This window comes from Mauremys mutica, chromosome 1, assembly GCF_020497125.1.
Source record: "Mauremys mutica isolate MM-2020 ecotype Southern chromosome 1, ASM2049712v1, whole genome shotgun sequence".
NCBI classification, from domain to species: domain Eukaryota; kingdom Metazoa; phylum Chordata; order Testudines; family Geoemydidae; genus Mauremys; species Mauremys mutica.
This window is the reverse complement of record NC_059072.1, coordinates 81592630-81664718: the sequence shown is the minus strand read 5'-3', so window position 1 is coordinate 81664718 and position 72089 is coordinate 81592630.

Below are 72089 nucleotides of genomic sequence, written 5' to 3'. Positions count from 1 at the left end.
GAGTCCCAGTTTTCAGAACTAGTGGATAGTGGCAACTGCAGGAAGCCGGTTGCTCCATCTCGGAGGAAATTAGAGCCACAGGGGGCCTGCTCTAATTTCTGCTGCCAAAGCCAGCAGGAGATTAGGTTTAGAGGAACTCAGCTCCCCAAACACACACTACTGCCCCCAGCTTGCTCTAGGGTGACCAGACAGCAAACGTGAAAAATTGGGATGGGGGGGTGTAGTGAGTCGGTGTGGCTCCCCTCTTGCCCGGCAGAGGGAGCTGCCCTGCCAACACCTCAGTGGGCGGAACTTCCGCCCCAGTCCCCGCCCCCCGGAAGTCAAGGGGCGGGGCAGGAAGTAGAAAAGGAGCGCGCCCAAGCTCAGTCAGGCCCCAGCCACCGCTGGGAGCAGACGTGCCGGCGGGAGCTCCTTACTGGGAACCCTCCCCGGCCCGAGGTGGCTACCCGGCCTGGCCGGAGCTGCCTCGCGCCCACTACGACAAGGAGCCCTCGGAGCCTTCCCGGACCCGGTATTGGGAGGAGCCCCCACGATTGCCGAGGGGGCGCTACGACGAGGAGACCTCCGAGCTCCCTAGCGACCGCCCCGACGAGGAGCCCCCCAGGCCCTGCTGTTACCCGGAGGAACCACCCGAGCAGGCCTGGCCCGACTTCCCGGAGGAGCTGCCGGACCTGCCGCCAAGCCCTCCACCGGAGCCGATGCAGACGGACTGGCCTGAACCCAGTGCGACCGACGAGGTAGGCCCTGAGGGGGGAATGGAATGGAGCCCGGGGGTAGCCGACCCCTGTCTGGCTGAGGGCACCGACGTGCCCATGTCAGTGTGTTGCGGCTAGGATCCCCACTGACTGCAGCGGATCCACGCCGCTGCTAGGGCCCCGGGCTGGGACACAGTGGAGTGGGTGGGCCTGTGTCCCCCCTGCCACCCCACCCACGGGTGGCAGTCTCCCCCCTCACACCTGCACCCCAACCAAATGTCTGGACTTACCGGCTGTTTGCTCAGCTCCTGACTGAGGACCTGAGTCCCTGAATTTGAACTGCTGCTCAGCCCTGCCTGAGGGTCTGAGACCTGTGTTTGCTGTTTGCCCAGCCCCTGCTCCAGAGGGCCTGGGCCTCTTTGTACCAGAGGGCCTGGGCCTCTTTGTACTGCTGTGTGCCCAGCCCCTGCTCCAGAGGGCCTGGGCCTACTTGTACTGCTGTGTGCCCAGCCCCTGCTCCAGAGGGGCCTGGGCCTATTTAAAGTGTTGTTGCCCAGCCCCTGCTCCAGAGGGGCCTGGGCCCATTTGTACTGCTGTTTGCCCAGCCCCTGCTCCAGAGGGCCTGGGCCTATTTAAACTGTTGTTGCCCAGCCCCTGCTCCAGAGGGCCTGGGCCCATTTGCACTGCTGTTGCCCAGCCCCTGCTCCAGAGGGCCTGGGCCCATTTGAACTGCTGTTGGCCAGCCCCTGCTCCAGAGGGCCTGGGCCCATTTGAACTGCTGTTGGCCAGCCCCTGCTCCAGAGGGCCTGGCGGTCTAACGTTGTTCCCGGTCACTCCTAAAGACTAGCAGGAGGACAGAAGTGAGTCGGTGTGGCTCCCCTCCTGCCTGCTGGAGGGTCGAGCCCCGACCAACTGATTACAGGGGGTAGTAGGAGCCTATATAAGAAAAAGACCCAAAAATCGGGACTGTCCCTATAAAATTGGGACATCTGGTCACCCTAGCTTGCCCTCGACTCACCCACAACATACCTTCATCTTCCCCCCTGTAGCAATGGGGGTGTGTGTGACATGTGAAGATGCTGGGATAGGAGGCAGCTTTGTAGGAACTTTAGATGGCAGAGATTCTCTAGTACATCTCCAGTACAATCTCCAGACAGGTTACGTTCATTCACGTGGCACAAAGTGACCTTTGACAGACTGAGGCTGATGAGAATCCAGCTCAATCAGTTTGACTACATGATGGCTAGCTGTTTCATTCCAACAGAAGCTTTATGATACAGATAGCAAATTACAGCTTGAAATCTAATGCTAAAATGCTCTTTCAAGTTTGAGTCCTTAAGCTTTGAATCTATTTTTTATTATAGATTTTTTTAACTAATTTGTTTATTGATTTGTGCCATAAAAATAAATCTTTCAAAGGAAACATTTACAATGTTGTAAATATGACAGTAAAAGGAAAACACACTATTTAAAACTCTAGTACCAATACCTGTATGCAATACTGAGAATGAAATCCTGACCGAATTGAAGTCAATGGGAGTTTTGCTATTGACTTCAATAGGGCCAGGATTTCATCTGGAATCACTGCCAGACAATGCCAAAGACATAAAGAGATTTTTAAAAGTTCAGAAGATAATATGATCTTAGTTTTAATTAAGACACATGCTCCCTTTTATGTCTTTCTCTCTTCTCTCTTGGTGAATGTAATGCAGTAGGTGTTGTGTTTACTGACATATATGACTTTCTTTTTTATGATCTGAACTTAGTTAAACCTGTTGAGAACAGATGAGAACTCAACTTTGCAATTTCCTACTGCTGGAACTGCATTGCTTAAGAGGCTATGAGTGTGGAATCTTAAGATTGTCCACTGTGTCGAGATCAGGTGACCTTTGCACCATTTCCTTTTCTTGTTAGAATTACTGACTCAAGGATGGACAATGGGTTCATGCTGTGACATTTCCTTTCTCCCCCTGTCCCCTTACAATCTTTGCCACAAAAAGAGAGAGGTCTGAATTTAGTGGCTATGGAACTAGTAGTGCACTGACATTTTAATATTCTCTAATTTGTTTGGTTGGTCAGTGCTTCCTTACTTTATAGATCCAGTGTTCTGCAAAGCAGACGTTAGCTGCTGGAAATACAGAATATCACAAAGGTTAAACTAGGCCAGTGCTCTCATTGCTTGCAACATTAAAACTCTTAAGGTGTCATCCTTGTGAGAAGAGGGGAAAAAAAGAAATGAACAGTAAATGGTCCATCAGCAGGAATCCATTCACATGAGAATGGCTGGAGAAAGAATGGGAAATAGTACAAAATCTAATCCATTCCCATTACACACTGGAAATTGTAATCTCCTGGATGCTGAGACCAGGAAAGAATGCTTTCCACAATATGCATCACCGGGTTGCTTTAGAAATGGTGATGTGGGCTGGAAGGAGGCGGCACTGGTTATATAACATGCAATTTAAGATAATGGCCTTTGAGAAGGAGAAATTAATTTAAGGAGAACAGACCTACAAAGCCTCAGTCGTTTGGAAAGCAGTTTCAGTCACCACTGACATTAAATAATATCACTCCTACTGAGTCCCAACTATGTTTATTATCATTTAATTTCTTGCCAAAACCCACATTCTCTTATCATGGCATCCCAGAGCATGGAAACTGTTACTGCAGTTAGTAGAAAACAAGATTAATTTGTCCAGGTTAATAATAAAATTACAAGTCTCTAAAATACTGAACCTGGAGCAAAATAATATATCACAATTTATTGCTCTAAATTTTCCACAAAAATCAGTTAAATGTTGAGAGATAATGTTGCAACTCCTAATGATCACATCTTTGCTTTGTGCTTTATAAAGATGAAATTTATATTTTTAATGGCAGCTACATTTTTTACCGAACTAGAGTTTTCAGGGCTTTCAAATTGTTCAGATTCCATAATCTGTGGCTAGTACAGACTATTTCCTGAAACATTTTTACAAATCGTTAACTGAATTTCAGAGAGGATCATTTTATCTCTCTCCATCTTTTCTACCTTTATTTTATTAACAGCTTAGTGAGACAGGGATGATTTTGCAATAGTTGAAGAACTGTGTTTCTATAATAACTTGACTGTTTATTTGGGGGTTAGGGGAAGAGGATGAAGCATTTAAAAACTCTGCTTCCCACTGTACTTAAATTTGACAGGATGAATTCACGACAGTACTTGGATAAGCGTCAGAACTGCAGTGATTCAGAATTCTAATGTACTGTTGACCTACCAGCCAGAAGCCACCCTACTCCCCCCTCCCCCCCCAAAAAAACCAAACACCTCCCTTCCCCCAATACGTCTACACATTCTCATATTTCTCATGAAAAATACCTGTTGGATAGTCCATTAGGAAAAATATCAGTTGTACAGAAAACAAATAAAATTTTAATGTTGCATATCAGAGGGGCTTCACGTTTTACAGCATATCAACAAAGAAAAGATAGGTAGCCCATGTGCTTGGAAATATAGTCTGTGGTGTGACTGTGAGACGTATTTTCTCCCCAGATTATACAGACACTGCAAAGAATCCATACAAGGGGTATTTTTAACCATACAAGGAAAAGTGGACAGAGATTTCATAAGATCACATATTTCATGGTGGTGGTAAATCAAATGAATATAGTTCCCAGAATAGTATTTATAGCAGCAGATGAAAGCTACCAGAAACCAGCTTGCTTTAAGGTTATTTTAGTAGCCAACACAAAGTTCAGAGAGAACACAGACACACATGCAGAGGAGGGGGAAAAAGCAAAACTGTCTGAGAAAGCCAGCCATAAACTGAAATGCCAGTACTTTCCTTTTGTATCCCTTTCATTTATTTATTAAAATGCCTAAGCCTCGAGTGCATCTATATGACAATAAAACCATACTTTTAATGAAAGCTAGCAACATAGAAACTATCCCCAAAGATGTTTTCAGGTGTGATGCAACCATAAAGAATATGAGCAAAATCCCCACTCAGATACCTAGACCAATCCATATAAAATAGGTCAAATCGATTCATTGAAAATTTATCTGGTAGCTCCTTTTCTCTGTTCTTCCTTTGGCTAATTATTCAGGAACAGACTTGGATTTTTACTAATTGGCCTACTGTTTGCCATTGCCCATGGACTATTTTAAGGGAACAAAAATTATTCACTTTGGGAATATGGTATTTGTTATTTAGAATGTCTGGTCAATCTCCCTTAAATCAGCCCATGGGCTTATTCTAAACAGGATGATCAAATAGTGAAAATTCCTGTTCATGAAACAATCCTTTTCATATTTTTAACTCAATGCTATTCAGATATTAAACTATTATTTCTCATAACAAAAAAGTATATATATAATATAAAATAATTTCAGGGCTGGCCTTTAGTTTCATAAAGTTTACAAGTGAAATTCTGACCCCATTTAAGTCAATGGAACTCTTGCAATTTGCCTGTGCAAAGTAAGAAACATGCACAAAGGGACTTAAGCACCTACCTAGCTACCACTTTAGGCACCTAAATCCCAGAATCAGGCCCCACTGGATTCACAAAAACCCCACTCAGCTGCCACCAAACTAGGTAGGTGCTAAACTTGCTTGATATCTACAGTTTTATAGTACAAATTCCCTGTGTGTCTATGTTTCTACCTCTGAGCATGCTCAGTGCAGCCCCATTCTAGGTGTCCAGATGCCTATGCACTAGAGCAGGGGTCCCCAACCTTTTTGTGACCAGTAGCACATTCATGTTTTCAGAAGAGCATGGCAGGCGCCAACAACTTTTCAAGGCTTATTTTGTATTTGTACATTAAATAATACAATTTTTTTTAATATTACATAATATATGAATCCAGAGAGAAGAGAGAAGCCGGAGAAAAGCTGCGAGGACAGAGAACACCGGTGCCCGCAGCCCTGGAGTATTCTATCCCCAGCAGGCGCGGGGCCCCGGCTTCTCTTCTCTGCTGGGCACTAGGTGCGCCCCGCACCTGCCGGGAACAGAGAACACCGCACCTGCGTTCTCTGTCCCCGGGAGGTCCCCTGCTGGGCACTAGGCGGATGCACATAAATGCCCCGGCGGGACCAGTGCACTAGAGCGATGCACAAATCAGAGAAAGTTAGGCATTCCTCTTCCTAACTGGCCTGTGGGGCCAATCTTGTAAGCATGCTCAGAACTCACCTACTGGACTGGGCCCCACGTATGAACTTGCAAAAAGTAGTGCAGAGATGGGGAAGAATCTCATGCACAACTTTTAGGCCAGTGCTTAGGGTACTCCTCTGGGATATGGGCAATCCTTGGTTCAAGTCCGCTGCCCACCTATGGGGGAGAAGGGATTTGAGAGGGCTCTGGCACCTCTCTGGAGAGTAACATAACTGCTGGGCTATGGGGTATTCTGATGTGGAGCTCCTTCAGTCTCTCCTGGTGAAGCCATGCCACTGTGGATCAATAAATTTACAAGTCATTTGAGTAGGGCTCTGGATCTGCCACTTCCCCAGTAAGTGCTCTAACCACCAGGCTACAAGTCATGCTTGTTGTCTCTGTGGCCCAATGACAAAAAATTATTTAGCCCAAGTGGAACAGCTCCTGAAAGAGAGATTGCGGTTACTGTTTTGCATAAGCCCCTTACAGGGGCCTGTTCTGGTAGGCAAGTTCAGAACATGCTTATTGGGTTGGATGCCATAAGTGAGTTACATGGAGGAATGCCTCTCTTCCTGCAGTTCACACATTGCTATGGGGCTTAGGCATCTGGACTCCCGGTGTGGTTGTGGGGTGTGCATGCTCAGATGGAGAAACATAGGTTCCTAGAGAACTTTTACTGGAAAATATCAGGCATTGCATGAGTTTAGGTTCGGCGGCAGACAAACAGGGGCCTGATTCTGGGGATTTAGGCAGCTAGGCACCCAAGGCCTTTTATGAATTTAACCCCTTAATGTTACATGAAGGAAGAAATACAGATGGAAGCTGTGTCTCAGTGGGTTGAGACTGGATATTTTACTGGAAAACAAAACAGCAGAGGAGGATCCTACTGGGAAGGAATACTGAAATAACTGTAATCTTAGTGTTGAGTGTGGGGCAAATCTCTCTCTCCCTACTAATTGTATGGGAAGCCTAGGCACCTAACTCTGGCTTTGTGAATCATAGTGATTTTCTCGGTGCCTGAGCATCACCACACCTAAATTCCTTTGTAAAACTAGCACATTGAGCTTTCTGTTACTTCCTTTAATCCAGAGAAGGCTGGTGTGCTGGGAGGGATGAAAATCCATATGATCAGTATTTATTCTTGGCATTGTTTCTTTTGGCTACATAGTGTTACAGCAAACTGATTTCTTTAAAAAAAATGCAATGTCATGGTTTTAGAAAGCTAATTCAACTGCAGCCAAAACCTCTCTCCAAAATAAGAATAATAGTAACAAACCCATGATCAAACAAAACCAAATATAGTCTGAATGCTAACAAGGTCTGTATACCTTCCCAGGAGGAAATCAATATAGAATAAATCTAGAAAGGGGGCAGTTGAGAATTTACAATTTTTTTCCTCCCAGAGAATTCATGCCACTGTTTTTAAAAGGACAGTTTGTTCAACAAGTAATTTACTTTCATTGCCTGATGTACTAATATCTTTACCCCCCACAAATATTGAGTTGATATAAATCCAATTAAGAGAAAGGTAGACATGCAACAATAACAACAAAGTATGTCTTCTACACAGTTAGTCTAAGGTGTGTATTATATAAAGAATGAGAGAGCGAGAAAGGAGGGAAAAACAAACAAACCCGGGTATGTGAGATATGAATACCCTCCAAAGACTAGGAAAGTCTGCATGCAAATCTGAATTTTGTGGCTGACCACCATCTCAAATCAAATGATTAGAGTCAAACACCCATCCAGATTAGAATCTGAATTCAGTGGCTCAGGCCCTTGTCTAGTTTCAATGTCTCTCTAATGACAGAGAGACACTTTTCTTGTTACTGATCTTGATCTTTTGGAAAGCTTACTTTTGCTCTTTTAAGAAATACAGTGCTAGAACTTCAGCCGGCATAGATTGGAGAACTCTATTAGCTCCACTGAAGCTATTTACAACAGCTGAGGATCTGGTCCAATAAGTTTACAGAGCTATTGGATGTTATTTTATATACTCTTGCTCCAACATTGCTTTGGTAATCTCCTGCTACATTGTTTCACCCTCCCTACTAAAGTCTCACTTCCTAGCCTCCTCCTTAGGTGGTTCACAGAAGTGTCATGGAATAATCCAGCCTTGCAGATACATGCACAGTAGTACATAACTCCTTCTAAAATATGAGCTGCAGGCAGACCTAACCTTTGAATGGAAGGAAAAATCTTATTGTCTAGCTGGATCTTATTCAGAAAACTAGTAGAAGTAATCTCTCTTGAACTGCGTAGAGGCACATTGGCAACAAAAGAGGGAGGAAATTGCATCAGTGTTGTCTTTGTTGTGTCCCTTCTGTGGGTAAATGAAGGTCTTTGGTCTTTAGGGATGTCAATCTGACCCCTTTCCTGAGCACTCAGTCCACATGCCAATAAGTAAGAACAAGAGGGCGAAAAGAAATTACCTTTCCTAGTCTCTGTGAAAGGCTGCAAAGCACTGGGTAACATTGTGGCTGCAGTACTCTATTTTGCAATACAGTATGAAGGAAATTCTTCTGCTCTTTTTAAAAATAAGAATTTTAGGAAATTCAACAGCTTTGAAAAAAACGTTTATTTCCTGGGAGCAGTGTGGGCCACTGACTTTCCTATTCTAAGAAGCAACTGGGACATCAGGTCAAAAGCGTAATTAATTTTATATGTGAGTAACTCAGCAACAGAAATCAGGGAGCTGGCACAGAATAGAAGATGCTTGCTAAGTTGATCAGGGAAGCACTTGTGGGAAGAAAAAAATCCATTGAGCTATACAGTTGTCCCTTTTTATAATTTAAGCAGCTAAGCATAATAAATGTTTTCAGCTGTTAGCTGCTCTTTGTAGATGAGTTTGACTTTGTTGCCTTTGTATTACAGTCACAGAATGATTACCTAAGCATAAATGGAGGAAGCAAATCTGTATGCTTGTATATTTTATTTCAGGAGGCCATAATGTCTAAGCAAATGAGTCTCTGAAATTCATCTTCATGCTGGCAGAAGAAAGGAAGGAATAGATAATGGAGGCTTCTAAGCAGTTTCTTCCTTTTTTGTAAAAGACCTTTAAAAAGCTAAGATCACTAGTGTATTAGTGAAAAATGAGATCAAGAGATCATTTCTCACCACTGTTTACAAGCTGACCTCTGCCCTGCAACACCCTCACACGTCTTGTCCTCTAAATGGCCACTGTCTTCTTCAAATCCCTCCTTAAATCTCTTCTCAAAAGAAGTCTTCCTACCTTGTTTTCTTCAGCATCCTCCCATGAATGAACTGTTGTCTTGTGTTTTATCTTGTCTGCATTGGCTTATATGACTGGTGGAGCCAGACTAGGGCCAAATTCTGATCTTATTCACTGCTATAACTCTGAAGCCAATGAAGTTGCTCCAAATTTACATCATTATAAATGAGAGCAGATTTTGGCCCCAGTTCTTATTCTGTCATTTTGTGAAGTATGTCAAGTTTGTAAAGTGCATTCGTGACACTACAAAAATAAATATTAATAGTGGGCCAGATTCTCAAATGGTGTAAATATGTATAGTTCCATTGAAAATACCCCAGTTTACACTAGCTGAGAATCTGGCCCACAGTGTTTTACTGTAAGCTGAATGAGTTGGCTGCCACATCTTAAAATCACTAATAAGGAAGGGGGCATTACAACGCACCTAATGTAAATATTTCTAGAAGTCTGTGGAAGCATTTGGCCCACAGTCTGCCCATTTATCCTTCAGGTCAAAATTAATTCTTTTTAATGTGTTCAGCAGATCCTCCTTCCATCTATTGTTTCTAAATACTGAAGACTATATTGCATAAATTTACATGTATATATTTTCATATATATATGGGAATGCCTCTCCTTTTGCTTCATTTGTTGTGACTGAAATATTCAATTCTACTAAATAAAATGCTTGCAATAACCAATATCAGGGTCTTCCATGTGCTCAGTCATTTGTCATTCTTTTGTGAGCAGCATAATTTCCCATGTTTGCCTCCAACAATACTTTAACAGATAACATGCTGCCAAGAACAGAACAAAAGCTTTCCAATCTTCTAGGCAGCATTACTGATGACAAATACTACATACAGCGGATGACAAATACTACTTTCACATTCTTCAAAAACAACATTAGGAATTATACTACACGTCTATCACTTTGTGCTGTGATCCTTTCACACCTCACAAGCCACACAGGATTGGGCTGGGACAATAGACTTGCAAGGAAAAGAATTAGTGCCGTCTGTCTGCAACAAAGGGATCTGGCAGCAACCATGCATATTTGATGGCAAAGAGAGCCTTAATGAGGGGCATGGAATGATAGATTTCCTATGGCTAGTTGGTCAGGACCAAATTCTATCACCCTTTACCCAAAATGATTATTGGCACCGCACTTTGCAAATAGCTTCACTGATTTAAATCACACCACTTGTGACGTTAAGGTATTATTCAGCATCAGTATGGATTGGGGAGTCCACTCCTTAATTAGGGCTTTATAAAGTAGCTCTTTTTCTATAAACTGGGCGTGACTGTACAAAAGTTAGAGTTTGGTGAACCTCTGTATGACTCAGAGTAAAAAAACTCTAGCATTTGTAATCACTGATGAGATGAAAATATATGTTGTGGACGGATAGTCTGTCTGTCTTATTTTGGTTTGGTTTTCCTCCTTTCTCAGAACATCATTATAGGAGCAGACCTAGGGTTGGTTGTTTGGGTGCCTAAACTGAAGTTTCGCACTTACAAGTGTTTGCGTGTCTTTTGTACTTAATCTTAACTATGAATTTTCTGACACTTGATCTGTTTGGTTTTTTGGTAACGATATTGTATTTTGGAAGACTGCAAAATAATGCTGGAAAGAGATGTTATGGTTTGTACTCAGTGAAAAAGACTGACTGCCTATACTACTTGATGAAATAAGATGGTTTCACCATAAACTGGTACTTGTGCAAATATAACATCCAGTTTCAATCTGTGTGGACTATATACCATATACAGTATGTGATGGTTATAATCCATATGAGAAATCATCATGTACCTTTGACCACCTCATCTGAGCTCTGCCCACTAATCCATCACTGCCGGGAATGCATCCAATATTCCAAACTGGAGCAATTTCAAATAGTCATCATTTTAAAAAGTATATTTTCTGAGGTGCTAGATGAGCAATATTCAGTTTTGGAATAGGAGCAAAATTAAGAATCAGTATCTTGCAACCTGTTATTGTTAGAAATGTGTGTTTATTCTCTTGGGGAGACTTTTTGATGTGGAAGCTTCTGGCTGTACTATTGCTTGGCAGCTGCTCTGGCTTTAATTGAAATTTGTGGAATATTCCCTTTTTGTGGGGTTTTTTATAGCTATCATTAAGGAAATAGAAGCAACTTTAAAATGTGATTCTTCTGCATGTACCAATATTTGCAGTTGCAAAAATATCCCATTTTGTTTAGCGAAATATTATGCAGTGTTATAGTTATTGGTCTATTTCTGTAGGTTGAATTTTAACTTTCTGTATACAGCCTAGAACAAGGGGAAGTTGCGTTATAATGTGTGTGCATGTGGATGCGCACCAGATTTGGAGTAATGCATGTGTACTTTGTGTCCACCTGACTTGCACTTGTGCACACAGGAAAGTGTGTGAGTATATGTATATTCAAACCAGGTGTGCATTGTAGTTTGCATACTCAAACCTTGCATATGCAGAAAAGTGCCTGTATGTTTTTGCATTACCCTTTTTGAAGTCCATCTCTCACTGCTTTTAGTCATGGTGAGTGCATTCTAATTCCACTGCCTGGGGTGACTGAAGTGTAAATAGTAATACAAAGAGCATAAATGGGGAGATGTAAATTTAGATTTTTATTGCCAAATGTTTTCCTTGGTTACACACAGAAACACACCGTCCAGGGAAGCCAATAAAAGTTGGATATGTGTGTAAACCAAAGACAGAATTTGGCTCTTAAAATTGAAGGCGTTCAAATTTTATTGCTGGTTCTGTCCTCTTGCGTTGTTTTTTAATGTGAAGTTTATTTCTAGAACAGTAAGTTCCTTTGTATTTTGCCACTGCCATAGTCAAGGTGTCCATTTTCTTATATTAAGTAAAATGTTCAACAAATATATAAAATTTATACTTTGACAATATGCCTTCAGATATCTCTAATGCTACTAGTACAAAAATACCTAAATATATAACAGATGATGGGTGGACTATATAATGAATGTAGATCCAGCTACATCCCTTCCTGGAAGAATGATAGTTGATTAATCTCCTCATGTGGTGTGCACTTGTGGTATGTTACTGATGCACTTGGGTACACTATAGGAAAGAAAGTCTTGCATAACTGTTCCCTCATTCATAGTCTCTTAAGAGTTTCTCCTAGAGTTTACATGGACTTTATGTGCTTTGATAATTATTTAAAAAATGGCATTTCCCCCATGTTAAAGATTATGAAAATGCTTTCATTCATCTTCTTCCAATCAGTTCAATGGGAGTTTCGTTACAATCAGATTCAGATAGTAGCAAAGAGATATATAATTAAAAACATGCTAGAGGATAATAATAGTTATGGTCCAATCATGTGATTGATAGAATGATGGGAGGACTGCTGTGCCCATACAAATTCCCACTGAACTCAGTGGAGCTTCTTCTGGGTCCCTGTATACGATCAGTTGCAGGACTGGGGCCTTTATTTGCCCTTACACAGCACTTTTAATCTATAGTTCACAAAATGCTTTGCAAGGCTGCGTCTGTATTATCGTTACCATTTGACAGGTGGAGCGGCTGTGGGATTGACAGGTCAAAGATAAACATTTTCAAAAACAAATATTTGTGGGGGAGGGAGGCTAAACATCCAGCATCCAAAAACAGAGGCACCAAAATTAGAAGCCACTTTTGAAAATGTGGACCTGAGCCCTTAATCCTGAAAACACTTATACACATGCTTATACACATGCTGAACACACTGCTTGCAAAATTAAAGTTAAACTCATCCCTAAATGTTTGTAGGTTTGGGACTTAAGTGACTTAAATCACACAGTGGGTCAATGTCCCAGGGTCACAGTTTGACTCAGTATCACAGCTGGTAACAGAAACCATCTCTCTTCATTCCCAGTCATTTGATCTGTCTGCTGAACCATGCATTGCTTCCCCTCTTGAGTCCTGTACAGACTCAGCACTGGTTCAGGGGTAATCTCACCCCCATATGTGCTCCTTGCATCTGCAAACTTAATGCCCCCATCTACTACCACCCAAGTGGAGCAACTCTTCCCCAGCATGTCTGTTGCTCTATGAATTAAAATTAAGCCTTTAATATTTGTCAAGTGTTTTTTGAAGTTGAAAAGAGCTGGATAAGTGCTAAGTATATCATCTCCATCACCTGTATCATTTGAATCTGATTGTGCAGATACTTTTACATTTTTTTAAAGTACAATGTAGGGGATGTATGTTCAAGACTGCTGGCAGTATGTTACACTCAGCTTAAATTCACAGTGACTACAGCCTAACTAAAAGAAAAATACTGAATACATATTGCTCTGAATCAATCAGACAGGCATGAATCCATGCCAGACCCAGTCACCAGGTTCTTTTGATGATCAGCCAATAATTAATAGAAATTTAGAAGTACATTAAAAAAACCCACCATGATCTTCTTGGAGGATCACAGTTTGTCAAGCCATAAGCAACAACTCGCTCATTAAACATGAAATAAGGCTTTGCTTTCATATTGATTGTCTTCTAAAATAGATTGAGGTGGGATCACAGCGGAAAAAAAGTATATTAAAAGTATGGGAGTACTAGAAATTATTTTAAAAAGCTCATAAATCATTTAACTCAAATATAAACACCCTGGACAGATTATTACTTTTTTCCCATTTTTTCCTCCCCAAAGCTGCATGTGCACCAAACTTTCAAGCACAGCTTGAAATGAAAATCATACTTTGCCTGGGAAGCATCGACACAAGCTTAAAACACTTTATCTGGTAAAAAAACAACATGGACAAAACAATCCAAGTTAGACCAGAAAAATGTCAGCCATGGAAAGTTGGAATATTTTCACACTGAGCCTTTTTGAAAGCCAGGCTTAAAAAGATCAGTGCCTTGTTTTAGAAAAGTTTAGAACTGCCCATATGGAAGGTCATGGCATTGGAAGAGAGATCTTAGAAGGGAAGTATCACAATCTGGTTTCTGATTTCCCCCTCATGCCCCAGGCCTATATGTAGCATAGATGACCTCACTTGGTTCCATCACTCCCCACACCTACCCACTCAATCCAGTCATATGCGCAACAGGGGGAGTAGCAGCCCTATGGAGGCTGCTGTCCTTGCTATGATACAGGTACCAAAAGCAGAGGAATAAGGGAGTACCTTTATATCCCCTTATAGTTGCAGAAATATCAGACTGCCCAAAATGTGGCCCTAAGTAAATAAAACATTAATGAATACATACAGTGCACAATGGTGTTTAGGTTTCAGAGTAGAAGCCGTGTTAGTCTGTATCCGCAAAAAGAACAGGAGTACTTGTGGCACCTTAAAGACTAACAAATTTATTGTAGCATGAGCTTTCGTGAGCTACAGCTCACTTCTTCGGATGCACAGAATGGAACACACAGACAGGAGATATTTATACATACAGAGAACATGAAAAGGTGGAAGTATGCATAACAACAGGAAAAGTCTAATCAATTGAGACGAGCTCTTATCAGCAGGAGGAAAAAAAACTTTTTGAAGTGATAATTAAGATGGCCAATAGAAGGTGTGAGGAGAACTTAACATAGGGAAATAGATTCAATTAGTGTAATGACCCAACCATTCCCAGTCTTTGTTTAGGCCAGAGTTAATTGTATCTAATTTGCATATTAATTCAAGTTCAGCAGTTTCTCTTTGGAGTCTGTTTTTGAAGTTTTTAGTAACATACAAACAAGCTAAACAGTTCCTGCTGGATTGTGACCTGCCACACCATTATGACACCATACCATTAGCAGGACAAAGGTAATGAATAGTTATAGCCTTGGCTCCACCCACCTAATGGACAGTCAGCAGAGCTAAATTAGCACAGAGAGGGAAGTAATCGCTGTTGGTACAACCAGTAGCAGATTAGTGCTTCTCTGGAGAAAAAGGGGGACCAAGGAAGCAATCCTGACCAAGAACCACAATTCCCTCTCTGATCTGCTTCTGGGAGGTGCTGCTATGTGTTGTCCCTTGCTCAGGACAGATTGCGTCATTACAATCTAGCCCTTAATTGTCTGCTAGAAGCAAAGCATTACAAAAATGTGGTAGAAAGAAAGCCCCTAGTCAAAAGAGACAAATGATGTCCTGTCATCATAAATGTGGAACGCACATGGTTTTAGTCTTTAGATAACTTCTATTTTGTGGGGCAAGCAAACGAGGCAGAAAAACCTACAGTGTTAAATTCAGTCTTGGACCATAGTAGTTTTTTCCTTCTAGCCTATGTAATGTCTGGATTCCAGTTTTGTTAGATTGTAAGGCCGTTTGGAGAGGGATTGTCACTTTCTATGTGTCTAGCATAAGAAGGCCTGACCTGGTTGGCCTCTTGGCCAAATAGGAACAAGCATAATATTAAACAAAATAGCATTCATTAATTCTTCCAGGCACACAACATGACACTTCAATCACAGGAAGATGCAATAATAGAAATCAGTCTGCTAGAAGAACAGATTCCATCTATTTACAAAGATATAGAGCCTGTACTGAATGCCCAAAAAACTTCAGTGTTTGAAGGGAGGATCTGAATGATACAGTAACAAAGAGATGCAATTAAAAAGTCCGTGTCCAAGTATGGATTTGATCCTACTTCCATTGAAATTAACGGGAGTCTTTCATGTACATTATCTCCCCACTAGCCCTGTGCAGATAAGGCCAGAAAAATAATCACATGCATAAGGCCCTACTCAAATTGTAGGATGATTGTCAAATAATTGCACCTGAGTTGCGGACAAGATGGAAAATCACAGAATAGTAACAATAGATCTTTATTAATTACGGTAATTTGGAAATGCCGGCCGCCCAGAGCTGACAGACAGAGCTGTGCATGGGGCTGATTGTTAAAATGTAAACTTACATACCCCTGAATTCAGCATCAAAATTGTGATGGAAGCTTAATATTGTGGGATCCACAATTTCTGCAATATTGCAAATTAAGTTGGGCCATACACATACATTATCTTCCAGCCAGGCTCCCCACTGCAATGGGGATCCTCAGGGTAGCTGCCAGCTGCAGGAGCTTGGACGGGACTGCTAGAATGGTGCTGTATTAGTAAGGAAGTGATGGAGGAAGCTTCTGGGAGATCTGCTCAGATGCCTCTGGCCTCCTGCTGATCCTCCAGATCCCTGAGATTTGCATGGATTTTGCAGGCTGTTCCCGCAACCTGTTCATAGAGCAGAGCCCTTCTTCCTGAACAGGAGAAATTTGCAGATATTTTTTCCCCTCAAAACTCTGTTGGGTGGGTTTTCCACCAATGGATCAATTATATTAGAAAAGAGAAGCTTATTAAATATTCCAATACACTGGTAAGGTGCCAGCACTGGGACTCAAAGCTTCAGTTTATTGATATTTGACTGGTCATCATCCTCTGGCTTGGAAAGTCTCACCATAACCATGTTCCCTACTCTAATGATGATTTTGAAGCCAGCCTTGTGCTGAGACTGTACATTAGTGCTGCCTGTCTCCCAGTCTGTTGTACATACTCTAACCTGGATTGAGTTAGAGCATCTCAATCTGCTTTTTCTGGGATTTGGAGTCTGAGGAGGTTGCTGACTGTTCTGCTCCATAAAAGGAAGAAAGAGGTTGCTGGGATACAAAGATTTATATGAGAGAGAGAGAGAGTGAAAACCATTGTTTTGGTTCACACTACTAACTCCATATGCTTAAGCACAATAAGCATGATCCAAAGCCCACTGAAGTCAGAGGGAGTCTTTCTACTGCCAGTGGGCTTTAACTTAGGTTCAATCTCATGCAAATGAGACTGAATTTGCTGTGTTTTGCTGCTCCAAAAAATGTACATCCAAACAACTTTTTTCAGGAATTTGGCTCTATATTTCTCTGTTAATGGACCATCTGTTAACAATTTGGGGTCCATAATATTAGAGTGAATCAGTTTGTATATAACTACAAGAACAAAGAATACAGAGTGCAAGTTCCTCAGGACTGTCTGTGAATGTGTTTGTGCAGCACTCTGTATACCAGGAAGCTGATCTTGATTGTGGCTTCTGGGCACTACTGTAATATGAATGTTAAATCATCAGAAGAACGAGTTCTAAGCATCAGTAAATCTGAGGCCTGGCTTTGATTATTCCACACCATCTAAAACTCATTTTGAATGTTGGTTTCTGGCTATAGAGAAATATGTTCTGTTCAAGGAGCATTGGTTTGAGGTTTTTTGTTGTAGTTTTTAATTTAGAAAATTGAGCTTTAACATCCTGCCAGATGACTGGTTAAGAAGAACTGGCTGATACATTTATGATAAGCAAATATAATCATGCAGCCAGGCCTTCAGAGAGAGATGAATCAGATACAGAACAGACTTTCAAAATACATCAGTATATGCAACAGCAGGCTAGAACATTTTGCACAAATGCTTTAATTGTTAAAATGGAGATAAATTTGGGATAGGTTGACTATATAAGAAGAAAACTTTGTATTTTTGGGTATTCCTAGCTATACTGTGTCACTTTCACATTCCTCGAAACTACACCACACGGTGTTTCCAGTGCATGTAGATCCACTCATGTCAAGAATTTATAGAGGGTGGGGATGGAAGAAAAGTTGATGTTCAATAGTGTGTTTTGAAGGCTTTAATTGATCACAGATGCAGCAAATAATGCAAATGATTTGCGTAGGTGAAACCTGTCAACCTTTTTGAAGCTTGCAATTATTCAAATTACTCAAAGCTATTGAGTTTGCAGAGATAAAACCAACATTAGTGCCTTCAATTCCTGTTTCCCCAATATTCCACAGATTTCCCAAATTCTGTCATATCTAAAGTCTCTTAAACCTTGAGCTTAAATGGGGAGTATGGTTTGGCAGTTTGCTAATGCTTTTGTGATTTATTTAAAAAGTTGATTTCCCCTCCCCCCCAAGCTATATTTAATATTCCAATGTTCAACATGCTCTGCAGACCAATTCTATTTTCAAGTGTTACATGGTTGGTTTCACACTATACTGATTTTTTAAATGGATTTCAGCAAGTAAAGCCAGTACAATCAGGTACCTTTTTTCATTTTTGGTTTTTATATTTACATTATTCTCATTATCTAGAATAACAGAGAATGGGAGAATATGATTAACTTTTGACTTCTTCACCTCTAGACTATACCTTCAGAACTCCAGATCTATTAGTGTAATGAATCATCAGTCAGAGGCAGACTTAGTTCGGTTTCAGCTAGTAAGCTGTTCTCAACATAAGTTCCTTGGGGAAAAAAACCTCCTTATATGGTAATCCATTTGTCCCACAATGTGAGTTCTATGTCATAAATTTAGTGAAATATCAGTAGAAGCATTTTTACATTTCTACTGCAAATGCTGCAAGAACAGGGTACATTGATTTCTGCTTGCAAAGGGCCATATTCCCACAATGGGATTTATTAAAGAACAGCTTTTTAAAAAAAAGTGCAGCCTAAATCTCCTCTGCAGTGCTCATCCTGAGGAACTGGGCTGGACATCTTCAAGTGATGCAGGAAACCTCCCTCTCAAGTTGTGCAGCTTCTATATAGGGGCTATATAGTGGCCTCAATACATCTTGCCATAGGAGAGAGGCCCATCACAGATCCTCTGGCTTTATCCTCCAAGTGTTGTTGCGCAAGGAAGTTCTGCAAAGTGGGTTCTGTGCTGCGCAGAAGGTCCACATTTCTTGTAAAACCCACCCCAAACCCAGCCCCCTTCTGTTCGTGGACCTAACTCTGCTGCCAGAGGAGTAGGCTTGCAGAGACGAGGGTGGGAGTCATTTCTAACAGATCTGGAACCATCAAAAGCCTCAGCTTCAGGCTATCTCCAAAGGAAAAGACTTTTTAAATTAAACTATTTGAGATCCAGACTCACCCTGTGGGAGTTCCCTGTGCTCGTATAGAGAGAAGTGATGCTATCATTAATGGTTTCAGAGAAAACTGGGGAATATGGACCTCAGGTCTTGGCATGTAACCACAGGCGTGAGTGCTTTTAAAATTATTAGCCTATATCTTCAGATACCCTGAGCTCACATTTTGTTCATCTAGGTAGCAAGGGGAGACAGATGGCTCGAGGTTGGTGGAGAGTTTTCCATCAAAACTCTTTTGGGATGGAAAATTTGGGTTTTTGATTAAATGAGAGGTGGGATTTTGGTTTTTATGTTGATTTTTTTGTGTGTGTATGGAAGTGTCTGCTTTCCTTGAAAAGTGACGCACAGGGAATGCCCCCCGCACCACCATCAGCACAGAATTCAGCTCCCCTGTCTCACCTTCATTACTGCACAGCATCAGCTAGAGGGGACAGGGCCTGGATAGTCTGCAGAAGGGTCAGTCATGGAGCTGGAGAATTTGCAGCTGCAATGATCTGCCCATTGTCTGCTGCTCTACGGGGGGCCATAGACTCTGAGTCATCCCTTGGCTGCTTTAATTTACTGTGGGGGAGCCAGTTTGGTCCCCTGGCCAGTTCTCAGACTGAGTGAGTTGAAAAGATGATTTGCAGCTTGAAAAGAGAGGATTCCCCTCCCAGAACCTTAACAGGAAATTGCAACTTTGTCACACACAAAAAAGGAGCCTGAAAACCTTTTCTGTTGAAAATGTTTGGTGTTTGGATGTTCAGTTTTCTGATGGAAAAAATATCCAATCCCCTCCCAATGCAGAAGAACCACAGTAGCTGTATTGCTTGGGGAACCTTTGGAGGAAGCAGTGGATTTGACTTTAATGATTCTGAATCTTGAAAAGGTCCATGATGGTTTTTGTTTTAATCTGTCTTAAATGACTCTCTCCAAGAAACTGGCAAACATGGGTTGTGTAATGGAGATGGCCTAATAAAAGCAGAGCAGAATTGAAGCTACTTTTGAGTTGTCTCCTTAAATAGGAGGTTGCCTATGAATAACAACTACTATGTAACAGGTTTCAGAGTGGTAGCCGTGCTAGTTTGTATCAGCACTTGGTAAGGCAACTCCCATATTTTCATGTGCTGTGTATTTATACCTTTCTACTGTATTTTCCACTCCATACATCTGATGAAGTAGGTTTTAGCCCACGAAAGCTTACGCCCAAATACATTTGTTAGTCTCTAAGGTGCCACAAGGACTCCTCGTTGTTTTAACTACTATGTATTCTGTCTTTTGCAAACTACTAGCACTGCCTAATTCTGCAACCAACAGACAAGGAGCTACATTTTCTATCACCAGAGAGAAGAACATAAGAAAGGCCGTACCGGGTCAGACCAAAGGTCCATCTAGCCCAGTATCTGTCTACCGACAGTGGCCAATGCCAGGTGCCCCAGAGGGAGTGAACCTAACAGGCAATGACCAAGTGATCTCTCTCCTGCCATCCATCTCCATCCTCTGACGAACAGAGGCTAGGGACACCATTCTTACCCATCCTGGCTAATAGCCATTTATGTTCTTAGCCACCATGAATTTATCCAGTCCCCTTTTAAACATTGTTAAAGATACCCTCTTGGTTTGAAGGAACTCATTCAAACCCAGTGTTGCTCAAGGGAGGGTTATTAAACATTTTTTAAAAATCTGAACAAACTCTATGCCTGATATTGTAAGTGTCCTGCCCATGAAAATCTCCTTGAAATCAATAGGAATTCTCTGGGTGGAATGTGTGGGTCAGGTCCTTAAGTGAAGCTATTTTATGAACCTAAGAAAGTCTCTCCATTAAAAATCCTTCTCCTTGCCCCATAACAATTTGCATGTGTTGTATGATTAATACACTTGATTGGATAAAGTATTAGATGGGCAATGTGTTCAAGGACATAAAACAAAATGTATTTTAAAGATTAACACAACTTCTGTTGGTGATAGTGGTGGGGATTCTTCTTTTTGGAATTTTTCAACAACATGTATAGTGATGAGAATGTGGGTAGGAAGACTTTTTGTGACTATGGCCACTGGTGACTCTGCCATTATGGTTCCTGGAATACAGTTGCTAACTTCCTGCAGTCCTGATGGGCTGTTTCATTAAGACTCTCTGCAAGTTTATACATCTATTAACTTGATTGTTTTAAATAATAATCAGCCCAAAATATCAAAACATATGGAATTCTTGATTCCTGAACTCTCCACAAAAACATTCACTGTAATTTTGCATGATAGATCAGAAAATCCTGGGAAAATTCAAGTAAGTCAACTGAGAAAATGAAACAATCAGAATTTTTCCCCTCTTTTTCTTCAGGATACTTGTTAATAAGTATCACATGAAACTGCTATGTATTACTCACATGAATTGTGCCACTGAAGTCAATGGGTCTACTTGTATGAATACAGGTTTGCAAGATTAGGCCCTAAAATAGACAATATTTACTTCTGTTCTCTCTGGAGTGTTTGGGGATGGGAAAAAATATCATCAGTCTGGGAAGGTCATCTCAATAAATCATAACTAATAAGACATCTGCCTTTAAAATCATCATCACTTTGTCACTGTGCAATTTCCCACTAAATTAGTTTCCAGATGGGACATCAGGCCTAATCTTTTCCTACCAGCACTGATGCTTTGTGATTGCGAAATGGGAGCATTGGAAGGATAAAAATGCTCAGTGTGCATTAGTAATCAGATAAGGGCTCTGTTTTAAAAAAAAAAGACAATTTTGAAAAAGCACTGATCATTGCATGTTCTCATCCCTGTGGACATTTATGCTACATAAAATAAACAGTCAACTAATACTTGTGCACTCTTGGCAAGATAGTTTTGGTTCTTCAAATAAGAGGTTAATTATTGTATTTTTGTTCCTAAAAGCTATTAGGAAAAAAATAATATAGCAAAAGTTGCCAATCAGAGAATTTCAGAGAAATCTAACAATTTTATCTTAATTAAAATGTTTCCCCAAAGGGATTAATTTTCCCTTAACATTCTGTTCATATGTGCTGGATGTTATCATCATCATAATAATTAAACAAAATGCTGTCAATACAGTTGTCTTACCAGGTAATTTATTGTCATCTCCACATAAAACCTGTTCCCTGATGTCTTTATCACAGGTTTCTTATTTCATTTAGAATTACATTTTGCTGAACCATAACTATCAGTTATATAAGGGGAATAATTCCAGTTAGGTCTACTGCTGTTCTTTTCAGTACTAATTCATCCATGGTTTTTTTCTATGGGCCAAAATCTACTCAGTTAGAAATGGGGGTTATCTGGATTTATACCAGTTGCACCCGAGTGCAAAATTTGGTCTTCCATAGTGTACCTGTGTTTAACTGCTAGAAATGTGACGCTCATAAAAACAGTGGACATGTTAATGTGAACAATAGGGCACTTCTTGATTAAATATACTGAAGTCTGTCATATACCTTGTGTAGCTGAAATAGTGATTGTAGAGAGGCTTCTTGATGTTCCCTGTTTCAAGCTACTAAGGGTATGTCTATACTACCACTGGGAGGTGTGGTTACAGCACACCTGAGCATAATTGAACAAACTATTTAAAAAGGCAAATTGTGGACTACAGCATCAGAAAGGCCAGCTTGATAGTTTTCAAAACCACAGCCATCTCCACTATAACTTATACTTATCTAAGCAACCCAACTTGTGCTTTTTCCCACTGTGAGAATTCAGGACAGCTGTGCTCTTATCCTTTGAACTAGGTTTCCTAGGCTATGTCCACACTACAAACTAGGGCTGTGATTTCCCCTGCTCAAGTGCATGTACTCGTGCTATCTTTCATCGAGCTAGTGCAGGTATAAAGGGCAGTGTAGCTGTGGCAGCATGGGTAGCACCAGTGGAGACATGGCTTAGCTGTGCTAAATATGTACCCACTGGTTATAGGCAGGTTTATACTCAGCACAGCTAAGCAATGCCACTGCCTGTGCTACTGCAGCTACACTACTATTTATACTTGTGCCAGCTTGATGAGAGCTAGTGTTTGTGAACAGGGGAACCACTCCCCAATTCCCTAGTGTAGACATAACCCTGCAGTGCTTTGCTTTCAAAAGTAACTTCTTTTTTTTTTAAGTGCTTAAAACTGCTTGGGCTTCATAGATCCAAAGTGAGAAATTCTGTTGTTCTTGCTCAAAACTCTTAGTGGAGCTCCCTTGCCCTTGTTCAGCAAATGTTATTTCTTGACATATGCCTTCCCAGTTCTACATGGAACATTGAAAGTTCAGCTGATCATCAGATGGAATTTCTGTCCCATGGGAAACTCCAATATTTCCGCATTTGTTTTCATCCCAAATTAGGACAAAAAGTTGAAGCATCAAAATTTGTAATGAAACAAAACCAATCAAAACATTTCATTCCGGATCAGATCAACATTAATCTGGGTCTATCTGAGCCATTGTAGTGCTTCATGGGAGTTGTAGCTGTGGTCTTGTGCCCCTATGTTTTTGTCTGGACTGAGCTCCCTGGCCATAGCTCATAGCTCAGCCAGAGGGGGAGAAAACAGTGCATCCAGAGACATGTAGTCCAGCCTAGGACCCCAACCCACTGGCAAAAGTAGGGAAAGGATGCACCTGAATTACAACTCCAATGAGGTACTGCAGGGCTCAGGCAGGTACAGATTAATGTCAAACCAATCCCAAACTAAATGTTTCCATTAGATCTTCCTGATGGAAGATTGAACATTTTCAGCAAAAAAATCAACATTTTTCCATGGAAAATTTCAGTTTTGCAACAACCCCATCACCCCCCTCCCCCTTCCCAAAAAATCAGCAGAAAATCCCCAGCCAGCTCTAATGGAATGTTGGCTCAAAGCAATAACTCCAGCTGGGACAGGCAACTTGCACAAGCATAGAGGAAGATATGATTTGGTTATATCATTCTCTCTGCTATGGCTATCTGCAATATTCAGCCGGCTACTCGGGCTAGGCAGTGGGGTTTGATGATTTACTTCTTCATCCCTGCCTCTGTTTCGCTCACTGTATCCAAGTCTCATATTATATGAGTGTATGGTGTGATCTGGTGCTGAAGCAAGATTGGTGGTCTCACACTGTGCAATAAGACATAAATCTTTGTGAGCAAATAGTTCAGTCTCCACACACTTAATATAGCGAAGTACTGTACAAACCTATTACTGCAGAGTTTGGAGTATAACGCACTAAGGTTGACTGGATTGCTTGTTTTATGACGTTCCCAGAGGTTGTGTTTTGTTTAGAGTTTGGTATTAAGTGGTTTAATTGTGCCTGTAGGTGGGGGGTCTTTCTCATTTGCATAATTTTCTCATGGGACTACAGCTGCCAATTTGGTGATTAATTATCCATATTACACACTGTTTATTTGGCCATCACTAGATTAATTTCTTTTTCCAAGCAAATCACTGTTAGATATGAATTTGCATATCTTGATTACATTTTAATGCCTTGGCTATCATTGTCTCTTCCCTGGGCACTTCATCAGATTAGAGAGAAGTGCTCAAGCAGGGAATGATGAAATGTCTTGAATGACATTGCACATCACTGGACACAACACGCACATGACTTTGTTTTAAAGAAGAATGTGAGGCTTTGTTATTATCAAGACAGTTATGAGATCTAAACTGCAGTTCTTCTATAGCTTTATTGTATTAATTCAGTAAACATTTCAAGGGGGGACATTTTAGAAAGATAAAATAAAGAAGAACCCATATTTATTCTACAGACACCAAGAGCCTGAGCCAAAGCCCACTGAAATGAATGGGAAAAGACTCCCATTGACATCAATCAGCTTTCAATCAGGTTCCAAACTCTTCTGACATGCTCCTAGTTTTTTACTAACACTTGTAGAAGATGTCACCCCAATTTTGTTATAAAGACTTAGGCGTAAAATTCCTACACTGAGAGAATGTTTGGAACTTTATGGCCAGCTCTTGAATATACTTTAATAGAAACATGAATGCTGTCACTTGAAATATGTTCCCTTTGTAAGCATGCTGCTTATTCAGAGTGTTTTGGGGTTAGCGTATTCTTCTGTTTATATAGAACATTGTCATTCTCTTTCCTTCTTATGAACTGTGGATGCATTTCCAGAAAAGTAACCCCTTAAAAGCAGAACAGTATTTGTCATGGGAAGCTTCAGTTTTAATAGTCTTTGTGATGACAGGAATGTCCTGTCTTCTGTTATGTTTGTTTATTTCATGATGGTAATGATCTCTATACAATATAAATTATACAGTGCAATACAGTATTGCGTAGTGTAGTTTATAATAACTTTAATAGTAATTAATTCCATGGTTCTTTGCCATCAGAGAAAAGCAGTAAAGTACATTAGGTTCTGTAAACTTATTGTTAATTGTAGGCCAAAATTGGAAAAATGTATACACACATACTCACTCTTACAAACTTCCGAATCTAGTCCCATTTGAGCATTTTTCTTGCTGAAACTGGGTCTCTAATCTATGTTCTCTGAAAGAAGAAAGCAAATAAATACAAATCCAATTGTTAAACCTGATGATCCAGGAATATATCTATTTTATATTACTGCTTGCTTCATTCTGTGCTTTGAGCATTTTATTGCAATAGGAATGTCAGCTTCAATCTGCAAAACACTTCAAGGTCAAAACATTCAGGGCCTGATCCTGCAAACATTTACACATGTGAATAACCTTAAATCAATGGGACTATTCACGTGAGTAAAATTATTCACGTGTTAGTGTTTTCAGAATCAAACTTGTTCCTTGGCCGGTGGCTTTATGGGAAGACAACCCAGTCATCATGATGATTTACCAATACATAAATAGACACCACTGAAGGACACAAAGTAACAGCAAAACATGACTGGAATAAAAAAGCATCATAAATGGTTATGGATGTCAAAAGTTAAAGGGCAGCTTAAAGTTCATGTGAGCTGCACAACTTTGCTTTATTTGTTGGTTGAAGTCCAAGTTTCATGGACTGCAATATTTTTTCAGAGTTGATTACTAATCCAGACATAGTCCAGTATCAGCTTGGTGTTAATATTCCAAATGAGCCGTGTTCTCTTACACTCAGTGAGGCAGGAAGAGCTTGTGTATGTCTGCACTACAAAAAAGGTGTGTTCTTAACTCGGGGTAGTAGCTTGAGTTCCACCCCAGGCTCCCCATAGGCTTTACTTAAGTTGCTAACCCAAGTTAAAAGCTGGGATAGCAGCATGAGTAAAACTCATAGGGAAGCCTGGGGTTGAACTCAAGCTACTACTTTGGGGGTGAAGAACATACCCTTTTTATGTGTAAAAATATACTGCATGAAGCACAAAGAGCTTGGGTGAAATCCTGGCCCTGCTGAAATCAACAGAAAAGCTCCTGTTGTCTTCAGGATAAATAGATTGGCTCACAAATATGTCGTCTTTTTCTGTTCCAAGTAGCACTTTGTGTTCTTCTTGGGGTATGTCTACACTTGTCAAAAACCAGGTTAGCTAACTCAGGTTAAAATAGCAATAAAGATTTAATTGGAATCGGGTTTGTTTGTTTTTAATAATTATCTTATTTTTATTTAAACACTTCATAACACAGCAATGAGAGCCTGCTGTAAACTGCAGCCTGCCCCAGTCTGTTCTGCCCTCTGCAATTCAGATCCCCACCTTCCTAAATGGAGTGTGATCTTTGGCCTCTGCAGCCTCCCCCACATCTTTACAGAACGATAATAGCAGTTGTGCCACACACATTGTCTTCAGAATATGAACTGGTAACAATTTATCCTCACAGAAACCCTTTGGCTGGGTTTGAACAAGTAGGAACATAATGAAGAGCCTTACTGTACCTGTGGATATTGGGAAGTTGTAAAGTAGCAGTTCATGAAACTTGCAGGCATAAAGTACTCCTTAACTCCCCAAAGATGAATTGTCATGGCCCCTGTCTCATAAAATGTAAATGCATAATGTTATGTTCTTGACTTGCAAACAAGGTTTTATAATGATAGTATATTCTTTTTAGTTGAAAAGATACTCTACTGAAGAGTTATGTGCACCTTCTTGTCCCAGCTGAAAAGCACTACAGTGGCGAGAGATGATGATATCCATTATGAAATGTTACCAGTTTCCAGAATGAAAGGAGTTCAGAGACACTCAAAATGAGGTAGGTTCTTATAACTGCATAATTCAAGAAGCAAACGTTACCTTTGTCTGTGGAATCAATGTCCCAAATGATTTGGTATCCTGTAATTTGCCAAGGTACCATTACATGGCAATTCTATGAAGTACTTCAATAATAATAATAATAATAATAATAATACCTAACTCTTATATAGCACTTTCCATCAATAGATCGCAAAGTACTTTACAAAGGAGGTCAGTATTTTACAGATGGGAAACTGACTCACACCTAGCAGACCAGGAATAAAACAAAGGTCTTCTGAATCCCACTTTAGTGCTCTCCCCCAAGGACACATTGCCTCCCAAACAAACACCCAAAGCAAAAGTTCTGTTCAATAAGGGGATGACAAAAATAGATTGGAAATGAGGAATGGGGAGGTGAGAACTCAACCAGGTTGATTGAATGGACATCAGACTAATGTTAACTTCTGAAAGATAGAGGGGTCTTAAATGGAGGCAGTAACTTCTACTTTTTCTGTTTTTGCAAATTATCTGTATGGTTATTACTTGGAAATGTTCCTTATCATGTCTCTTCTGATAATATAATAGGAAAATATATCATTTTCTGGAAATGGTGGAAATCAGAAATGACTCTTAAAAACTTCCTGGGATCTTTCTATTTCTTTTGTGTGCTAGATTGAAGCCCACAAAATCCTTCCATTCTGTAAGACACCTGGAAGACCTACCTGTATATAATACTGAAAACCCCAAAGGGCCAGTTCTATGGCCTGGTCTACACTAGGACTTTAATTCGAATTTAGCAGCGTTAATTCGAACTAACCGCTCAACCGTCCACACCAGGAAGCCATTTAATTCGAACTAGAGGGCTCTTTAGTTCGAATTTGGTACTCCACCCCGACAGGTGGAGTAATGCTAAATTCGACATGGCTAGCTCGAATTAGGCTAGGTGTGGATGCAAATCGAACTTATTAGCTCCGGGAGCTATCCCACAGTGCACCACTCTGTTGACGCTCTGGACAGCAGTCGTAGCTTGGATTCTCTGAGCAGCCACACAGGAAACGACCTGGGAAAATTTGAATTCATTTTCCTGTCTGGGCACTTTGAATCTGACGTCCTGGCTGGACATCGGGGCGAGCTCAGCAGCACCGGCAGCGATGCAGAGCTCTCCAGCAGAGGAGTTCATGTTATCTGTGAATAGAAAGAGAGACCCAGCATAGACTGACTGGGAACTCTTCGATCTGATCGGTGTGTGGGGCGAGGAGTCTGTGCTTTCGGAGCTGCGCTCCAAAACAGGGAATGCGAAGACCTACGAGAAGGTCTCCAAAGCCATGAGAGACAGAGGATACAGGCGGGATGCAATGCAGCGCCGCGTGAAAATCAAGGACCCCAGACAAGGCTACCAAAAAATCAAAGCGGCAAACGGACGCTACGGAGCCTGCCACCACTGCCCCACCAGTGACCGTGGACTCTGATGATGGGACAGTGTCGACGGACAGTTCCTCGACGATGTTCACGGACGGGGAAGATGAGGAAGTGTTTGTGGAGGACGAGGCAGGCGCTTACAACGCTGGTTTCCCCGACAGCCAGGATCTATTCATCACCGTCACGGAGATCCCCTACCAACCCTCCCCGGCCATGAACCCGGATCCTGAATCAGGGGAAGGAGCAGTCGGTAAGTGCTTTAACCATGTTAACTTTTATTCTTAATATAACAGGAATCTGAAGTGTGTGAGAAGGATGTCTCTCTATATATGGTGATAGAACAGAATCCTCCTGGGAGATCTCCACGAAGCTCTCCTTCCGTTAATCGATAAGCATCAGCAGGAGGTTCCTGGGGAGAGCTGCCTTATTGGGTGCTCCGTGATAGCACCCTTTTCCGCGCGAGGCTTTCATGCGGTATTCAGGGAGCATTGCCTCCCCGAGCACGGCTGCATCGGTCCGTGGTTCGTGATAGATTTCACGCAGCATGCGCTCTCTATCTCCTTCAGTGCCCGTCCTCACGGTGATCTCGCTAGGAGACTCATGCATCTAAGTAGTGGAATTACTGTTATGGTACGCCTGGTCCAAAGTATTTTTAATAAATCCACGCACAGACGGCATAGCACAGACTCAGCACGCAGCTGCGTGACGAGTGTAACGGAAAGCCAAAGAATCAAATGGACGCTCATGGAGGGAGGGGGGAATGAGGACGCAAGGTATCCCACAGTTCCTGCTGTCTCCGAAAATCATTTGCGTTCTTGGATGAGCTCCAAATGCTTCTAGGGTCAAACACAGTGTCTGCAGTGGGTCAGGGCATAGTTCGGCAATTTGCGCACACACCCCACCCACCACCAGAAGTGAAAACAATCCTCTGTTGACTCTTTTACATGTCACCCTATCTTTACTGAATGCTGCAGATAGACGCGATGGTGCAGCACTCAACACCAACATCCTTGCTCCCCCCACGCTATGGATGGCTGATGGTACAAAAAGATGGGTATCCCTCCTCATCATCAGCCTATTGGCACATGGGGCAGTGCAAAAGGGCTGGTAACCATGCCGACTAGCATCAGTAAGGTCGATCAAGGGCTCCTGTCCCTAATTTTTCACGGCAGATGGTGCAATATGGCTGGTAACCGTCCTCATCATTGCAACAGGGGGCTGAGCTCCATCAGCCCCCACCCTTCATTGTAAATAAAAGATTCAATTGCCCCTGGACTAGCAGAGGGATGATGGGCTCCTTCATCCACAGTCCTTAATGCCCTGCCTGGACTATCATTGCAGCTGGAGGCTTCCTTCCACTCATTTCTCACAAACAAGTCACTGTGTCTTATTCCTGCATTCTTTATTACTTCATCACACAAGTGTTGGGACAATGGTATGGTAGCCCAGTGTGAAAGTAGAATAAATTATATTGTAAAAATAAGAATGGATTAAAGAAATGTTGTATGTACCTTTAAGCAGAAATAAGAAATGTTGAAATACAGGTGCCAGGAAAAGAAACATTAGGCATAAACAATGGTGCTAATGGCAAAACATTAACAGAAGATGGGTAGTAGTTAGTAAGGGAATAAAATATGCATGCCTAACCCAGGTAAACTTATCTGATTCTGCTTCCTTTGTTATCTTGTTAAGTTTCTCATCCTTTTATCTGTATAAATAAGATAGTTTGTGTCTTGCATGGGGCTCACATTATCTGGGTGTTATTAGCAGAAGCGCTGTGCTAATAAAACAGAGTGGTCTGACAAACTGTGAGTCCTGAGTCTAACTTTGACAATTTGGAGGTCCCACCGAGATGGCAACCGTCTTCACTGGGGCTGTGTGATTCCTGACTGTTTTTGTAGGACGACCGTGGAAGCCGGCACCTGGGCATTTGGCCCGAGCGGTCCTCCACCAGAACGGAAAGGTGCACGACCACAGTGAAGTCTACGCCATTGAACCTGTTGGTTCCCACTCTGTTCTGGTAGGGATCCCGGGATCTGACATCAGGAATCTGGTCAGGTAATTATTTCTGTGTTTTGTCCGGACTGAGGACTGTTCTGTCTCTGTGTCTATCCGTCTTCCTGTGGAGTGTTTGAGTCTGGGTGCCATCTCCGTCCGGGGATCGGCCAACCAAGGGGTTCCTGTCCCTGCGGTCTGAGTGAATGGAATCTGCACAATTGCAGCCGCACCACACTTTGGGTAAATCCCTGGGTGTGAAAGCAAGGGCAATTGAGGCAGTAGCCTGTGGGCTCCTTTTGTGTGTTGCACTGGGCATTGCTCTGACAAACCCGAATTTCCTTCTTGTGTGATTGGTGTGTGAAGTCCTCCTGTATGGGTAACCAGATGTCTAAGTAGGGACAGTTCCCTAAACGAACGCCGGCTCATTTTATGTATTTAGGATGGGTCCAGACTCCTGTAAGAAGGGTCCGGACTCCTGTAAATTTCTGGAAAAATGGTCTAGGCTAACTCAGGGGGATCCCAAAACTCAGTGGCCACTGTTAAAATCTTGGAACAAAGACCGAGTGGACGTCTTAAAGGACAAACTCGGCCAACCTAAAACTAAATTGGCTAAAGAAGAGGTTAATTGTTTCATTCAGTGGTGGGAAGAGGCAAATCGTAGCTGGACAAAATAAAAAAACTCGCCTCTCTCAAATATTCAAATAATAAGTTGAAAGCTTTATTAAAAGCCTCCTCTCCCACCACCAGACCGAGCGCTCCCCTTTACCCCCGTCTCAAAAAAACCCACCCCGGATCGATCCAACCCCCTTAATACTCCCATCTCATTGTAAAAAGGACAAAAAGCAGGATCGGGCCCAGAAAAGCAGGCAAGCAACAGATAAAAAAAAACAAAACTGAAAAACAGGTTGGAAGCCCTAAGGGCATAGTGTAAGGAGTAAGAAAAGCAGTAAGTGCAGGCATGAACCCCTGGAACAATACTTAAAATGGTGAAATCTGAGGTGATAAAGGTGTTATTTTGGGAGATAAACGAGTGATTTAAGGAAAGAGAGTGAAAAGTTAACTCTACAAGGGCTGGAGAGAATTAAGCAGTTAAACTTTGTGAAAATGTTAAAAAGGACCACGTTAAAGAGAGAGAATTCTTGGTTTCTTTGCAGCCATTCTGAAGGGAAAATGGGCCCTTTTCCAAAAGAATGCCTGTAAATAATCCAAATATATATAGAGCTATGTAAAAACAAAGCAGTGCAAAGGAATGTTAAGGAAAAGAAAATGTGTATGTATCTAGTTGTCTGTGAAAATATGTAAAGTTCTAAGAATCTAAACCAGCACATCTGGTTTGTAAAACTCCTGTTTTGTAGGTGTAAGATAAATTAGTTTTGTTTTTGTTTTTAATGCCACTAAAAATTCATTTGACTCTTAATTCAAAGTTGCAAAACCGACAGACCTTTTTGCAAGACACAGGTAATTAGTGTTGTTTGGCTTTGGGATTTAGCATTTAACCCTTAAGGGGTAACTTGATTCTTTATAAAATTTAAAATGTTTTTTAAATAAAAACCAAGTCATGGCTGCAATAGGGCAGTCAAAATCAGGAGAATAGGGAGAGATTCTGGAGTCTTTTTGTTTGGTTGGTTGTTTTTGTTTTTTTTTGTAACAATAGCAGATAAGAGCTGTAGTGAAAGAATTAAAAAAAAAATATTTTAACAGTGCCCCTCTGAAGCAACAGCAGAGGTGAGGTGCACAAAACAAAAAGAAGCAATGTTAAAAACACTGAGCCTTAAAATGGCTCTGTGTAATCAGACTGTCACTTTTGATAAGGGTACATGAAAACTCTGTAAGAAAAAAAAAACAGTTACATCGTATGTAAAAATTGATATGGCTAATGTTTAAAAAAAAAAAAGTTGTAATATAGAAGGAATGTGCTTTTTCCCTAGGACATGTGCAGTGTATATTGTAAAAAGGGGTAAAAGAAATACAAATGAAATATGCTACTGAATTAAAATCCTATTAGGGCTCCAAAAAGAGCCGCAATAGACTGTTTTCTTTTTCAGATCTCTGTGTGTTTTGTAAGCAGGAGTTGAAAGTGGAAAGAAATTAAAACTCTGGTGGAAGTTAATTGTGTCCCTTTTAAGACAAAGTCTCTGAGCTCTGCTAATGGCTTTGAATCCACAAGCCAAGCCTGTGTTAATGCAAATTACCTAACTGATAAAGGAAGGTAAAAACTCCCAGCACAGAAGAAATTGCCTAAATAAAAGACATGTATAACAAGATCCCTTTAAGAGATTTGATGCTAAATGTTATTGTGAATATTAAACATTGAAATAAATTTAATGTTAGTAAGTACCCCTGTAACAACGTATAGTGTGTATGATTTTTGAAAAAAACCTTGAAGGTAATATGGTAATAATGCTTCTCAGCTATTACCTGTGAATAAACTTAAAGCTTAACACAGCAGGAAAAACATTACAAACTTGGTCTGCTATATAAGAAGAAAAACTTTAGTTATTAAATTCATGAGGTGGTATACCTCAACAGTGGAATAATTTCCCCATAACTCTTAAAAAGTAGAACCCATTAAAACCTGGCCTGCCTATAGAACAAAAAAACCACAGGAAAATATGGGGGTAATTCCTCTGTTTTGCCTGCAATCAGCAAGGGTATTTGTAAAAGAAAGGAATATTTTAAGCAACAATCAATGCCACCCTGAAAGGGGTAGAAAAATGTTATTTTTGTCTTTCAGAAAATCAGAAAAAGCTAATACCAGCTACAGAACAACCTATTACAAAAACAAATAAGTTAAAAAAAAAAAAAAATACTGCAATAGCTATGAAATGTACTAAAATGCAGATATTTAGAACATAAGATGTTTTGGGTAATATCAGAAAATATTAAGGTTTTGATGCATCTGTTAAATCAAAGGAAAAGATTATTGTTTAATACCTATCAATATAACTGGATGCAGTATGTCTCCAGTACGGTAAGACAAAATTTGTTAAGTGAAGAAATTGTTGTTAAAATTGCACACCAACAGGCTCTGGAAGCAAAAAAAAATGAAAAGTTAGCCCACTCCACAGATTGCACCTGGGATCCTTCTGGCTACCTCAAACCTCAAGCCAGTGGGCTGGGGAGGAAGGGAAACTATTGGACACTAGAGGTTGTACCAAGTGAACTCCTCAAAAGTGGGTATGCTTATCCATGCCTGTTGCTCCAAAGCCCTGTAGTAAAGGCATCTCACTAGGATCCTGTATGTGGGATACAATTAATAATTAGGCCAAAGTATTGTATAACGGGCAATGTGTGTGTTAATTCTTGGAAAGAAGTGTTTTAAAAGAATAAAAGTGTTAGCAACCCACCAGTAGACAAATGTACATGTAATGTAAGTACTGTGTTTACCAATAATCACATTTACTATTTGCCACAACCAAAAAGTCTCAGCTTACTGTAAGCACTAATTTAGCTGAGTTCTCTATCAGTCTTGGCATTAAATGGCAAACAGTTACCCATTATCTGTTTAAAAAGGTAACATAGTTCCTAAAAACAAACAAACAAAACAATGTGGGAAACAGAACCATTCATATTATCTGGATGGTCTCCCACAACTACTGGCATACTAATGTTACTACCCCTAATTGTTTTTGGTTTTAAATTGTATGTGTTTAATTAAAATGTTTAAAATATGCTGGTAAATAAAACAAATGTATGCAAAGCTAAAGCCACAGGCCCAAATCACCTCCCAGTATTTTACTACATAAGAAGTGACACTGGCGATTGATAATCTTAGTGTCAAAAGGGGGATATGTAGGAGCTGGACTTTATAATGTATAATTTGATTTCATCCTACCAGCCACCCTTTTTGAATAGCAGAAAGAAATGACCCTCTGGGACTATAAGATTCTGTTTTCCCATATGCATTACAAATTGGGCCCTCTCTAACTCTTTGTTTTAAGATTTAGGTAGTAAGAGACAGGATTCTCTATTGTGTCTATGTTAAGTAAATTAGAGAAACATTGAAGGCCTGGGTCTCAATGTAAATTGTCTTGGTTAATTGTAAAACTTAGCAAGGTTTAATTTGCAATGCCTTTTTGCTCAATATAAAATACTACTGTTTGTATTCTCAATCTGTTTGTGTGAATGAGGAATGAATGCATCAGGAAAAGATAAGGTGTGAAGGCCATTGTTATAGCCAGAGTCAAGAAAAGAAGCAAAAAGACTTAAAGAGTATCAAAGAATCATCAGGCACTGCTTACTACCCAAACTGCTGTTAAACTGTCTGGCATCTGCAGCATGAATACATGCTTTGCCGTGTAAGAATGCACCACCCCAGCGAACCAATCATCACCTCAGGACCACGCAGAGTCAATTTTGACTCCAGAAGATGACGTAGAGGAACAGCCTGCAATACCTTACAATCTACGTTCTCGTAAGGGTTGCCAGAAGCAGACGACTACCTAAAGCAAGGCCCAAGAAAAAGCAGTAGTGAGCCTAGCGCCTGCTGTCTGGTGGACATAAAACTGACTACAGTTCCCTCAGTTGAGGTTGTCAGAACCAGAAGGGCCCTGCCTCCAACATGTGGTGCCTGTTCCTCGGCTGTTGGTGTCTGAAGGTCGGGGGAGTCCACAATGACAATTCTTTTATCCAGCAGCAAGTGTGGATAGCTCAGACCCTTAATATTTCTAAATGCTGGGTCTGCAGCCACATCCCAGCCCACTGTCAAACTGATGTTCCTGTCCTGGCTATCCCACTCAATTCCCCAGACTTCACTGGAGGACCTCGTCCGTTTAATACAATATGGAACAGTAATGACACCTGGGAAGAGACTATTGGCAGTTCCTTTAACCCACTTGGGGGAGTAATACACCGGGCAAAAAGGCTCCTGAGGTTAAAAGAAGTAGTTAAAATAATGGCAAATAAAACTGGAGAAAGTTTTAAGAGCCCTGGCCAAAGAAACAGGGGCGGTCCGACAGGTGGCCCTCCAAAAACGTCAGGCATTGTACATAGTGCTGGCGGCCAAAGGAGGGACCTGTGCTCTCATTAAAAAAAAACAATGTTGTGTGTTTTATACCTGACGATACCAATAAGGTAATAGATCACGCTAGCCACTTAGAACAAATCGCATATATTCCCCATAAAAAGCCAAGTTCTTTATGGAAGTGGCTAAGTATTCTGTGGTATAGGAAACTGGTTGTTTCAGGAAGCCCTAACTATCCTGTTTGAAATCCTAATAATTTTTGTATGTTTTCAGTTAGTCTCCTGTTGTACCCAAAATTGTATAAGGCATGCTACTCAGGTAACTGCCCCAGAACAGAGTGCTAATACAATAATTTTAAATATTGCTAATGAACAAAGAGATTAAAAAAAAAACGGTTAATGTGTAAAACCCAGTAAAATTTTGGTCATGGCGTAAGCTTGACCAAAAGGAGGGATTGTGAAAGTAGAATAAATTATATTGTAAAAATAAGAATGGATTAAAGAAATGTTGTATGTACCTTTAAGCAGAAATAAGAAATGTTGAAATACAGGTGCCAGGAAAAGAAACATTAGGCATAAACAATGGTGCTAATGGCAAAACATTAACAGAAGATGGGTAGTAGTTAGTAAGGGAATAAAATATGCATGCCTAACCCAGGTAAACTTATCTGATTCTGCTTCCTTTGTTATCTTGTTAAGTTTCTCATCCTTTTATCTGTATAAATAAGATAGTTTGTGTCTTGCATGGGGCTCACATTATCTGGGTGTTATTAGCAGAAGCGCTGTGCTAATAAAACAGAGTGGTCTGACAAACTGTGAGTCCTGAGTCTAACTTTGACACCAGGAAGGCTGGGGTAAGAACGGAATGAACAGGTGGTGGTGTTGCAGGAGCACCCCCTGTGAATAGCATACAGCTCATAATTTATGCAGGATCGGACACAGAGCAGCTGTGCTCTCTGGTTCTATGATACAGTGGTTCTCTAGTACACTTGCCCATAATCTAGGCAGGACTGATTCTATTTTTAGATACCAAAAAGGAGGGATTGACTCAGGGAGTCATTCCCAATTTTTGCTTTTGCGCCCCTGGCTGCTCGGCCAGGGGCACTTATGACAGCACCAAATGGGGCAGTGCAAAAGGACAGGGAACCATGCCCATCTTATTACCATCTTATTACCAATTTATGGTATGGCAGATGGTACAATATGGCTGGTAACCATCTCTGCTGTCATGCAAAAGCAAAAGCATGCTGCTGTGTAGCGCTGCTGGCCCGCCTCTGTCAGCGGCATCTAGTACACATACGGTGACATACACAAAAGGCAAAACAGTGTCCATGGTTGCCACGCTATGGCGTATGCCAGGGCAATTCTGGGAAAACGGGCTTGAAATGATTGTCTGCCGTTGCTTTCCCGGAGGAAGGAGTGACTGGCGACATTTACCCAGAATCCACCACAAAAATGATTTGTGCCCCAGCAGGCACAGGGGTCTCAACCCAGAATTCACAGAGACAGCCTAGACTCAGTTAATTGTTCGCAAAAATGTATCTTTGCAAGGAATTCACTCCCTGTTTTCCCATCTCCCATCCCCACTGTCTCCAGACCTGCCACAGCATCCCCCTCGCAGAGGCTGGCAAAGATTAGGCGGCGAAAGAAAAAGACAAGGGACAAGATGTTCGAGGAACGTATGGGCTGCTACCTAGCAGAGGCGGACCAGCAGAGCCAGTGGAGGGAGACCGTCTCTCTGTGCCAGCGCTCACACAGCGAACGGGAGGAGAGGTGGCGTGAGGAAGACAAGCAGGCGACTGAAACACTGCTTGGACTAGTGAGGGAGCAAACGGACACGCTCAGGCGCCTTGTGGATGTTCTGCAGGACCGCAGGAGGACAGAGACACCCTGCAGTGTATCTGCAACCGCACTCCCCTGCCACAAAGTCCCATACCCCCCTCACCGAAAATAATCAGGAGGAGGGGTGGCCGGGGACGTGAATACTGTCACTGCACCACAGCACAGTGCTCAAGTACCCAAAAGCTCTCATACCCTACATTTGCCGAAGTCCTTCACTTCCAGACTCACAGTAGTCCCAATCCCAGTCCCATCCCCTGTCTACTTAATTAATAAAAATGCTTTGCTGTTAATTACTGTTTCCGTTATGTTTTTTCAAAGAAGACTGTGTTTGAATGGGGGGCGTGGGGAAGGGGGTGGTTAATTGCATAGGACAGTCACCTTTCCCAGGGTACAGACACGGGGGCAGGATCAGCAGCGGGTCACACACACGGTGCAGTCAGTAGGCACCCTGGTCGTTATGGGAGGTGGTTTCCAGGATCTGTGTGGGCGGGGGAGATGTGACTTTGCAGCGGGGGAGGGCGGTTACAGATCTTATACAGCGGTCCTTGTCCTGGACCGCTGAGTCACGCAGCTGAGGAATCTGTATCCGTCCTCCTCCACCGCAAGGTCACATATCCGCCCGCACACAGAATTCCATAAAGAGGGATGGCAGGCTCCGTTGAAAGAAGCATTCCGGCACTGCGGACCGCTCTAGGAGCAGGAGCCTGTCATTCCTTGAGTTTAGAGGCGGTCTTTACATCACCGCACACCCTACCCAGCACAGCCTGCGTCCCAGTTTCAACCCTTTCACGAAAAGTCATGAATAAAGAAACCTTTGTTAAGTAATAATGGGACATGTATTTTATTTTTACACGTGTGCTGGAAGTGGGGGTAACGGGGTGAATGGGTATGTAACCGAAGAGGAGAGTCAACAGTAACTAGGTAAAGAAACGGGCAGGTTCAGCTTCTCTGTAAAGAAAATGAACAGTCACAGGTCACGCTGCTCGCTGCTCGCTGGTATTTGAAGAGTTCCTTGTCGCTGTCCCAGGCGCCTGTATAGGGCTTCATGAGCAAGTGCATTAGCGGGCAGGCTGGGTCCCCGAGGATGACTATAGGCATCTGCACATCCACAACAGTTATTTCGTGGTCCGGGAAGAAACTACCTTCCTGCAGGCGTCTGAGCAGCCCACAGTTCCTGAAAACACACGCATCATGAACCTTGCCCGGCCACCCGACTTTGATGTTTGTAAAACGTCCCCTATGGTCCCCCAGTGCTTGCAGCACCATTGAAAAGTAGCCCAATTTCTCATCAGCTGACTGTGGAAGAGGTGGACGATAAAGTGCGAGGAGGAGAAAACGGCGAGGATCGCAGCGGGCTCCATGCTTGCAGTGCTGTGGCGTCCGCACTGTCACTGACCAGAAAAATGCATGAACAGATTGCCCGCAGGCGCTTTCAAGGAGGGAGAAAGGGAGGTTGTGATTGACGGTTCAATGATGACACTTACCCAAAACCACCCTCAACACATTTCTCCCCCCAGCAGGCATTGGGGGCTCTACCCAGCATTACAATGGGCAGCGGGGACTGTGGGAACTGTGGGATAGCTTCCCACAGTGCACCGCTTCCAAAGTCGACGCTGGCCCCGTGAATGTGGACTCAGAAATTCGAATTAGTGTATTTAGTATGGATACACAAATTCGACTTCATAAGGTCGAATCCACAAAGTTGATTCGAAATAGTCTTGTAGTGTAGACAAGGCCTAACTCCTTCCCATCCCAGCCTTTATATGCTGTTGTAGTGGTGTACAGGGCACATGAAGTATCATACCCACTGTTAGAGACTTCATCCAGAGTGGTAGCACAAAATCTGTCCCTAATCATTTTTCTTTATATTAGTACACTTTTATTAGAAAATGTGTTATATCATTGCTTTTGTATACATACCTACCTATGCACATACTTTACAGTGGAGTAATTTAAAATCATTATTTTACACAAAGCATAAAGTTCATGCTAAACTTTGAGTTCATGTTAAAGTTTTTAACATTTCATTTTCTTACAAAATGGGAAGAGAGTCGTTTCTCTGACAGATTTTACCAGTAATACTCATTCATATCTCTTTGTTTATAGGCGTTTGGTTTGTTATTTAAATACCTCTTGTCGTAAATCAGAAGTTCTTTAATCTAGCACAGATAGTGCATCCCTTTGTATTCGGTTTCATGTATCTTGGCTCAGAAGTATTTTCCTATCTTCTTGTGAGAGTGTAACTGTACCAGCAAGTGACAATGATTGAATTTACATACTGTTCTGCATTAGATTCCAGCTTCCTACAATAAACCTCATAATGGCCAACAGTGAATCTGGATTAATTCTGTTTTTTTAAGAATATTCCCATATTTTGAACAATTACACAGAAAATCACAGATATGGTAGTTCCTATTTCTTGAGGGCATCACCATCAAGTGGAAGACAACACCCCATTTGACCAGTTTGAGGTTTACTATGTAGATAAATAAATAAAATCATGTACATTATTATTTCATATTTGTAAAGGAGAGATTTCTGCTGTATTTTATTTGCCAACAAATATTCATCACATTATTGAAAATCCAGTTAGGTATTATTGAAAACACTTTTAAGAGTTCACATCTGAAAGTTGTTAGATGAAATAAACATGGTCAGATGTGTGTGTGTGAATTCTAACAAATAGTTGTGATGGCTTTCTGTCAGACACCACAATCCTATCAATATGAGAAAAAAGAGCCTGGGAGATTTTTATCTGATAGAAATGAGCTCTCTAAAAATTTCAGAGCAGTCAAACTTTGGTGCATACACTGTACCACAACAGAGTACAAAGAGTGACTGACTAAGGATTGATACATGCCTGAAAGATTATTCAACATCCTTCTTCATCTGCTCTCTTTTTAATCAGGGTGAAATTAAACCTTCTGCTAATCATGAAAGGGTCAGAATGCTGATTCAGCAAAGCAATTAAATGTGTACCCAAGTACTCTGCTGAATCAGGGCCTTAGTACCAATGGAAGAGCATTCCAAGTCCCTGGGTTAGTTTTAATTTACTGCATGCACCAATATTTTTCTAACTTTCTCAACTTTACACACTGTTTGTACTGTTTTGGCCATATACTCTTTTCACTTTTGAATATGATTCTGACTTTTGTCAGACAAGTTCCAGGAGATGAACCTTAAATTGTCACAAGCCCTTTGCTTAATAAAACATATAGTGTGAAAATATTTTTCCAAAATAGTAGTTTTAAAGAGAGCAGCATAAAATTGATCTCCGTGTCCCTTTAAATTTAAGTAACTTTGTAATTTAGCCAGCAAATAGTGGGTGTGTTTTCAGTCAGAGGTGGGAGTGAAGCTACAAATAAGCCAATGCTCACCTAGATGCAGTAAAGATCCAATGCAATGCAAAGACTTCTATTGACTTCAGTGGAGCTGGATCAGGCCCTAAATGTATCTGCATATACTGATCCTGTTCAACACACATGCTGTGTATAGCACATTATCATAAGAATCAGCTCTGACACGAGAGACACCTATTATGATAAGCTAAAGAAGTAATGTAAAGGCAGCAAATATCAGCTCCAGCATGCATACGGACAGCAAGAGGGCAATAGAATATTAGATATTGGGAATGAAGTCTTCTGTAGTCAGAGCAAACAACCTATAGCATAATAGTTGAGGTTAATCAGAAGCTATCAAGATACGGTCATTTTATTTGGATTTTACTATGCACATTACTCTAATTACAATGGCAGTTCTTAATAAAAACTTGTCAGTTGCCTTAGATAACTAAATGTTACTTCAACTTTCCTTGTAGTAAGCACAGAGAAGTACAGTGAATACTGCAAATACTGTGGTAACCTTATGTATTTATCAAAAGCAAATGTACACTTTTTTTAAGGGTAAACCCTGTATATTTAATGAGCTAGATTCTGTCCAACTGCCATAAAGAGGTACAAATGACCAGAGAAACCAGGTAAGATTCATACTTAGAGCTGGCTCCCAATCTGAACCTTCCCAAAGATTGAGGATTTTGGTGTTTTCCACTTTAGCCTATCATAGAGCGATGCTTGAATCAGAGAATTCAGACCTGGGCCCAAAGTTACCTGAAGGTGCCTTAGCAAAGTGTGTTTCAGACATGGTGGTGTGGAGATTGGGACCCATCTATGCATTCAACTTCTTAGAAGAAATGTCATAACTAGGGCTGATTGAAAAAATGGAAAATATTTTCTACAAAATTGATTTTAAATGATTTTTGGGGAATGGGGTTCCCCCTTCCCTTTCTTCTCTTTTTGTTTGAAATAATTTAATAAAAAATGAAACTTTTGAACGTGACTTTTTAATGGAGATTTTCATATTATTCAAAAAGACTTTCTTTGGCATAAGAACTTTGAGCAACTCAAGTGATAAGATTAGTCTCCTTGGCTAGGGGAATCTATAAAAATGGAAATAATGCCTTTTTGTTTAAGTTGTAAACCAGACATTTTTTGGGACCTAATCCAAAGCTCATTGAAAGCAACAGAAGACTCTAATTGACTTAAATGAGCTTTCAATCAATCCTTGGAGGGATACATGGTCATCCTTTCTACATACCATACACTATATGATAATTATAACTGAAATATTACCTGTGTTTTAAAATATGGTTACTTTGCATATGTTGACAATAGTAGTAGTAATGTAAATCTGCATCTGTCGTCTTTGCTTCATATTCTCTTAAAGAGCAAGAGAAAAATATTAAAGAATAAATGGGCTTTGTTATGCAATATCCAGTTTTAACAGCTGTAGTTTTCAACTGAATGCTCACAGAGAAAGATTAAGCAAGTAATTAATGTGACTACAATTATGTATTTCATCAATTCTAAACAATGCTAGTCATGTTTACTAAAATGAAAAATGATGCAAATGGTGACTTTTGATTTTGGGGGTATTAGAAAATTAAAGTCATATTACGCGATGATTAATTGATTCAGGTTGGTTCTTGTTCAGTAATTTTATGTTTAATGAGGATCCATGAATTTAATTTGTTATCCATTTTCACTTGATATAAAGTATAGTGGTCTCAGGTGCAAATTTAAACTGTCATAAAACATTGATTTTTTTTTAAAGAAAACTACATTATAACAAGATTTGAGCAAAGATGTTTGCTATAATAATTCAATTTTTAGCATTTTATTTTGATTGAATCCTAAACTTAAAAAAATAAGCTTGTTCCACTGAATCTGCACTTTGCTCTAATTTGCCCTTTGCTGAAAGAGTCAGAGAAGAACATAAAAAGTATAACACAGGATGAAAGGATTAAGTGCATGTTCATAGGATATTTTTGAGAAGTTATTTTTATATTAATCTGAACACTTCAGGAAACTATTTACTATCTATATTATTCCCTTCTTTATGATTTGAGATTGTTTTGTGATTAGTGTCTGGCTGTCATGGGTTAGTGATAGTAGCTAATGATAATAGTGCCAGAATCACTAGGGCCAATGGGTGTTGGCCAGTAATCAACATGGTGTTTGTTTTTTCAAGCTTCTTGTCAAGCTGCATCAGGTCATATTTTGTCGAATTAGGCTATGATTCATGATACCTGATGAGATCACACTGTGACACGATGTACACTAAGTGGAGGGATGAAATGTGACAGCTAAGAAATATGTTGGAAAAAACAAAAGCAAAGTGTTTTTTCCATAATTGATTGTCAAAATATCCAAGCCAAAATGTTGACTGTAATTACTGATTTGCATTAAACAGAAATTTCTTATTCTTCTGAGACTGCTTTAATGCATTTCTGTAGGCAAGACAATTCTGTTTAGAATCCACACAGGTGAGCAAGGCAGCAGATATGATGATGTAACAGTATGCTATATCCTGAGGTAACTTTTGTGGGTATATAAAGATCTAACTCCATAATTAATAAGAGCCAGATGTTCAAATGATCTTAACAAGCCTTTCCTGTTTATACTACATTAAGAATATGTAGAAACACGGACACTGTTGGGTTCCAAATAACCATGTTTACTAACTATACATAAATTTACAACGCCTAAGTACATGTGTAGGCTGCTGCGGTGGCAGTGTTCTGGTGGCTACAGAAATAGAAGATAGGGAGGCCCACTAGAGGGTTCTCAAACTATTTAAAGGGATATTACCCAATTCCTGTACATAACAAAGTCCTAGTTGGGTACCTAAATAAGTGGGCAGATTTTCCACAATGAGAGCTGCTGAGTGTTAAGCACTTCCAAAAATATGGCCAGATTATCGAGGTATCAAAAGGGAATCTGTACTCTTTTTTGAAAATATGTTACCAAATCTGGGTGCTGAGCACATTTGAAAATTTGGCCATATTTGTCACATGGAATCCAAGTGACCATCAACCCACACTTGGGAAATCTGCAGCTCAATGAACCACTTCTCTGACATCAACAACAGGGGTGTGATCCTTTAACACTTTATGCTCTGGTGAGTAGTCCTCTGGTGAGTGGTGCATATGAATAGTCATTGTCCTCCTCCTCCTCCTTTTATACCACTTCTCTAGCTGGGGTTGGTGACTTTTATACCTTTCGTCCAAACTCATGATTGTACACCTGGCTGTCATGCACATTGGTCTCTCTAAGGTCCTCTGATATCTGGTCCATGTATCGAGTCTTTGGCTTCCTCCTTAGTCTTCTTCCATCCATGATCATTACAAGGGCATTCCCATCAATATAACTCTCAGGTCTCTGCTGGACATGTCCATGCTAGTGTAGCCTAGCCCCATTGAAGTAAACGGCACTGTTTGCATGGATGCAAACTGTGTGGTAGGAAGGCTTGCATGATCATTTCTCAAGATCCTACAATGTGAATGTGAATGATGCTCATGCAGCCAGGGGCATGCCAGTGGGTTAATGCACAACACAGATCTGTATGGCCAACACTCCACCTACAGGAGAAGGGGAACAGAATGCCACCCCACTGTTACATACTCCACAAACCCATCAATAGCCAGCAGTGGCCTAGCTACATGGCCACTTTGGCGCTTCCACATCTATTAGGACTGATGTTTCCTTCAGCCCCATTGTCTTGCAACCCAATCTTATGTGGAGTGAGGGCCACTTATTCAACCCTAGTTCACCTTTCCAGTTTAGGGGTCAAAAATAGGAAGATAAAAACAACTCTTGGCTTTCCAGAGGCAGCATCCATGTGATTTTCCCCCCTCCCTTTTTCTTAATCCTGCCAGAAAGCACACTCCTCTCTGAAATACCTCTCCAGCACAGACAGTAGCTAAGAAATCCTCTTCCAGGGGATTGATTTCTGCAAATGGAATCATCCTATGGCAGATGGAAGTGATATAATAGCACCCCACTCATTTTTGTAAATGATCCTTCTGACGTGCAAACTCATTATCTTGGTGGAGCAATGGGGAATTGAGCTATGACATAATCCAGGGTTATCTTTTGTGAGGAGAGGAAGCTGCCTGGTATAATACATTGATTGATGAAGATAGAGAGCCCACAAATAAATATATGATCTGTTCAAATTAAAAGAAAATTCAATTCCCAGACTGAAACAACAGTCAGATAACATTAAAAATGAGAGGGAAACAAACAAGTCAGGAAATTCTGTAGTTAAAAACCATGTCCTGTTTTATCTAATTTTTCTGGCTTTTGTTGATTTATGCCAGAATGTTATTTAAGTGTAATTATCACTGAATGGCCATGATTTTTCTTTGTACTGCAGTATTATAGCGATTTTATCAGAGTTAAAGGACTGTGCTATCTAAAAATTAAAGTAAACCCACTCATTTTTTAATATATGTGAACACATTATTTACTGCATGGTTGCAAAATATATACAGTCGGTGTTTTGAATTCTCCTAACTGTATTTTGTCACACATTAGTTACTTGAAAGAACAGAATGAATTTTTGTAACAGACAATTTTGCATAATATTTTGTTAGGTGTGCTAATTTTGACATTATTTATAATACGTAATCACCATCACGATCTATTGAGGAAAAAACTTTTTTGGCTCCCAGGAGCCATTGTTATATATATTGCTTAAATGCTTCACAGTGAACACAGTTTAAGTGGAATGTGTAGTTTACACACTTTAAACTTGTTTGGTTAAAACATTAGTCAAAAATTGAGGTTAGACCATCACTCTTCCCTTAACTATTCTACTGTGAATCTGTGACTAAATAGTTCAAAATTCTTAACCACTGCTTTTATGTATAGACTATTATACACTTAGGTACTATAGCTTGAGTTAAATATAAACAAACAGTGGATTTATGCCAACAGTGAAAGGTGTATTTGGCCCAAGTGTCATTTACAACTGTGGATTTTCTTATTTTTGTTAAAGTTTCAGCCTTTGTATAGGGCAAGTGGCACTAATATTAAGCAATAAGACACACTCATTTTCATGGGATTATTATGACTTTACCGTTCTCATAGCTACATTGTTCAAAGTATTGATAAAATATTATGAAAAATAAATAGTGGGCAGGCGCAATAATTAATCTCAAGTAAAAGAACAAACCAAAACACAACAATGTCACCTGGCTGCTAAAAGTGGGGCAAAAGCATCCGTGACGTTATTAACAGAGATGGGCCTGAAAGAAAACTCCATATCCAGTGCCCCTGATCCCTGTTTAAATCTTTAGCTAGAGCTGGGCGATGTTTTTGCAAATAGTAAATTCACTAAAATATGCCTTTTTCGGGGCACTAAAATTATTTGCAAATTTGGCAATTTTTTCCAGAAATGCTGAAACATTTTGACATTCTGTTTTGAATCAACATTTTTGTGTAGAAAATGTCAAATCAAAATGACATTGGAAATGTTTCATCCAACTCAAACAGATTTTCCCCCCCCATTTTCTGTTTTAGCAAGAAAAAAAAATCAGTTTCAGTTTCAGTTCAAACCAGGCAGACTTATTTTTTGATCTGGCCACTGAAATGAAAAATCAAGTATTTGCTCAGCTCTCCCTTTCACTAAAATTTCCTAAATCAAAACACCTCACACATTGCAAGAGTTTAGATCTTGATTTAGAATCCTTCAGGTTGTGAGTATGCAGATGTGGGAATATTGTTCTGTTTGGGTGTATGAATTCTGGATCAGGGTTTTGGTTTCGGCCCATCTCCACATTTTAGCTTGCACAATGTGCAGCAAAAAGTCTTGTGCACCCATAGGCACACACACAACTTCTTGTGAAATTGCTATCAGTTGGAAGAGCAATTAGGGCACCCAGTGCAATAAAGACAGTTCACAGCTGACTTCCAAGAGTTACTTGTGTCAGAGATTTGGGAACTAACTGAAATGTTTGGATGCACATTTGGGTGCAAGGAATTAGTTTTTTCATTGTAGAATTGTGTGTGGCTTCTCCTACGTTTAACCTCCAAACTGCTATTGAGCATCAACTGTACTGTATTTCAAGCTTCACTTTAAATCAGGCCATAACATCGCAAGTGGGTAAACTGAACCAATCGCACATCCTCACAATGTTAATGGATGCACTTATCTAACGAAAAAATCCCCATAACACCTGACAAGTCTGACCAATCAGACATATGCAGTGTTGAAGCCATTTTCCCCCTCATGTCTAATAGAAACACAATGCCAGAAATTCACATAAAGTGAATGTGAAATAGAATGTTGTTTCAGTTTATCTTGCCATTTCATTTTCATTAATCTTGCTATTTCAATTTGAAATTTTCCCATCAAAATTTTCAAAAAAGTTGTCAAATTTGACATTTCTGTAAAATATTTTGATAAAATAGCACTTTTCTGACAGAAAACTGTTCTGTCAAATTTTTCAACCAGCCCTAGTAAAAAGTGTCTGTTTAACACTGATGGGCAAATTTCCTGCCTCCTGCTTAACAAACTTGCATGCCAAAGATATTAATAAGCCCTCTGCCTGCAGTGCTAATACAATGAGGCAAGGACATGCTTTAGTGGCATTCTTGTCTTTGAAGTGATGTTCTTAACACTTTATAGTAAAAATCCCTGTTTAAATACTCTCTTGCTTACCCTACACTCTAGAAGACAGCCTATCACTTGGGGTAACAGACATTTTATAGATGAGTCTGTTCACCTTGATTTTGCATTGTCATTTCTAGATTAAACGTTTGCTACTCTAGGTGTAGGTGTAGCCATGAAAAAGAATCCATGGGAAGATTAGTTAGTACGTTGCTATAGTGCCACTTTATGTGAATTGAACTTTTAGACAATTACTTCATTGACTCTGCTTCTTGCTCAGTTTCAGTTTCAAAATATGTTTATGCAGTGAAGTTGATGCATACTATGGGAAATATGCACTTAAAACCAAAGGTGACATTGAGTAACTAGGCTAAGAGGCAGGGTGGATTTGAAGTCCTATGTATAGCCATTGTGTCCTTCAAATACTGTTAATTTATATTATAATTAAGACCAGACAGTCTATTGGCATTATGCCTGTAACCATACAAAATTACAAGAAAATACAACCCTGGCCCCTGAAGGTTTACAATCCAAAAGAGACACAGACAAGAATTAGAACCTAGAAGCAAAGACAAGATTGCCCTGTGTATTGCTAGTTCCATTTCTTTTCAGTTACTGTCTCACAAGCTAGTTGATTTTAGTTTGACAAATCTATATCAAGTGTTTTGTCTTTTCAGTACTCCACTCAAAGTCAAACCTGGAGGACAGGCCTCGCTCCTGTCATTTGTTAGCCTTTTTGTTTGTGAGAGCCGGTCTGGTTGTGATATCTGATCACTTGTTTTTGACTCATTGCCCTATGAATTCTTCAATGGAGGCCCCACAAAAAGTTGGCTTTGAGTGTCTTAACGCTATTATGCAGCTGTAAAAGGCCTGTGACCAATAAGTTGTTTACGGACAGAAAGAAGAGTCAGATCTTAATTTTATGAAATCCAAATATTGTGTGAATGGTATGTTGGTTTAAGAACAGTCTATATCAATAGTGCACTTTTATAGGAAAAGCTATTTTAAAGAGGTGCATGTTAAATTCTGCTAAACTCATTTTTTTAATACTTTTGCATATTATTTATGTTCTCTACTTCTGCAACTGGGGTTTACTGGCATCATGTTAGCCTTACTAAGCAGTGAATTTCCCCAAATAGCCCATGTTAGAAACAGCTAAACAGTACCTTAGTCTACAGAGTCCCATTGAAGTTATTAGGTGCTACTCATGGAGTAAGTTGCTACTCAATAAGGGTGACAGACTCATGGCTCTTAGGCCCAGATGCACAAAGGTATTTAGTCTCTTAACAGCCATTGATTTCAATTTAAGTTAGGATCCTAAATATCTCTGTGGATCTGGGCCTCACTGCGAGTAATTTCTTATACTTTTCCTGCTCACTTTTGGCAAACAGTGAAGACCATTAGCAAGTTCCCCAGCATGGCTGACTACTGTATATACTACAAGAAGTCAGAAACATGCATTTCTTCTGACACCACTCTGCAACCTTAGAGCATTACCTAGTAACAATACTTCACCATTCATACAAAACACACTTCATGTGCTTGGCTATAATGCTACAAGCTACTGATTTTAGATTATTGAAATTCTAAGAATCTCTGGAAATGGTCAATTTTCAGTGGTGTCTAACATAAATACAGTATTTATTTGCTATGAAACAGTTAGCTTTGTACGTATCTAACATCTTTCATTCTGCAGAGAGATAATTAAAGTGGTAAGAGAAAAACAAAGAGATTAACTAACATAAAAAGCTCCACAATCTGTGGTAAAGAGCATTGCACTATTAGTAAAAACTGTCTAACTTAACAAAAAAAAGATGATGTTTTTAAAATTCATGTGTATTTTAGGCTAAAAGGACAAAGTCAATGTACAAAGAGACTTAGTGCCTTCTCCCACTGACTTCAATGGGATCTGGACCATGGCCCTAAGAGGACATTTATTTCAGTGGAGTTACCCCTGGTATGCACTGGTCCGCTATTAGTTTTAAAATCAGAGAAACTACATATTTACTTTGAGCCACAAACGCAGGATCTGTGTGTGGGACAGGATGAGAATTTTTAAAACATCATAACTACCATCATGTTTGCTTATAATTAAAACCAAAAGACACATTTGTGCAGAATGGAAAAGATAGAAACCGGATTGATCACTGTTGTGTTTGGTCTCTCCAGAATCATTATGGCCTGGTCTACACTACGTGTTTAATCCGAATTTAGCAGCGGTAAGCCGATTTAACCCTACACCTGTCCACACAATGAGGCCCTTTATATTGATATAAAGGGCTCTTTAAACCGATTTCTGTACTCCTCCCCGACGAGAGGGGTAGCGCTGAAATCAGTATTGCCATGTCGGATTAGGGTTAGTGTGGCCGCAAATCGACGGTATTGGCCTCCGGGTGGTATCCCACAGTGCACCATTGTGACCGCTCTGGAAAGCAATCTGAACTCGGATGCACTGGCCAGGTAGACAGGAAAAGCCCCGCGAACTTTTGAATTTCATTTCCTGTTTGCCCAGAGTGGAGCTCTGATCAGCACGGGTGGCGATGCAGTCCCAAATCCAAAAAGAGCTCCAGCATGGACCGTACGGGAGATACTGGATCTGATCGCTGTATGGGGAGACAAATCTGTTCTATCAGAGCTCCGTTACAGAAGATGAAATGACAAAACATTTGAAAAAAATCTCCAGACTATGATAGACAGAGGCCACAGCAGGGACTCAGCACAGTGCTGCGTGAGAAGCATAACAGAAAGCCAAAGAATCAAATGGACGCTCATGGAGGGAGGGAGGGAGGGGGTACTGAGGACTCCAGCTATCCCGCAGTCTCCGAAAAGCATTTGCATTCTTGGCTGAGTTCCAAATGCCTAAAGGGTCAAAAACATTTTCCCGGGTGTTTCAGGGTGTATGTCATCAATTTACACCCTTCCCCCCCCCCGAAAGAAAAGGGGAAAAAATCGTTTCTCGCCTTTTTTCAATGTCACCCTATGTCTACTGCATGCTGCTGGTAGATGGGGTGCTGCAGCGCTGAACACCAGCATCCCCTTCCCGGTGGCAGATGGTACAATATGACTGCTATCCATCGTCATCATCAGCCCATGAGTGCTCCTGGCTGGCCTCGGTGAAGTCGGCCAGGGGCACCTGGGTAAAAATAGGAATGGCTCCCGGTCATTCCCAGCAGATGGTACAAAAGGATTAGTAACCGTCCTCATCATAGCAACTGGAGGCTGAGCTCCATCAGTCCCCCCGCCTTTCATGTCTAAAGAAAAGATTCTGTACTGCCTGGACTATCATAGCAGCGGGAGGCTGCCTCCCCCTCATTTTATCTTACTAAAAGTCAGTGTTTCTTATTCCTGCATTCTTTATTACTTCATCACACAAATGGGGGGACACTGCCACGGTAGCCCAGGAGGGTTGGGGGAGGAGGGAAGCAACGGGTGGGGTTGTTGCAGGGGCACCCCCTAGAATGGCATGCAGCTCATCATGTCTGCAGGATCTCTGGGGCTCTGACCTGGAGCGGCTGTGCTCTCTGGTTCTCTAGTACACTTGCCCCATATTCTAGGCAGGACTGACTCTATTTTTAGACAAAACATAAAGAAGGGAATGACCCAGGGAGTCATTCCCATTTTTGTCCATGCGCCCCCGGCCGACCTCAGTGAGGCCAGCCAGGAGCACCCATGACAGCAGCAAATGGTACAAAAGGATTGCTAACCGTCATCGCCAATTTCCAAATGCAAACGGTGCAAAATGACTGATCATCTCATCGCCAGTTTACAATGGCAGATGGTGCAATAGGGATGGTAATAGTCTCTGCTACCTTGCAAAGGCAAATGAATGCTGCTGAGTAGCACTGCAGTACCACCTCTGTCAGCAGCATCCAGTACACATACAGTGACAGTGACAAAAGGCAAAACAGGCTCCATGGTTGCCATGCTATGGCGTCTGCCAGGGCAATCCAGGGGAAAAGAGCGTAAAATGATTGTCTGCCGTTGCTTTCACGGAGGAAGGAATGAGTGACGACATTTACCCAGAATCACCCGCGACACTGTTTTTGCCCCATCATGCATTGGGATCTCAACCCAGAATTCCAATGGGCGGGGGATACTGCGGGAACTACGCTCCGGAAATCGACGCTAGCCTCGGTACATGGACACACACCGCCGAATTAATGTTCTTAGTGTGGCCGCGTGCACTCGACTTTATCCAATCTGTTTTAAAAAAACGGTTTCTGTAAAATTGGAATAATCCTGTAGTGTAGACATACCCTATGATTTGAGATCAAATGAGTTGCGTAATGCTTTTGAGTGGTGTTACTTACAAAGCAAGATAAGATTCATTAAGGTGACCAGATGTCCCATTTTTATAGGGACAGTCCTGTTTTTTGGGACTTTTTCTTATATAGGTGCCTATTGCCCTCAACCCCCTGTCCTGTTTTTTCACAGTTGCTATCTGGTCATCCTAAAATTCATTATTATGTTTATTACTATTACTTTTAAAAACATGTAGAACAGTTTAAAAATGGATTTTTGTTTTAAAAAACAAACAAACAAAAAAAAATGGTAATCTAGAGCTATACTTTTCAGTTGTGTGATAAAACAAACTAACAGAGGAGAAAGGCAGAGAAGGGTATGGTTTATTTAAACAAATATGTAGGGGGAAAATATTCTACTTTCCTGGAAGTATAATAAACAGGAATATATTTTAAGCTCACAGAGGATGTAGGTGGTGTTGGCATGATCCACCAGCCTATCTAGAGTGACATCTATTTTGTGTTGTATGGAAAAGCTGAACAAAGAGGAGGAGTCCTGCTGTGGTTGCTGTCAGTGAATCTGTTTCAATTATACTAAAAATGAATAAAAAGCACATCTGTCTGAGATGATCCATAGCACAGTAAAGTTTTAAGTCCGAGTATTCATTTTCTCATTAAAATGTGACATTGTTGCTAACCTATGCAGTTAAACTAGCAAGGTTGAATGCACTGAATTTTGTTTTATTTTTATTTTTTTTTAATTCAGCCTGTATGGAAAAACAAGCAATGGTAAGCAGCATTTCAATACTGAAGGCAAACACTGGTGTAATGGTGCAAAAGTTCAGTCATTATTCAGCTATAGAGAACACAGCTGAATGAGTGAGTCTTAAGTACATTGATATTGCACACTAGCTGTGTGAGGTTTTTTGTTTTTTTTAAATTATCAATAAAATTGACAGTGGAAGTATTTAAAAGCTCTCTCTCTCAAATGCAGGTGGCACAACAGGACAAAAATACACAACACTGTTTGATTCTACTCAATGAATACATGTGTTTGTGAGATTTACAAAACTGGACAATGCTTATTATATGTATATGATTTTCAGATCTAGAACCTTTCCTGTTTGCATGTTTCTTTTTTGGTGAGAGGGGAGTGTTTAAAGTAAAATTAGAAAAAAATAAAGTTCAGTCATAGAAAGACTTGATAGATAGAAAGCCAGTCACATTACAAAAACATTGCTGCTTACATGGTCAAGTTATGGAGGGGCTCCCTGACACAGGGACACTCAGGAAAATTAATCCAAATTAAATACAGATGTTGGCATGGATGCTGTTGTTCAGAATTGAAGTGGCCTTAATTCAATGTAGTTTAATTCACTTTGGAAGTGAATGCAGTTTAACTAATCCACTTTAAATACACACCTGTAGTTAATTTGGATTAATTTTCCTGTCTCTGTGTAGACAAGTCCCACAATGTATTTAGGGCTTATTTGTGCCCTAATTTTTACAAGAAGTTCTGTATGGGAGGATCATTGCAGGAGTGTGGAGCTCACTGCATGATGGGGGTCTTGGTCTCTCTCTAACAGGTAGGTTAGCTGGTCTGGTAGATTATATCTGATGGGGTTTTAAGAGACCTGGGTTTGATTCTTGGCTCTGATATAGATTTTTCCATTTTGAATGTGGGCAAATCACTTAATCTACTCTGTGCCTCAGCTTTCATTTGGGATGTTCTGAGGACGAAATGCATTAATGACAACTAAGTGCTTAGCTATATTATGGTGATGAGAGCCCCATTAGTACTGAGATTGATGTAGCTCCTAACCGAGGTGGTTGTGCATTCTACACAGTGATACTATGTTTTTGGTTTTTTTTCCCCTAAAATGAGTATTTTTAAAAAACTTGATATCACATCTTTCTATGTCTGAACCATTTTTTTTGTACTCTGGCTTTTTTGCTTTGGAAATGTTCTTCATCAGTTTTAATTTTTCTTGTAACTTAGAAAAGTGGAAAGAATGAATTGGTGGGGAAGAAACAAAGGGTAACAGAGCCCAACCTTATTAAGATTTGAATGTCCTATCTTTAAAATATGATTTAGCTCCTATGTCCGCTAGACTACATAATCTGTTCATACCGACATCTACATGCATACTAAATTGCATGCAAATCAGACAATTTACTGTGTTTACTTTAGTAAAAATGTGAGATTTAAAAAAAAATAGGATTAAAATTTCCCCATAAAGTGGGAACTTATTAACTTGTGGTTGAGGGGTTGCATGTGATTAGGATTGTACAAAACCCACAAAACGAATAATTCACATTGGTTGTCATTGTCAGGGCATTACTCAGTTTTCTCCATCAGATTTAGTTTAGTAATGCTACTGCTTTTTCTCACATGGCTCAATTTATTGCTGTGTCTCAGGACTTGTCTACTTGAACATGTAGTTTGTGGCAAGCTGGGGAGTAAATCTACCCTGCACTAGCCGCTCGCTGCATGCTAAGTGTCTGTGTGGACCCTGCTGCCATGCACTAACAGTTCACTAGTATGCTTTGATGTACTCCCATTTCAAACAGCAGTAGATCAAAGTGAACTAGGGAACTTTTAGTGCATGGCTGCAGGGTCCACACAAACACTTAGTGCGCAGCAGGCTAATGAAGGGTAGATTTACACCACAGTTTGCTGTGAACAAGCCCTCAGTTCTGTCCATCCTGTATAATATGTTCTCTGCACCCTACATTCTCTTTCTCCCTGCATTAGTCTGTCTCATTCCTGCCCTTACCTTCCCACACACTGCTTTCTGCCTTCAGCCTTCCTACTACCCCCTCACTGGTGAGGGGTTTCTCATCCTCTCACAGTTTCTTGTCCAGCTTTCAAGCCACAGAGACCGTGAGAGCAGCCATCTTCTTTGAGAACACAGTGGTTTCAGATCCACTGTAACTATGAAAGATAGATGCCTGACTTCCACTAACTCAGGTTGCATGGAAATGGCTGCCATCTTAACTGAGCACAGTTTGGCTTCAGTCCCACCTAAAACTTTGGATGACCTAGCAACATCACTCAGGGCTGTAAAATATTTCACACCATGTGTGATGTAGTTAGATTGACTTCACCCCCACTGTAGATGCAGCTAGTTTGATGGAAGAATCCTTCCATCTACCTGCCTTGCACCTTTTGAGGGAGTGGATTTACTAGAGCAATGGAAAAATCCCTGTCACTGTAGTGAGTGTCTGTGCTACAGCAGTGTAGCTTCAGCTCTGCAGTTGTGTTGCTGTAGTGCTTGTAATGTAGACATACCCTAAGCCAAGGGACTACAGGTGGATACAGACAGGTAGCACAAAGAAACAATGAGACAAATCTGGTCAGCATAATAGGTGGTAGTCTCAGCACACCAACAGCATAACCCTTGTGGTTTTGCTGCTAATAAAGAAACTAAATTAGGAATCCAAAAATAGCTCCCAATTCATCTTTCCATAGTAAGGGTAAAGTTTAAAGAAGCTTAGAAGGTTCTCGGGCCCTGCTGAACACCACCGCTGTGCCTGAGGAGGACTAGAGACTTCACTTCAAAAAGAAACTACTGCTACAGTCCTCCATTCTGTCTCCCAAGCAACAGAAGCAGCTGGGCTCATTTAAAGCATTTCCAAGTGAAAGCCAGCTTCTTGCTATACTGTGTAAGAGGTTGTTCTAAGTATTTTTCCCTAATTACTCAGTTATTCTGTTTAAAAAAAATTCTCTTGAGAGTAATCTTTTGGCTCAGCAAATCAGTAAATAGGCCAGCAATACTCAAAATGCATTATCTTAAATAAGATTTATCATCTAGGTCTTCAGTCACTTAAGCCTGTGGATTTATTATTATTATTACTATTTTTAATGGAAAGGGATTATATACCTCTATTATTCATAGATGTGAAATGATTTAGAATATAGTATTGTCTCTTTTAAAGCCTCCTTCAATAACTGGATTTTTCATGCTTTTACAAAATTTAACTGGGAAAATACAATTGTGCAGAATCGAATCCAATGAAGAGCAATTTCAAATCTAAGTATTGAAAGGACAGTATTGTACTTCTTAAATGAATTAATTACATGCTGATTTTCTGAGTTCCCAACACTTTTCATTTACCCTTATCTAATGCTGGATTTCCCTGAAGTTGGGTTTCCCTGGTTTTAGTTCATGCTGGGGTGTTTTATGAAGCATCTAGGTGATGATATAACTACCACAGAAACAAATGCGAGCACAGAGCTGGCTAGCAGAGGCCTGGTAAATGTTTCTCAACCAGTACAAACTGCTGTAGCTCCACAGGTTCAATGAAGCTGGGACAATTTACACTAACTGAGGACCCTCCTTTCTGTATTTTTAAATGGTGTATGAAAGCAAAATAAAAATGTTACACTTATTAGGATATTTATACTCATCAGGAGCCCTAAAATTAAAGACTGAAGGGCCCAGATCTTCAAAGGTATTTATATACTCCGATTGAATTCAATGGGAGTTAGGTGTCTAAATATCATTTGAGGATCTAGACGAAAGTACTTCAAATAGTAAAATAAATTAAAAAAAACCCAACAACCTTCAACCAGGATTTTTACCTTATAATGATTCTAATGTTAACATATATGGAACGGTCAGTAGCTTCACTTCTGGAGCACTAATATGCAGTGGGATTTTTTTGATGTCACCGAACTTAACTATTCACAAGATTTGTAATGAATCGAAAGATTTGCGGTACAATCATAAAAGTTAACAAATTCTTGCATAATCTACAAATTATGTTTTTTTTTAAAGACTATTTACGTTTACTTCATTCAAGGTTTAAGAACTATATAGTTTTCAGAGTGGTAGCCGTGTTAGTCTGTATCAGCAAAAACAGTGAGGAGTCCTTGTGGCACCTTAGGCCTGGTCTACACTAGGAGTTTATGTCGAATTTAGCAGCGTTAATTCGATTTAACCGTGCAACCGTCCACACCAGGAAGCCATTTAATTCGACCTAGAGGGCTCTTTAGTTCGAACGAGGGGAGTAGCGCTAAATTCGACATGGCTATGTCGAGTTAGCCTATGTGTGGACGGAAATCGACCTTAGTAGCTCCGGGATCTATCCCACAGTGCACCACTGTGTTGACGCTCCGGACAGCAGTCCGAGCTCAGATGTTCTGATCAGCCATACAGGAAAAGCCCCGGGAAAATTTGAATTCTTTTTCCTGTCTGGCCAGTTTGAATCTCAATTCCTGGTTGGACATCGGGGCGAGCTCAGCAGCACCGGCAATGATGCAGAGCTCTCCAGCAGAGGGGTCCATGCAATCTCAGAGTAGAAAGAGGGCCCCAGCATGGACTGACCGGGAAGTCTTGGATCTGATCGCTGTGTGGGGCGATGAGTCTGTGCTTTCGGAGCTGCGCTCCAAAAAACGGAATGCAAAGATCTACGAGAAGGTCTCCAAAGCCATGGCACTCAGAGGATACAGCCGGGATGCAATGCAGTGCCGCGTGAAAATCAAGGACCTGAGACAAGGCTACCAAAAAATCAAAGCGGCAAACGGACGCTCTGGAGCCCAGCCCCAGACATGCCACTTCTACGAGGCACTGCATGCCATTCTCGGTGGGTCTGCCACCACTGCCCCACCAGTGACCGTGGACTCTGAGGATGGGATAGTGTTGACGGGCAGTTTCTCGGCGATGTTTGCGGATGGGGAAGATGAGGAAGGGTTTGTGGAGGACGAGGCAGGCGAAAGCGCTTACAATACTGATTTCCCCGACAGCCAGGATCTCTTCATCAGCCTCACAGAGATCCCCTACCAACCCTCCCCGGCCGTTAACCTGGACTCTGAATCAGGGGAAGGATCAGTCGGTAAGTGCTATAAACATGTAAACATTTATTTTTTAAAAAACAGGAATAAAAACTATATGAAAAGAAGGTCAATGCATATGGGGATAGAACAGAAATCCTCTTGGGGGAGTTCCACGAAGCTCTCGTAGAGGTACTCGAAAAGCCTCCGCAGGAGGTTCCTGGGGAGAGGTGCCTTATTGGGTGCTCCGTGGAAGCACACTCTTCCGCGCCAGGCTATCCTCAGGTACTGTGGGAGCATTGCCTCCACGAGCATGGCAGCATAGGGCCCTGGTTTGTGCAGGGTTTCACGCAGCATGCGCTCTCTGTCTCTCTTAGTGACCCGCCTCAGGGTGATCTCGCTCGGCGACTGCTGCATCTAATTAGGGGAATTAGTGTAATGTTACTATTGGGAATGCTTCACTTTTCCTTTGCATAACAATAAGCGTCGTTTAACAGCCACGTGGTGGAGGCTGCAGAGGGGAAGCATACAGGGATCTTTCCCGGGGACAGCCGCGAGGGGGTGGAACAGGGTCAGAGTTTATGCTTTCCGGATTGCCTGCAGCAGGAGGGCACTGCTATACATTAACTTTTAAGCAGCCTAAAGTTTACGGCTTACCATGCCTGGCTGCTACATGGATTCTGCTGTCTTGCCCCGCTTGTCTGATCTCCAGTGCAAGACCCCAGGCAATGAAAGCGAAGGCCGAACATTCGAACTTGTCCTGAGAGCGCATGAGATAGGTGCCGTGTATGGTCTTGTTCACAGAGACAGACTAGACTGTGTTCAGTGTTCGCAAACATGTATCTTTGGAAGGAAATCACTTCCTTTTTCCCATCACACAGCTGCGGCTGTTTCCCGACCTGGCCCGGCATCCCCCTCACAGAGGCTGGCGCAGATTAGGCGGCGAAAGAAAAAGACTCGGGACGAGATGTTCGCTGAACTGATGGCCTGCTCCAGAGCCGAGGCGGCACTATGCGGTCCCACCAGTCCCTGCTTGTTTCCCGGGCCCAGAATCGCCGTCCCATAGCATGAACGTGACCCATTGCCACCATGATCTCCACGGTGCGGCGTACCGTGCTTTGTGAGAGGTCTGTGCCACTCTGACACTTCATGTCCTCACCGCGCTGCCGGAGCCTCCTCGCCCGATTTCTCAGCAGCTGACTGTGGAAGAGGTGTTCGATAAGGTGCGAGGAGTTGCACTTATGGCCGTTGTCAACAGACCTCTCACAAAGCACGGTACGCCGCGCCGTGGAGATCATGGTGGCAATGGGTCACGTTCATGCTATGGGACGGCGATTCTGGGCCCGGGAAACAAGCAGGGACTGGTAGGACCGCATAGTGCTGCAGGTCTGGGATGAATCACAGTGGCTGTGAAACTTCAGGATGCGTAAGGGCACTTTCCTTGAACTCTGTGACTTGCTGTCCCCTGCCCTGAAGCGCCAGGACACCCGGATGTGAGCAGCCCTGAGTGTGCAGAAGCGAGTGGCCATAGCCCTCTGGAAACTTGCAACGCCAGACAGCTACCGGTCAGTAGCGAACCACTTTGGTGTGGGCAAATCTACCGTGGGGGTTGCTGTGATGCAAGTAGCCAATGCAATCGTTGACCTACTGCTCTCAAAGGTAGTGACCCTGGGAAACGTCCAGGTCATCACAGATGGTGCCCTTGAATAGATATAGAGTTGGCACCAGGGTTTGTAGCAGGGTTTGGTTCCTGGGTTGGTGTTTTTGTTGTGTGGTGTGTGAGTATTTGCTTCAGGTTGGGGGGCTGTCTGTAAGCGAGGACTGGACTGTCTCCCAAGGTCTGTGAGAGTGAGGGATCATCCTTCAGGATAGGTTGTAGATCCTTGATGATGCGCTGGAGAGGTTTTAGTTGGGGGCTGTAGGTGACGGCTAGTGGCCATGCAGGTATCCTTAGCAGTCCTGCTGATTTGAAGGTATAAATTGTCCCCAAATCTGAAATAGTTTGTGGGTGAGAACAAAGTCACAAAGTTCAGCCACCAGGTTTGCCGTGATGGTATCGAGGATGATTTTCCTGATGGCTTGTAGTCCATCTTTGTGTGGAATGTTGGTGTAAAGGGCTTCTACATCTATAGTGACTAAGATGATGATTTCTGGAAGATCACCAAAGGATTGTAGTTTCCTCAGGAAGTCAGTGGTGTCACTCTGGGTTCTGTCCTGCAATATATATTCTAAACAATGTGGCCCCAATCCACAAAGCACTTAAGCACATATGGAAATCAATGGAATTACTCACATGATGAAAGCTAAGCTTATGTTTAAGTGTTTGTTGGATTGGGGTCAGAGTGCTCAGCAATATCTTGTGGATTTGAGCCAAAAATGAGGAAATGGAACCATATATCTAGATAGCTAGATTAGATAAGAAGAAAATTTGAGAACCATCGCACTGGTCCAAACCAAACCTTTCTTTAAATTTCTTTATGGCTATTCAACTTGTACTCCAAAAGGGGAGAATAAGTGTCCATCACTATGCATGGAAGATAGATGGAGGATAGGCACATCTAAAAGGAAAAAATAAAATAAAAAGAACAGAGTAGGGCCAATTGAATTACTTAATACTGCGTAATCTGTGTCATTCAATCACTGACCTTACTCCTTTGTCCATGTTTGACTGCAGTCCTCTGTCAGTTAAATAAGCACCCAATAATAGCAATATGTTATTTATAATTGGCAAAAAACACTAATAATGCTGAAATGATCCTTCCTGTTGACATTTATCCAGCAAAGAGGAGGCCAGAGAATGAGTCACATGGTCAAAAAGCGCTGACCATGCTTTGATAACAGCAGAAAGACTTGGAACCCACACTCACTCCAAAATCAATTTGTTGCATTTAGTGGCAGATGCTTGCTTATTTTACAGTTTATACTGTTCTTGCATATTTTAATTGTTAGGGATTGTTATTATGTTTGTATAATATTAAGGAGTTTGTGCTGAATATTTCATGGCCTCATAAATCTTCATTAAATATATAAAAAAATAAAAATAAAAAACCCTCCAGGAAATTATTGCCACAAAGTCCAAGTAAAAAGAAAACTAATAACTAATTATTCTGTATAATTTAACCACAATTACTATGCACTAGGAACCTATTTTAATTGGAATTGGGAGAACTGGTTAGTATAAATTACCAAAACAACAGGGAGACATTGTGGCCCTGAGAAAAAAGGAGGGTCTTATAGTCAGGAATGCTAAATCCAAAGCTTCCAAAACCATGAGTCAGATTCAAAATAATCATGAGATTGTCTTAAAAAATCATGATTTAAAAAAAAAGGTGGGGGATACAATTGGGGTTATGGTTCTTTGACTTCTGGTTTGATGCCTTTATGGTCCCCTCAGGTCACATCTGAGAGTCTCACATATTCACGGGACTTCAGGAGCTTGGCCTTTAAGAAAACCACCAAATATCACAATGCTCGTGATAAAATTGTCAGAGTTGGCCACACTGGATTTGCTGCTTAATCATTCATTTGCTCTGATTTTGGGTAAGCCACTTCCTAGCCAGAAGAAGATGAAAGGAAGGTTTAACATGGCAAATTGTGTATCTGGGAGTGGAGTAGGAAGGAAGTGGTTTTCTCATCCAATGGAAATTTTCACTGTTTTGGAAACTGTTCCCATTGCATTCTATGGAAACAGATTTTTTTTTGTCATGAAAAATACAGAGAGGTGGACACTTTAACCCAGTACTCCCACATCCCAGGTGAATGCTGTAATCACCAGACTATTGCACATGTGCATGCTCTCTCCCCCTGCCTTTTTGGAATAAACATTCCATCCTGGACCTGAGAAACCCTTCCCAACAAAACTTTCTGTCAAACCCAGTACATTCCTGCAAAAAGTTGCAGTTTTGACAAATCAGCTTTTTTTTTGTTTTTGTTTTTTGGTCAAAATCCCAAGTCTATCCAGAAGGAATGATAAATCCAGTTTGACTCAGAGGAGTCATACCAGAGAAGTCTAAAAGAGACAATGCATGTAAAGCCTCAACATTCTTATCAAAGAAAACAACTTGTTCAGCTTTAAGCTAGTATCATGGAAAATTTGTTTCGTTTGATTGGATTTTTGGGAGGTGTAAGTAAGGATGTTGCCATTGAATTCTTGGACTGTCCTAGATATTGAAATTTAAAAAGGAGATATTGTGCCAAATTCACAGAAAGCAAATTGGACCCCAGTGAAGAAAGCTCAGCAAGGAGAATACCAGAAGAAAGCAACATGCAATTGATCAAAGAGGGAAAAAAAAACAAATAAAAATGCTGTAATTTAAAGTAGTAAGAGAGATACCTGATCTTAATTACCAAGGGTTTCTTTGTATTTGGCAGCTCTTCAACTACTGAAACAAATACAGACAGGTTTTAAGAGGGTTTGGGGATTTTTTGGCTTGTTTTTGCAAGCAGATGCAGAAACTTCAGTGTTCAACCCTGTAAAATGTCTGCTATTCCATACCACAATCACATCTTTTTAAGAAACAGAAGGAGCAGACAAGTGCCTGAAGTACTGTAATTCACTGCACAGATGAAGCTGAACGTCATTTAAGTGCAGATGAAAAATAACATTTGCTTGAATATATCTCAAGCCTCCATAAGGACTTAAAAAAAAATTGTCTCAGTAACATTAACCTAGTGTGCTGTTGCTGGAACTTAGGAATTAGAACTATAGCCCGAGGGCCTGATTCACCATTGCAGTTTTACTCCAGTATGACTACCCTGATTTCAGAAATGACACTGATTTCAAAGGAATTGATCTGGAATCAGGCCCCTTGCTATTTGGATTGGTACGTTGCTTTTTCCATTGTTGTTCACCAGAATTGAGAGGTCGGGATATACTAATATATTAATGCCAGAAGCGACCAATGTATCTTTGATCTCAGAGGAGGCAGGAACTGACTGGGCAAGGAAACTGGTATCTGGGGAGGGAAATGAGGCGGGGAGGGAGAGGAGCTAGTGAAGGGGAGAGACTGACGTCAGATGAAGAACTGGCATGTGAGACTGGAACTGGCTGGGCAAGAAGACTGGGATTGGGAAACTTTGAGGTGGGGGAAAGAAGTTGGGAGTCAGGGCTTGGATCAGACAAGGAGCCAGCAGGGCTGCCCAGAGGGGTGGGCAAATGGGGCAATTTGTCCCAGGCGCTGGGCCCTGCAGGGGCCCCCACGGGAATATAGTATTCTATAGTATTGCAACTTTATTTTATGGAAGGGGCCCCTGAAATTGCTTTGCCCCAGGCCCCCTGAATCCTCTGGGCGGCCCTGGGAGCCAGAAGAAGGGGAACTAGCTGGGCAGAAGGACTGGAGACAAGGAGCTGGGCAGTCTGGGCCTGGTTGAAAGGGATGGGGAAGAAGGGATTGAGCTTGGAGAGAACAGGCAGAAGGGTCTGTAACCACTAAAGTGTACTCCCCTCCACAGCCTGAATGGAATCCATGATTTCTAAGTCTAACTGTTCCTCTCCTGTTAGCAAATGTCTGTGAAATCCACTGGCAAAGTGTGTGTCTCGCTCCCCTCTACTGCTGGTCCACATAGAGGATGACAAGCTACTACTACTACCAGTTACTCTATCAGCTCAAGTGGCAGTGGATCTAATGGTTCCAATCTGCTGATCTGTGTGGGTGTCAATATGAGGCCACATGGTATAATTTCTGTTTTTTTTTTTTGTTTGCTTTTTTAAAAAAACCCTCATTCAGTGCACAGACTGAACCTGCTTTGGGATGGACCAGAGCTGTGTAGTGAAGCAGACAATTATCTGTAGGATCCCTTCTTCATTTGTTGAAGAAATAGGAATGTGTGTAGTGAATGAGGCAAGATGGCAGGAGGAGAAAGGACGGTGTGATGTTTAAGACAGCTGAAAGCTGCCCTGGAGTACTGGATTCACCCAACTTGAGACCCTGGGGTCTGATTTGTAGACGTGCTGAACATTTACACTGCAGCGGAAGTCAATGGGACTTCAAAGTACAGTCAAAGTTGTACTTTGAACATATAAAGTGCTATATAATGCTAAGTAGTCTGAAAAATCAGGTCCTAGATGGCTCATATTGGGCACCCCAGATTTACTGGACACTTTTGACTTCAATCTCTCTGTGCTTTATCTGTAACAGGAGGATAATATCAACCTCTCTTCTCACAGGGGTGTTGTGAAAATAAATGGAATAACATTTGTGAAGCACCCTATGAGGCACAGATACTATAGTGATGACAGATGAGCACCATATAAAAACCCTTGAGAAGATTAATAATTCTGTCTTCAGAGCAGGGTTTGAATAATGTGTGGTAAAGCAGGCCTGAGGACAGACACTGAACATGAAGAAAAAAACAAAATATTGACTAGCAGCTCATTAAATGAGTTCAGTACAATGTTTGCACTGAATGAGGCAGGGGTCCTGTGGAAAAAATAGTATGTGATCATGTAATGAAAGACTAGCCGAGATTCACAAAGGTACTTAGGTGCCTAGAAAATCAGAGGAACACAATGCAATGAACAAAGCCTGAGTTAGGCACCTAGGCTCCCTATAATATGAATAGAGCGAGAGAGTTGCCCAAGAATGTAAGCTACTAAAGCCAGCTAGCCAACGGGAGATGTTGATGACAGGAGTGTGCTAAACTCCACCCCCTCACAGAGATAGGCACCCAAGTCCAGACTGCAGGGAGATGCTTATCTCTCTAGCAAAGCATAAGCATAAACTCTTTCAGGAGTTAGATGTCTAAGGCTTTTTTCTTCCAGGATGGGGGCAGAGGACATCCCTCAGAACTTTTATCCTAGTGGTTAGAGTACTTACCTGGGATGTGGGAGACCTTGTTCAAATCCTCCTCTGCTTGGTGAAGCAAAGGGATTTGAAAACAGCTCTGCCCCCTCTCAGGTGAGTTCTCTAACTATTTGGCAATGAGATATTCTGATGTGGGGCTCCCTAATTCTGTTCTGTTGAAGCTGTTCTACTTTGGATTAAATGATTAGAGTCGTGGGGCCAGAGAGATGGAGAGAGAGCAAGCATGACAGTGCTCTAGCTACCAAGCTATAGAGTCATTCTCACTTTTGTGCTCTCTTTTTCTTTCACTCTGACCCAAGTGATTCTGGAACAGCTTCAACGGGATAGACTGAGGGAGCCCCACATCAGAATATTCCATAATCCAGTGGTTAGATCACTCACCTGATAAGTGTCAGATCCATGTTCAGATTCCTCCTCATCACCTGAAGGGAGTACTTGAACTGGGGGTCTCCCACAGCTCAGGCAAGTACCCTAACCACTGGGCTAAAAGTTACAAGGGTGGTCCTCGTCCTCCCACTCCCTGGCCACTTTCTGTAAATTTGCCTATAGTGGCTTAATCCACTAGGCAGCCCCTGAGTATATCTACTGGATTGGGCCCTGCACAGAAGTTAGGCAGACAAATGGCTTGTGGATCTCTGGGGCTTAGGTGGGAGTTAGACATCTGGACACCTAGAGGGAGATAGCAGTGTGCGTGTAAAGAGGCAGAAACGTTGGCACCTACGGAACTTTTTACTGAAAACACTCAGGTGCCGAGAGAGTTTAGATAACTACAGGGTTCAGTGAGAGTCTTGTGAATTAGGTGCTTTTGTTCTTTTGTGAATCTGGGCCTGTGTGTCATAATGTGTATGTACAGGGGGTGATGGAGTAAATTAAATTTGCAGAGGAAACCTGAATTCTGGCATTTCCTAAATTTAGAGTGTTTGACTTTGAAACCTTTATTATACTTTTAATATATTTTTCTGTGTAATATACTTTACATTCAGGGATGACACAGATAGTATTAACATAATATTTAGTACTGATTTCTCCTGAGAAGCAGTAGTATTTGTGCTTTCCAAAAGGCTAATGGCATTTTGGGTTGTATAAGTAGGGGCATTTCCAGCAGATCGAGGGATGTGATCATTCCCCTCTACTCAGGACTGGTGAGGCCTCATTTGGAGTACTGTGTCCAGTTTTGGGCCCCACACTACAAGAAGGATGTGGATAAATTGGAGAGAGTCCAGCGGAGGGCAACAAAAATGATTAGGGGGCTGGAGCACATGACTTATGAGGAGAGGCTGAGGGAACTGGGATTGTTTAGCCTGCAGAAGAGAAGAACGAGGGGGGATTTGATAGCTGCTTTCAACTATCTGAAAGGGGGTTCCAAAGAGGATGGATCTAGACTGTTCTCAGTGGTAGAAGATGATAGAACAAGGAGTAATGGTCTCAAGTTGCAGAGGGGGAGGTTTAGGCTGGATATTAAGAAAAACTTTTTCACTAGTAGGGTGGTGAAGCACTGGAATGGGTTACCTAGGGAGGTAGTGGAATCTCCTTCCTTAGAGGTTTTTAAGGTCAGGCTTGACAAAGCCCTGGCTGGGATGATTTAGTTGGGTTTGGTCCTGCTTTGAGCAGGGGGTTGGACTAGATGACCTCCTGAGGTCCCTTCCAACCCTGAGATTCTATGATCTTATAACAGATATATCTAAAATTTAGAAAAGCAAGAGTTTAAGAGCACATTGAATTTGGAAAAAAAAGATTTTTTTCAAAAAAGGAAATCTACAATTCTTATGGGCATGTCAAACTTGCATAATGATTTGAATGGAGTACAATAGGAAGTTGGAAAATATTCCTCTCTGAATGTAACATCAACTTAATTGTGTTTCAAGATATTAGCTCTGCTATCCCAAAGTTTTGGTTATTGCTTAGTAACAGAAAAATTCTTAGTTGAATATTTCTGTTACCTTTCATAGCTACTATTTCATGTCATGAAGCAATACATGCAGATACAAATATTGTTCTTATTTTGTATGTAAATATGTTGAATCTTCCCTAGTTTTCTATATACTTTGTGCCACGAAAATTTGTCAAAATTATCATTAACTGGATAGTAGGTATACGCTACTAGGGAGTAGCGTATATTTGTGTTTGGCAAATTTGCAAGTGGGTAGTTTGCACATATTCAAGCAAAGAAAAGTGCATTTTAATGAGGACTTACTTCATTTTTTCTGTAAACAGTTGTTGAATTCAAAACACAATTAAAAGTAGACTTGATATAGCCATCATTCAGGACTTAAAAATCTCCCTTTGGTTTTGGGAAACAAATAGCTTTCATTTTGAATAAGTACCATAATTGTAGCACATTAAAAATATTGGTCCTCAGTGTATATAGCAAAGATTTTAGTATGTGAGCGCTGATCAAGAGCCTTCTGAATCATTAGGAATCCTGCTGATCTCTACCGTATTAGATTATCATTTCTACTACTAATGAATCTGAACAGTAAAATGGGGAAGGGAAGGTAGGAGACACAGAGATAGACACAGGCATGTAAGTCTATTGTATTTCGGTGGGACTAATAGGTCCAAAATAGACCTGAAAATTCTTTTTGAAAATATATTGAATGTTTTCAGATCTAGTAGATAATTGATTTCAAAAGCTATTTCTTGTTGTGCTTTCACTTCTGTGTGTACTTGTGCTGGAATGATGGCCAAATTTTAGGCAGGTACAGCACTGAGAAAATGCTTTGCATGTTAAATCCACAAAGCATTGTCTGGTGCAGTAAGTTAGATGTGTGTGCAAATCTGTCCTAGTTGTTGGTAAGCTCTCTGCCACATTGTGGGTAGCCCAGTGTTGAGATGCAAGTAGGTAAGGGTGGGCATAAGGAGTGTTCCGTCTCCTGAACAAAGGACAGCTATAATTGAGTTCCTTCTGGCACTCTTCTGACTGCAGGGAGCTAGTACCCCATGAGACACAAGGCATCCCAAAATGGGAAGTGAAGGGAGGGGTGGAGGCAGGGAATGGAAGAGGAGGAGTACATGTTGACCTATCTAAAGGGTGATGCAGCAGATGCACTCCACCTGCATGCTAAGATGCTCCAGGAAGCACAAATGACACAATGACTCCCAGTATTACCATTGATGGTGGTGGAGCTCCTCACTGTAACATCCGCTATGCAGGGCTGTGCCAAAATACAACAGTTTGACCCTATGTAACCATATGGTACACTTGTCTATCTGGTCTCTGAAAGACCACCTGTTCTATTGAAAGATATTGCTATCAGACCAGCTCAACCAGTGTGATCATGTTGCTTTCCTATAGCTTCAGCATGCAGGGGCTCACGTCTGAGAGACAGAGATGGAAGAGAGGATATAGGGACTGTTACATTCATGGCATATGCACAGTGCAGTTAGATTAAAAACATAGAACACTGTTGTTGGAAGGTTGCAGTATAACACTACTTCATTTCTTAAAATTCAGAATCTTAACATACAAGAACCAAAAACAGAGAGGGGGGGAGAGAGAGAGAGAGAGAGAAGCAGGCTGATCTGTAAGGCAGAGAGGCACGACTCACCCCATCCTGCTTTATGCTGGCTCTTTGGAGACTGACTGCAGCTCATAGACTCCAATCACATACTTCCCTACAGAGACACCTACCCTGTAAGCAGGACCAAGAAAACCACTGAGAATTCAAAGTGATAATTTATCATTTTAATATAGCTTTCAATACACCACAAGGAAAGAAAAAAGGAGAAAGGAAGAAGACGGAGAAGGGAATAAGGGGAGTTACCTCTGATACAACAATCTCACAAGATTATAATTTATTTCCCAGGCACCAGCCCAGCTATGTGTTACTTCAGCATGGATGGACAGCAGACCAATAAAATGAAGTCCAGCAATTCTCAGACAGCCTCAAAGGATAACCACAAATGATTTGCAGATTCAGTCTGGATAAGCATCCACACGTCAAGGGATTTTTATAAATGTATTTCCACCTTCTAAATCTAGAATCCAGGACAAGAGATGTCTCAAAGACATACTTTCCTGTGTGGTCTTTAGTACTTCCCGGTTGTGAAATACTGAGAATAGCCTTTTACTGCATCAGAGGGGTAGCCGTGTTAGTCTGGTTCTGTAGAAGCAGCAAAGAATCCTGTGGCACCTTATAGACTAACAGACGTTTTGTAGCATGAGCTTTCGTGGGTGAATACCCACTTCTTCGGATGCAAGTACAGTAGAACCTCAGAGTTCCGAACACCTCGGAGCAGAGGTTGTTTGTAACTCTGAACAAAATGTTCTGATTGTTCTTTCAAAAGTTTACAACTGAACATTGACTTAATACAGTTTTGAACTTTACTATGCAGAAGAAAAATGTTGCTCTCCCCTTATTTTATTTTTTTAGTAGTTTATGTTTAACACAGCACTGTACTGTATTTTCTGTTTGTTTGGGGCCTTTTTGTCTCTGCTGTTCCTTGATTGCATGCTTTCAGTTCCAAATGAGGCATGTAGTTGACCGGTCACTTTGTAACTCTGGTGTTCATAACTCTGAGGTTCTACTGTATGTCTGTTTGCAACCTAAAACCAGAAAATGCTGAGGTGTTTGTTTTGGTATGAGCTTTGTGTGAAGAAGGCATGGGCTGGGTCTTATACAAACCAGTTTGTTCCAACTAAGAATGGGCAATGTGCTCTGATGAGGCATGGATGACAAGCTGCACTTGCTTTGGTGACAAAATAATGGTGGAAAAATAATTCTTTTAAAGATCACAGGTGGGGGGATGTAGCACTTTATATAATCAGAAAAAACTTGTTCAAATGCATGTGCATATATGAAAATTGCAGATATTTCATAGAATCATTGAACTGGAAGGGATATCAAGAGGTCATCTAGTCCAGTCCCCTGCACTCAAGGCAGGACTAAGTATTATCTAGACCATCTCTCACAGCTGTTTGTCCAGCCAGCTCTTAAAAATCCCCAATGGTGGAGATTCCACAACCTCCCTAGGCAATTTATTCCAGTATTTAACCACTCTGACAGTTAGGAAGTTTTTCCTAGTGTCCAACCTAAACCACCCTTGCTGCAATTTAAGCCCATTACTTTGTATCTTTTCCCTCTCTTTTTATCACTTGTCTTATTAAGCCCCTAACCTGCACCTGATCCTGTGTAGGAGGGCCTCTGAAGTCAGTGAGGCTCTTTGCAGCTGCATGGTCTAATTGTTTGATAGATCAGGGCTTTAGATTATAAATCTCACGTATGTATCTTTGTGCCCCCAAACTTATTGGATTCTCTGTGTGCTATTGTCCATCATCATCATAGTATGTACGGTTCTGACTTTTAAATGTCTGCCTCACCACGGGATGTTTTTTTCCTGTCATAATGGTCTCTGATAGGCTACTCTAAAAGGAATGATAACGGCTGGATGACATGGGCTAATTTCCTCCTCTGATATGATCATTCCTATTTTCAAATTATGCATATGGTCAGAGTTGGCAGTGAGTGAGGCCTCTCACTCCAATGTAAATTGGTTAGTGTTCCCAGCATGTAGTATGCTCAAGTTCATATTTGGACACAGGTGAACTTTTTTTATTGATGTACATTAGATCATGATTTGGCTGCCTGAATTGAGCGGTCATTTCTAGGTCAGATTTATTTGTAGATAAAATATAAAATTGTTCTGAACGCGTTCTGACTGGTCCCCCAAATGTAAGTCAAGGAGCAATCAACTGCCCCATCCGTGAAGATGTTGGGAAAGAAAGGTAGGAGTTCAGTCTCTGAGGATGCTTAATGATAAAATGGTGGTGGTCAATGGGAAACCAGAGCCTACTGGAGAAATGGATGGTTGCATATTGGGATGGTTTCATGTCAGGGAAAGCCTCTTTTAGGGGCTAGGTACCTAACAGTGGGCATGTTTTGCATACGGTAACACTAAGATAGTAGAGCTGATTAAAATTTCTCAAATTTCAAAATTTAAAATAAAAAAAACAATGAAAAATATTGGGGAAAATTGCAACAAAATTAACAAAAAAGTTACCCCAGGTCTTTGGTCTGACTATAGAAAAGGGAAAAAAAGTAAAAAAAAATAATTAAATTTTGAATTTAAAAAAAAATAGATCCTTCACCCCTATTTTTGACTAGACCTATTAAAGGGTTAATTCATGTAGAATATCTTAAACCATTCCTTGACCTCTTCAGATTTCAGTCATGGACATTTCTTTAATATCACCAATACTATACTGTGGCATGCATATTATGGTCATTACCTCGCAGGTTGGGGCCAATATTATAAATAGAGAGGTTGCAGCAGCTGAACAGGCTATAATTCACTCAAAGGCCATTGTGGGAAGTACACTGTATTGTTAGATGTATAGGTTCTTAACTTGATCGGTTGGTGTATGTAACTAATAATTGATAAATTGTTCTGTCCCATTTCTTTACTTTTTGGACTGCAGTTTTGTTGTTGTCTTTCTATATATCTCTCGGAAATGTGTTTTATTTCCAATTTCTTTTCTATGATGAAAACCATTTGCTGGAATATTATTCATTGAGAGATGGCAGGTTGTTTCAATACCACCACCGTAACTCAAAAAAAAATCGTTATTGTTCTCAGGTCTGTGAAAGAAACATTGAGAGTATCTTGTATGTCTTCACAGTGTATCATGTCAACGCAGCAAATTATTCCTCTTCCCTTCATTAGACTCCACATCATACCACCTAGAGTTCATAAAGCACAAATTAAAGATAATGAAAAAAATACATGACACAACATGTTCCTGGCTGATAGTATTGATTCCAGGTTTTCTGAGAGAGAATTTATTCAGCCATATGCTCCAGCTATAACACTGCTTACAATTTTTATGGATACCTGGTGAAACAGCTCCTAATATTCCACAGACTCCAAGTCACAGATCAAAACTAATTATAAAAATTAAGCTAATTGTTTAAGTATGTACAGCAGAGCATAGATCAGAGACACAAGCAGCTGCATGCCACCTGAATTCTCTTTTCCATGAGCAGTGAGGGTTCTGCAAGAGCTTACAAGAGGAGTGATGATAAAATAAATATCATGGAAATATTTTGGAAATATGTTATGCTTTTCTTAGCATAATGTGCTTTGCTTTTCAACTCTTGGTCTTTAGCTAAGTGAAAACAGTGATTTTCCATCATTTTTCTTTTAAATTTGCAAATATTTTGGGTCAGCAGATGCAAAATATTTCCATATATTTAAATTGATACATTAACCAGATCACTGCTTTATAGAGTTGATGGAATTACTCATTGCAAATAAATTATCTACCATAAACAAGCTCTTTTGTTTAGTTTGCAAATCATTAGCAAATTGACTTCAATTAGTTCAACTGTATAACATTATTTGCCCAATAGTTTGTATGCAAACTTCAACCTATGGGATTCTTGTGAACTACCCAATTTGTCCATATTATAGACATTTTACTATGGTTATTTATGGTGTGTAATTTGTCATCTCAGCCATCTGGTATTGTTTTGGTTCCTGACTGGATAACTGAAGTTATTTAACTGGGAGAATATAAATGACAAGTAGTGAATAATGAATACTGCACTTCTGAAATGAATTTTTGGATGAAGCACTATTTCTCCTAAATAACATAAAACTTGCAGGTTTAACATTCCCACCAATCCCCCTGGATACCATCAGGATCAGGGATGTTGTCTGTCTAAAATATTTGAATGTTTTATGTTATAGCAATGACCAGTTTCTCAGCTTAGTGTTGAGACCAAAACGTTTTTGTTGCCTGAGCATGAAAAGTAATACAAGAGACATAATATTAAAATTGTGTTCACCTATAAAGCCAAGACTAGCATTATTAACTTCCTGAACCCAACAATCAATGTCTTCCTGTTAGAAAGTCCAGTGTAACATTCCTCAGTGTTGAAGACACAGAATGAAGTACATTTCCCTCTTAATCCACATAGAATTACAGACATGCCCTGAAAGAAGAGTCTGCCTTTCCTCCACATCTGCCTGGAGTTTCCAGTCGATCTTTCAAGTACTGCTTGGCAGTGCTAATGGTAAAAAGATGATGATGTTAAGAGCAACGGTATGGAAAATATAGGGGAGTAGGAACATTTGTATGACACTTGTGGGAGGAAATTGAAGATCATCATCAGTATTAAACATTTAAATCCACAATATTTACTAATACTGGCTTTTAAAAAG